The following is a 72,089-nucleotide window of genomic DNA, read 5'->3' as shown; positions in this document are numbered from 1 at the left end:
GAGCTTCTCTCCCTTCAGACAGAGGTCTGGCTAAAAGAACTCGGAGAAGCCCGAAAGGCCCGAGACTGCGAGGGGGCTGCCCATAATTTACCGCTTGTCTACGAGCTGGCTTGGACAGACTGAAGTCATTAGCCGGGGTGGAGGGCAGGAGGGGGTGGGGACGCGGAGGTACCTGGCACAGCGAGCCGGGAAGGGGCAAGCACCGGCCTGGTCAGCTCCTAAATCTCCAAATGGGAATTACTAAGGCAGAAAACCTCAGCACACTCAGTGCTGTTCTTCCCTCCCACCTCTTTGGAGCAACATGTGCCCTTTAAAAAAAAATGGGACAGATAAAAATCACATTCATTTACTGCAGTGTCTCTTCCATAGTAGTAAAAAAAAAAAAAGGCCTTTATCGTCCTCTGAATTAGATCTGTGATTTTTTTTGAATGACATGTATAATAATTAGACTGTGAAGATGTGCCGTTAATCCATTTAAAGGTGTAAAGAAGCCCATTTAATGAACATTATAGTCATATTAGACTTGGAAACATCCAACTCTTTTGTTGAATAAAAAGAAGTTCAATGAGATTAACTTCTCTTAGTTGGTTTTAAAGAATAATCAAACATGTCTTCCTCTGATAGTGTACTGTGCCTTCTCGTATGGCTCCGGCATACCAATGCCCACCAGCTCGGAAGGGTAAGAATAAGGCCGTGGGACCTTACATTTCACTTAAGTAATTACAAAGTAAAGATCACTCCCTCTTTCCATCCTCCCTACAAAGTGATAAGAGGCCGAACCCCTTGAACTCGTAATTATGTAACAGCAACGTTAATCTTCTGGATTGGTAGTCTCTCCTGCTGCATTAAGTGTATTCTTACGATTATCAAGTTTACTATTTGACATGCAGAGATGTCTACTGGGAGACCCATTACAGGATCCTAGCACAAAAAAAACGGTCCTGGGTTGTTTCCAAATCTCGCGCTGGTTCATGTCTCAGGATGAGGCTCGTGATGCCTCCGAGAACGGAGGACGTGCCTGCCCGGCGCTCTGTGTGGATAAACGCTGGGTCAGGATCCGAATGTCCTCGCTGACTCCAGGGGGTTAATAATATATAATAATATATATATATAATTTTAATTTTTTTAATTGCTGTTTACGTTCAATATTATTTTGTATTAGTTTCCGATGTACAGCATTGTAGTTAGACAATCATATAATTTACAAAATGTTCCCTCCTGGGGTTGTTCTAAAGAGCCAGATTTTAAAGCAGAAATAGATAAGTTTGAAATAAGTACAGATTTAATGGGGGAGGGGGGATACAAGAGCTGTCCGCATCCTTTCTGCTGAGAAGTCTCATTGTGGGCGCAGAGTTTACCCAGGTTAAACCCGGAAGATGGGATGGTCAGAGTTCATCTACTACTTAGCCCTCTCCCTCAGACAGCTGAGACACTACCCTCTTTTCTAGCTCACGGATGTATTGGACGTTCTACCTGACAGTCTCCTCTCTTACCTGTAGTTGCTAAGAATTTGAGAACAGGCAAACAAGCGACTGAGATGTGGAACGCACTGCGTCAGATTTCAAAACACAGCAGGTGTGCGTTCTCACCAAAGGAAAGGAAGCGTCAATAGCAAAGAGCTGGTTTCGATGGGAAAGGAAGAGAGCCGGCGCGGGAAGGGCGTGTCAGCACAGCGTCCTGTGTCCTCGCTTTGTGCCTGATCCCCCCGGTCACCGGCGACAGTGATGGATGACGGTAGAGATGGTCTAAGCCGCACAGCTCACCGGCGCCGTGTTAGATCTTTCTGTAGTTCAGGAAACAAAGCTGATAAAATGGAGAGGCAACCTAATCCCCGCTAACATAGTGCGATCTGTCTTGTATATCGTCATCGGGCATTATGCAGACATCATAGCTCAAACCAGCCGCGGTATTTGTAGGAGTGGAAAGGAAAACTCCCTGCAGTGTTAGAGAAGTTGGGGGTTTTGTTCATTTGTTTGTTTGTTCGCTTTGTTTTAGATAACAACGTGGTGGGCCTTCCAGAGGCTGGGGCAATGTTTTCTCCTCCTGTGCTGAGACTCAGAAATTAAGCATGGAGACGCAGCATCCCCCCTCCCCCCCACCACCACCACTTCCACTTTTCCTTCTGTGTTACCCTGGCTCGTTTATAACCCTCAGACAGGAACGTCACAGGGAGGACTTGTTCCAAAAGCTTAGATCATTGCCTTACAGGACCAGGGGTGGGGATCACACCTTGGACCTTCAAACGCCCGCCTTCGGAATGGAGGCAGAAGAACATTCTGTTTTGTTAGCTGTCGGGTATCATTTTTCTTTTTCCTGGTTATTTTCATTATGGGTTTATTGCACAAAAAGCATGTGCTAGGTAAGACAGGGGACAATATGTTCAGTCAACAAGTGAGCTAAGACAGCACAAGCAGAGGGAAGCTTGGTGCGCACAGTTCTAGAACTGATCGTCCGAGTATAAAACCCCGTGTTCTTTAGCATCTGGGTCTTGGGGTGTAAAAACTGATTTAGGGGTCTTCTCTAGGTGGTCCTGGAATCTTCCTCATGGATGCTAATACCACCAAAGTTCGAAGCTATTCTGTAACTGCTCTGATCAGTCTGAAGTTTAAAATTATACTTCAGTGAAGAATATTTGTAAGATCTTTAAAAAAAGGCATACACTGTAGTATCTATTCATCTGCACAAAAACTTATCAAATTCGTTTCATTTCAAATTGCTCTTAACATGCCATTGGCCCCCATTCACTGACAAGATCATTTTAAATGTGAATATGGTTTTTTTTGGTTAGGGTATTAGATTTTGTCCTGACTGCACATATAATTCTAATACTTGGTTCAGATTAGGAACTGCTCGGGATCTTCCTCCATGGGATGAAAATCTTATGAAAATTTAACAAATTTCATAAATCTGTTTCACAAATTTGCAAAGGAGAGTGAAAATAGTCCATGTGCTGCCCCAAACTTGCCCGAAGATAATGACCATTGCTTATAAATACATGTTTGAGGTTTGTTTGACTACTTTTTTTTTCTATACAAAAAGAGAAAAGTTTTTCTCTTGAAATGAATTAAGTAGTGCCTAGAAATCACTATCATGGTCTCGCACGAACTAATCACTTTATCCTCATCTCTGAACACCTCCTAATTCTTCACCTAATTAGAGGGAAAGGCAGAGCTGTCCTGGTCAGGGAGGTAGGGATTAGGGTTAAGAAAACACTTGTGTTTGGAGCCCCCTACCTCCCCTGGTCAGTGTGAAAGATTCTCAAAGAATCTCCCAGCCTCGCTAATCCATGACCCTCAGCAGGGAGGAAGTGTTAACAATTTAGTTTAAAACTCACACTCTCAGACAAATGCATCAAAAACAGCTTTTCTCCTTTGATTTGTAGGTATTAGTTGTTTTTCCAGGCCCCATTAAGGACTCTTCATCCTGTACGGTGAGGGGCATTAAGCCCCAGTGAGTTAGAGCTGTTCCCAGCTCTGGGTTTTTCAAAGGCAATTTACACTAATTATTTGAGTCCACAGTGTTACCCATATTAGTGGAATGAACCATCCCAGCAGGTAAAAAGTACTTTTGAAATGTTAATTTATTACTGAGGTATAAAAATGTCCTTGAATTAAAATAGCATTAAAAAAATTAATAGCCCTTTTAAAGGATGGGACTGAGACATTCTGTACCTCTTTTTATTTGCACCAAACTCCTTCATAATCACTTGTCTTTTAAAAGCACAGGTTGTCAAGGCAAAGGGCCATGCATTCTCCAGCATTATGGTTGACAATAAGATCTCGCGGAGTTCGGCGCATTTTCTTCCCAGGGAAGCCAGATGAGTCCCCACCGGGCTGCAACTCACAAGCAGCCATGTGGCTCTATGCTGCAAGCAATCTGCTCGTGCGTTTGGTGGCCGTTTCTCAGTCCGTCACATGTTCAAAAGTCTCTCTTTTATCCCATTGCTCGTTCCAGAACAGCTTCTCAGGTTTAGAAGAAGCAAGGCAACACCAGCGGTTTCTCCAGCAGCATTTGTGAGTCCCTTCAACAAGAAGGGACTTGCATGCCAGGGGCTCCCAGTCTGCACTGTTCCAGGGATTCAGGCGCACACGCGCGCGCGCGCACACACACACACACACACACACACACACACACACACACACACACACTGTATTTTAAAGTTAGAGGCTCTGGTTTGCCTTCTGGTTCAGTCCCTGTCCTGTCTGTCCCCAGAGGAGTGGGTGAGAGAAGGAGCAGGGGAAAGAGGTAACTGAAATTAGACGTTGCCATGTTGGGACAGAATCCACTGCTCAGAGAAGATACCACAGCTAGGCTCTTCCCATTACAGGAAGTGCCCATAGCGACCCCTCCTGGTGACCTAAACAACTCACAGGGTCCCAACAGTGCAGCTAGTTGTCAATGAAGAGGACTTTCACTTTAGTCTTTCATTCATTCATTCAGGCTACCAGCATTGATACACAGATGTATAAGAAACAATCTCTGCCCTCAAGCTGCTCAGAAGACAATAAGGGCAATAAACTTGCAAACTGTAACAGAGATGTGAAGAAGAGATTATAGGGCCCATAGAAGAGAGATCCACATTGTCCAACAAATACAGGAAACTGTTTACCAAAGTAAAACAAGGATTCGCAAAGCAGAGGAAAAGATAACACAAGCTTGAAAAAAAGAGCAGGTCCAGGGCCCTTAGGGACACCACAGCCAGCCCATTCAGAGACCTGGAGTTGGGTGGGACCCCCAGGCTGTCCAGAGCCACAGGGAAATGGCTGGGAAGGAATGGGAGACCAAGCTGGAGAGGTGGGAAAGGGGCCCACTCAGCTGTCCTGGACATGTGGTACATCTTCCCAAAGACTACGGGTCTCCAACTTTCTATGACCGTGCAGCCCCATCCCTGACAGAGGATATACTCATCCCTAGTGTATGTATATTTATGATTAAGTTATATGCATGTCCTGATTTCAGTGAGTCTTAGTAATGCCTGTTTTATTTCTTATCTTTTTGGTGAAAGCTTGTTAATAGAAGTCCCAATATTTTCTTCCCTCAGCCTGATGGATTGTTGACCCTACCAAATGCCCCAAAGTTGATGGGCCCATGGAAACCTGGTGTCTGCCCCAGACCATTCCTGTCCCTTACAGTAAGGCACACATACTTCCAGATACTACTGCAGCCTAAGCTTGATCACCTGCCAAGAGTTCTGACCTACTTTGGTCAGAAACAGGTGAAATGCAATTACAGCAGGAGTCAAAGGAGTCCCCACCAGTGGGTCAGTGGCTGCATCCTTAACATCCCACAAAGGAAACCCAGTCGTGCACCTCCTAACTTCTTGTCCCTCCTCTCTTGGAGAAAAGAGCACGTACTATAGATTCTAGAGTCTAGAACACAGCCCAAAATACAACAAGAGCACCCACAGGTCAGGTCTAATAAAAAATTATAACAAGAATAGTTGTAGCATTAAGTAAAAGAATATGCAAGTCACCATGGAGCTAGAAGCTAACCTGTGCTTTTGAATTGTCTAGTAAGTGCAGTTTTCTATAGATTCCTTATGAATTCCTTTAACACACATACACACACACAAACGCATCTTAACTTTAATTACTACCTGGGCAATTCTAGAGTGCTTAGACCCTATATTGGATGCGTGCAAGACAGAGCAGCTACCGCTAGAAGCCATGAATTATAGTGACACCTCTCTCTCTGCAAAACTTTGCTCCAGGACTGGAATTTGGACTTAGATCATTGAAAACAGTGAGCTCCTTAAGATTCTAGAAATGACTAAGAGAGTCATGATGTCTCATGCTGTCGCCATCCGTCATCCACCCATCCACCCACCCTGCAAATGTTTGTTGTTATTGAATATCTATGGTGTGTCATGCATTCACATACAGTATTTATAGTCACAATTGGAAGGCGTAAATTTTCACCTGGCATTTTGGTATTACTTGCCAGACAACAGTAGGAGATGGAGCATCTACAGTGACTGTACAGGGTGACTGTACTTCAGACAGAAAGCTAAGTTCCCGATCACTGCTCTTTTCACACCAGGTGTTCAAAATGTCTTCTTAAATCAAATTGTCACATTATGTCCATGTCGACTTGGAGAATATGGCAAAAATCCTATTTATTTGGAACTGATAATAACCCAGACTCTCTTTGAACTAGCTCTCCCTTTATTTTTTCTTAAGACATGCTTTTTTATTTTATAGATAGTGTAAGTGAATGGCATATAGATAAGGAGGTAGTGTATAAGGAGGATGTTGAAGATGCCTAGAGAACAAATTGCTTGCAAGAGTTTTGTAATATACCTTTGCTTGCAAAGAACGAATATGAAATCACCGATCAACTGATGTAATCATGTATCAGAGAGACCCTTAGAGCCACAAGCCCAGCTTTAATTACAGGGCATCCATGGAGGGAAGAACAGGAGATTCCCATAAAAATTTCTATGGTTCAAAGCGTTCACTAGTTAACCTGGCTGCCCCTTCACCACCACCACCATTTAGTTTGGATTAATGAGGATGGCTTCGCTCATAAAAGCCAAGAATGTCCTTCATTCTGATGAGACAATACAGTCATGGGAAGCAGCTCAGTAAAACGATTTCCATGGCATACGCTGGGGAGCGGAGGGGACCACAGGAGACGGTGCCCGGCTGAAGCCTCATGATCAGATGGGCATGAGCTTCAGTTAGAACTGAGAGTTGTTTTTTACTTTAAAAAGCATAAAGATGCAGCACTTTTTTTTGAAAGAAGTATGGAACACTGTACTGTGAAATTAAAGAAGCTCTGAAATTTTCAAGGAATCTTTCATTGTCTCTGGACCCATACAAAAGCAGCAGCTTTAAATGCACAAGAATCAAAACATGTATACACAAAATCCACTTGCTAATAAAGACGGTATTAATATCATGCATTTTAGGTATGTGCTGGATATATGTATACTTTTTACATGGCCTCACTGGGCCCTGGCTGGTTAGCTTAGTTGGTTGGAGCATTATTCCAAAGCACAGAGGTTGCTGGTTCGATCCCCAGTCAGGGCACATACAAGAACAGGCCAGTGTCCCTGTCTCTCTCTCTCTCTCTCTCTCTCCCTTCCTCTCTCTCTAAAATCAATAAATCAATTAAAAAATTTTTAGAATAATAAAATTAAATGGCCTCAATTGGTAACCGCATCAAGTTTCTAGGAAACCGTGTACAATGGATTTACTGACTGTTGTGTCCTGGACTTGACTCCCGTAGAAGGGCAGCCCAATTCAGTCAGAAAGGCACGAGGCTTGGCGGCCAGCGTCTCAGATCCCTCAAGAGCCAGCTCCACCACTAGCCACTGAGGTGACTGCAGGCAAGTCGCTTAGCCTGGCTAGAAAAACAAAGTTTAATTGGCTTGGCCTCCAAGGGCTCTGCCACTGCTAAAATTGTCAAACCGCCGAGCCGGAAACATTTGATAGTGCCGTCAGAGAGGAAAGCTACATGTGTGCGCATGTGTGAAAGCGAGTGCTTCCAAAAATAGACATACAAAGGGTTTTTGTTTTGTTTTTTTAATTTGGATTAAAGAAAGGGAAATCTAATTTTGTTGAAAGCACATACACACACACACAGGCTAATGTGGTGTCCACTCTGTGCACCCAGCAATGTTTTCCCCCGCTGAATAAATGGTGGCCTTGCCGGTGTTCAGATCGCACTGCATGCATACGTTCTGTACCAGGTTGTGGGCTCCTGACTGCCCTTCATTCTAATTAATACAAGTCCAGCTGAATCAGGAGGTGGAGGAAGAAAGACCAGAAATGAAGAAATGGCTATCATACTGTTCCTATCTATTCATCTGCATAATAGCAATGATACCAAATATGCAAACAGACGTTCCTCTCATTAAATTGTATATGCAAATGCTACTGGTAAGAGTGGCGATGTCTCGAGTTGAGAGATCATTGGGGGTAATTAAAGGTTAATCCAGTTTTCAGTTCACAGAGTACGCAACAAGAGGGGTTGTAAAGAAAAATTGTCACTTAACCTTCAGTTCATTATTGATGGCACATGGATTTTCTACACAAGTGATATAAACATGCATGTGCTAATCATTACTGCCCCCACGACCACCTCTGCAGTGGCTGGTCACTAACAATCATTAGCAAGGACTTGTGGGTTGAGCAAGGTTGTGTATTTCTGTACAAAGCATTAATAAGAGAAGTTATATTCCTTCAGAAAGTGTTTAGAATCTATACAGAGTCATAATCTTTCATTCTTTTTTTTCCAATTTTTAAAAGATTTTATTTATTCATTTTAGACAGAAGAGAGAGGGGGGGTAGGGTGGGGAGGAAGAACAGAAAGCATCAACTCCCATACATGCCTTGACCAGGCAAGCCCAGGGTTTCAAAACGGCGACCTCAGCATTCCAGATCAACACTTTATCTACTGCACCACCACAGGTCAGGCAATAATTTTTTATTCCTAATAGAAAAATTGGAAGTACTTATAACATTACTCCTTGAACTCCTTAAAAGCATCATTTTTAGATACTGAATGTGACATTACACCGCACTGATTTGACCAAGATTGCAGTAAATCACTGTTTTTCTTACTGGGCAAATTGAAAATGGTAAATGGTTTGGAACATTTTCCCCCATTGATTTGAGAGAGAGAGGAAGGAAGAGAGAGAAAGAGAGAGAAGCATCAACTCATTGTTCCACTTTAGTTGTTCCGTTTAGTTGTGTACTCACTGATTGCTTCTTATATATGCCCTGACCAAGAATCGAACCCAGGACCTCGGCATGCCAGGAAGGTGTTTTATCCCCCGAGCCACCAGCCAGGGCCTGAAAATTTCTTTTTCTTTTCTTTCTTTCCTTTTCTTTTTTTTAATTTATTTTATTTTTTATTTTTTTGACAAAATAGTTTAACTCACCAGCTGGGATATTTTCACTTCTTGTCTTGAGGAGAGGTAAAAAAAAAAAAAATCAGCAATTAAGGTCAGGAAAGTTCCAGATTGGCAGGTCTGTGAGGAGAGAGACAAGGTCAGTGTAGCCTATGTACTTGCAGGAAGAGTTGAAGAAAAACAGAAGGAGAAGAGGTTTTCCTGCATCTGCGGAATAATAAAGAGGATTTATTTCCTGATCAATAGTTACAAAGAGCTTAGCTTTGGTTTGGTGGAAAGGGAGGTTCTGAAAGTGTAATCTCTGCCCCCTCTCCTCTTTAGTCCTTGATTCTGCGTGAAGTGGACGGTCATTCAGTTGGTGCAAAGCCAGAGAGCGGAGGACCTGAAGTCTCCACACTCCTGTGAATCACCAGTGTGCCTCTGCTCTGAGCATGCAGACAGAGATGCCAATCAGAATGAAATCCAAAGTTTCTTGGGCGGACAGATCCCTCGCACATAATCCCCACTAGGTGTTGAGGGTGTTTAGTTAAACCCAAATTTAATTTTAGTTCTCATGCCGCCAGAAAAAAAAAAAAAAAAAGCTCTTTCAAAGCTGCAATCCTCCATTAAATCTAAATCAAATCTTGGGTATAAAACTAAAGGTCTTTTTTCCCCTCCTGCTTTCTCATAGAAAACATGCTAAAAATTGCGTGGGGAAAGAGTGTATTTCTGAAGCAAATGAGCTACATTTAACTCGCCTCTTTTTTTCTTTTTTTTTATAAAACTTAAGTCATAGTTGCTGATTGGCAAACCCCAAACAGAAGGTAGCTCTCATATTTCCAAAGGAAAAGGGAACGTGTTTTACAATCCAGTATTTTTTCTTTTTATCTGCACACTACCCAACAATATAACTTCTTTTTTCCCTACCACTTCATCTATTGTTTTGTTTTGTTTTGTGGCTCTGTAAATTTTTTTTTATTTTTGCCAAGCCGACATTTGGTCACCACAGACCGACCGAAGTGGGGGTGCTAGGTTTGAGAGCAAGGTAGTTAGCCCACCTGTCACCAGTACTAGCAACAGAAGGGACGTGATTAAATCCTCTTGCTAGTTAATGAGTTCCCTCTTAGCAAGGAAGGAAGAACCAGGGCAGCTCCCAGGTCTTCAGGGCAAAGAATAGCTGTGGTGTGCTGGGTTATCAGTACGTTAATACGTGCATTTCCCCGACTGCATGGTAAAAGATCTGACCCGGCCCGTCCCAGTCAATTCTGGGTAACACGGGAGATCTCCAGCCCTACTCTCGCGAGGCTCTTTTAAAATAACATGGCGCTGTGCTTCTCTATTGGTTACATAATGAGAGGTCATGGTGACGGCTGCATATTAAGAAGCAGCCAAATTCTCCTGGCACCCAGCAGGCCCGATCAGTGCTGTACTGCCCAGACCAGTAGGTTGGTGATGTTCAGGATGAGCCTGGGAACTCGACTTCAGTTAGAAAACTTCAGACAGGGCCAGATGATTTACGCTGCTAAATGCCACAGAAACACGCCTCCTACAGAGTGGAGCACCCTCCCCCCCTTCCCCAGTGTCCTAAAATATAAAGCTCCTTCTGACTCATCCTCATGGACCATCTTTGGCCCTGGCTTGATAGGGTGAATGAATCTGGTACATCCGGAGCTCAACTGGGCAGAATCACGAGAGGACAAGCAACAGTGCTAGGACCACCCAAGAAAAAGGCGGCCAGTATGTCTCAGTACAGCAGAAGACAGCAGAAGACAGTACGAGTAGTGGCCCCTCAACTGCTCTGAGCTTCTATTGGCACTTGCTGTGACCTCCTCTAAGTTACTGAGTTGCAGGGAAGTCCAGTCTTTTAAGTGGAATCATAGGACATCACCATCAAGGCAGTATTGAGGTGAGCGCTGGGCAGTTTGTAACAGGAACCCAACGAGTGCTCTGCACGCCCAGTCAACCAAGAGTGTAACGTCATCAGTAAGTCGAGTGGTCTCTGGGGTGATGCAGGGGCCCTGGGGTGCCCAATCCCACATCGGAATGCTCCTTCCTAGCTCCGCACGGGCTCACCACTTCACTTCGCTAGTCCTCGATGAACGACCTCACCTGTAAAAAGGCAGCTTTAATTCCCCATGCCAAAGGATGGAAGAACAGATCCCGTAACAATGCGTGTCAAACAGCGTCAGCAATAGAGGGGTTTATAGTGTTTGGTGCACAGCCTCCTCCTGGGGCCAAGCACAGTCACGGGGACACTATGCTCACATCATTCCACTACTCTTTTTTTTTCTTTAATATATATTTTAAATTTATATTTATTGATTTTTAGAGAGAAAGAGAGAAACGCCGACCTGTTGTTTTGCCCATTCATGCCATCATTGGTTGGACTCAGGCGCGGCAGAGCAGCCGCTGGACAATTAAAATGCCCTGGCCCGGTTTCTAGGAGCCCTCTGAGGCCCAGAATCAACTGAACTTACAACATCGGGGTCCTGGAAAAGTGTTCCGTCTTTGGCTAAAGATTCTCTTAGCTTTCCTTTTTGTGTGTGTTGCCCAAACACAAACACTAAAACCCTGAAGACTAGAGAATTAGGCTTAATTATGTGATGTAAAGAAATGCATAAAGCCCTCACAGCTGTGGGTACCTCAGGGGCTGCACCCGGGGCCTCGGGGGCCTTGGTCAATGCTCAGCCGGACTCGTAGGGTAAGGAGGAAGGGCTGATGCTTCGCTCCACACGACGTTAACCCCAAGTGTTTAGAATTAGACTGAGTTCTAAAGTTCTACACACATCTTCTTCACATGTTGGTGCTGGTGCTGGTGCTGGTGCTGGAGTCAGAGGAAAGATAGCCCTCATCTCCAGCCATCATCTTGTTATTTTTCAACTGGTCCAACTTTAATTCATTTACCGTATTTTTCACTCCATAAGACGCACTCTGCCCCCCCCCCCCCAAAAGTGGAAGGGAAAATGCCCGTGCGTCTTATGGAGCAAAAAATAAGGTATTTTGTTAAATATTTTAACACACCATTGGTTTAGAATGTTTTTTTTCTTATTTTCCTCCTAAAAACCCTTAGTGTGTCTCATAGTCAGGTGCGTCTTATGGAGTGAAAAATACGGTAAATGATATTGACAGAAATATGGTACTAAAGCATAAAGAACTAGGAATAAAAGGATTCTGATTTAAATCCAGGCTCCATCACTAAGTACAAGCGGCAAGACCTCGGTTAGATCATCTACTTTCTTGCCAATGTCCAACCTTGAAAATGAGCGGGAGGAAGGGATCCATGGGTCACACAGGATGTGTCTTCCAAGATGGTACCTGCTGAGCTTTTAGCGAGGCCCCTCTGCTCCTGTGCCTCACGGTGTGAGTTTCTTGATTTGCTGATGGGGAAGACGGGGCAGGCCTGGAAGGGCACAGCTGCCCTCAACGCACTCGCTGGGCACGTGAGCATCTCAACTTCCTGGAGACCCAACTTGAACATCCATGACACAGAAGTCACGATGCCTCCCTGCACCTGGCGCTGCTGGGAAGAGCCAGTCCCAGGTCGTCTCCAGGCAGGAATCCAGAACCTCAGTTCCCCTCCCTTCCTGATTATCTTTCATTTCATGTATCTATCTCTGAGTTGCAAGAGAGACACTGGCTTCGTTCCATCGGGGTTACAATCCAGTTTGGAGTTCGGTCACGTGTCCAACTTCCCTTCCCATTTCTATGAAATCCATAGGAAGTTGAGAGAACCCGGAGGAGAAGTTAAGATTGGGAGTAAAACCATCTCGGTTTGCATCTCGGCTCCAAAACAAACCCTCTGTGTGACCTGAGTCACTTGACTGCCCTGAGAACTAGTTTCTTCACCTGTAAAACAGGGCAGTCATAATAACCTCCAGCGTTTTCTAGGGCTGAAATGAGGGGAAAGCTGTCCAAGTTGTGTGTGTGTAAAGCAGGGTCGTTCTGAGAGCAGAGCCTACCCCCCACTTTGGCACCCAGGGCACTCTTCCAGGTGCTGGGGGGGGGGGGGCGACGACGGTAGGGGAGGGTGGCAAAAGGCAGAACCTGATACAGGCGTCTTTCATTTGTCCAAAAATATATCCTCTTCAAAATTAGTCTCTGGGAAGTGTGTGTGTGTGTGTGTGTGTGTTTCTGAAATGGGTGAAATTTGTCAAAAAAAATCTTAACTAAAAGTGGAACTTTTACACATCTAATTGCAGAATTTTGCCAAACAAAACAAAAGATGCCTTGTCTGCCTCCGGGTATATCCGAGGGGATTAATTTGCCACTCTTCAGAAACACCGCCATGGTGGAGGGACACCCTCTTCGGTTCCCATTCTCATATTAATTTGTAGTGGAAGGGACAGAGGATACACATGGTATGGGAGAAACAAGGAGAAATAAACCTGCAGCCCCTCTCAAGAGGGAGAAGTCAGAGGGGAGTGAAGAGACCAGGATACACAGCACTGCCAAGCCGGGAGCTCAGAGCAAGGCAGGTTTATCAGCCCCTCTTCCAGCCTCCCTTCCGGCCTCCCTTCCGGCCTGCCTTCTAGCCCTGCAAGGAGCTTCTCAAAGCTAATCAGACATCATCACTTGATAGGAAACCTCTGTAAACTGTTGAATAAAACTATTTCTATTAAGCCCAAACCCAGTGACAAATGCTTTTAAGAGTAAAATGGAGACATAGTCGACTTGTTTCTTCTTGTTGTTTAGTGATTCTGGAGGAAGTTGACGATATTGGAACCATATTGCCACTCAAATACCAGAATTTGAGATTGTCGTGGAGGTCAAGCCCTGAACACTATTCTTAACTTTTGATAACTGCCTGATTGATGTGTCCTGGTGCAAATCTTTATCTGAAGGCATCTTTATTACAGATTCATGAAGTGTTTGTCGTGTGATGACGTTCTAATGGAATTTCTTTGGAGCCAAGTTTAGATGGGCTCCGGTCCTTTTGTGTTGCTCAAATATATCGATTTTCCTTTAAAACACTGAAATATATCCATCGATTTTCAACTTTCAAAAAAAAAATCAGCCCTAGCCGGTTGGCTCAGTGGCAGAGCATCGGCCTGGCGTGCAGAAGTCCCGGGTTCGATTCCCGGCCAGGGCACACAGGAGAAGCACCCATCTGCTTCTCCACCCCTCCCCCTCTCCTTCCTCTCTGTCTCTCTCTTCCCCTCCCGCAGCCAAGGCTCCATTGGAGCAAAGATGGCTCCTTGGCCTCTGCCCCAGGCGCTGGAGTGGCTCTGGTCGCAACAGAGCGATGCCCCGGAGGGGCAGAGCATCGCCCCCTGGTGGGCAGAGCGTCCCCCCTGGTGGGCGTGCCGGGTTGATCCCGGTCGGGCGCATGCGGGAGTCTGTCTGACTGTCTCTCCCCCGTTTCCAGATTCAGAAAAATACAAAAAAAAAAAAAAAATCAAAGTAATATCCAATTAGTCGTACATGTTTTACTACCTGCGAAGAGTGTTTCTGCTAGTGAGCTGGGTACAGGCCACCTTTGTCAAGTGAGTGGGTCCCTGCTTTAGTCCTCAAGTGAGCAGAGAGCTGGAAGTCTGCGTGGAGATGGGACATTCCTGTGTCCCCTCCAAGCAGTCTCCCTTGCCTGCTTATTTCAGGTAATTACATGTTTCTTCCCCGCTGGCTCTGCTGAGGCAGAAAATACTTCATCCTTTACTTCAGTCATGAGAATAAAGCAGAAAGTCTGGAACAGAAGCACCACTTTTTCTTTGCTTTCAAAGACCGGGCTCGGGGTGAGCTTGTGAATAAGAAACCGAAGTCGGTAATCACGCTAATAAGTGTGATGTTGCCGGGGAGAGGAGTCCTTCAGCCGCCTGGAACGGAGGGGGTGCCGGGCCTTTGTCCCCCTGTTTGGTAAATACAGCCCTTTATTTACACACAGTTGTTTGAGTTTCAAAACAACTCAAACAATATTCAAAGCCCGAAGAGTTTCTTCAGTCACTTTACAGGGAAAGGAATATGTATGTGATTTTTTTTTTTTTTAAAGAGATTTCTCCCTAATTAAATCCATGCTGCCGGCAGAAGTTTGTAAGTTTCGGGTGGGGGGGGGGGGAGGGGGAATGACAGGCAGGCAGGCAGGCCGGAGCTGTAAACAGGGGGCTCCTTTCTGAACTCAGAATTGCCCCAGCGACTAGGGATCCACAAGCCAGCCCCCCAGGGCCAGACGTCCTGTGGTTTAAGGAGGGAACTTTGAACTCCCCGTTTCAAAACCTGGATTTCTGTTCCTCACGCATCGCGAGGAAACGCATCTGAGGTTCCGCCTCTCCATTCAAACTCTCCAGACTTTCAATGTCTTCCCACTTGGAGCTTGGAGTAATGAAAACCTCCGGTAATGAGTTCCCTGCCCTCGACAGAAGTCCTGCACCCAATTTGTCCGCCGTGCGGATGAAATGGGTTACAGGTCTGCGAGGGGAGGAATCCAAAGGAAGGTCCCGGATGGAAGGAACGAAGTGCTGTCATTGAAATCTTTATTTATGGTAAGAGAAAGGCCTCCAACATTACCTCAGAATGTTCGATTACAACATCCGTCGGATAGAAAGTAAATGAATTCTAGTGGCGAAACATCAGAAACCCATAATCCGTTCTCAAAGCCCTTTTGTTATTTTAATGTCCAACAAATGATGCTTTTTTTTTTTTTTTCTTTTAAAGAAGAAAAACAATTAGATTTGAAAGGATTCTTTTGCTTTTCAGCAAAAGTAATTTCACTGGTTAAAAAGTTTTCACTTTCTGTAACCCCATCTTCACCGTGCCGGCCAAGCGCATGCTCAGGGCTAAGGTAATTTTTAGTTTCAATAGAATTGGGCACAGTGACCACCAAGAGCTGCTTCCAGTTGCTATAGCAACAGTGGTCCAAAAAAGTACTTAAGTGAAGCAGGGCATTTTTTTATTGCTAATTTGAAACTTTGCCTTTATACTTTTGGGAGGTTTCTTTATATATATATATATGAATGAGCGTACAAGACTGAACTGTATTTTCCCTCTAGGTTAGTCATATTGTAGGGATCCTGATGACTTATCTTCTGAATAAGTTTTTAAAGAATGGTAAGCAAAACAGACATTGTGAAAATAAAAATTGGGCAAATGGCAAAACATTTTTTAAAAAGTAAATAAACTTATTCCTCTGCAGAAGTTCTTCCATGGGATGTCCTCGTGGGAAGTCCGTGAGATGCGCCCAGGCCGGGCAGGGCTGTGGTTCTCTGTGCTGACCCAGGCATGGTGCTGGGTGAGCAAGGTCAGGTCTACTGTCCAGGAATGGAAGTGATGGGAACACTGACCATGCCATCACGTGGCCGAGGATGAACAGGAAAGCACCCATCAAGAACTCTATATTCAAAGTATCTTAACTCCATTTGACCCTTCCCAACTGGCTTTGAATTGGAGGTCAACCAACAGGTATTTATTGAGTGCCTACTATATCCTTAGGCCACTGGTTCTATCGGTGATAAGCCCACACTTGCACATGTGGACACTTACGTTCTAGAAACAGAATCGAACAAAAGCCTTAATAAATGATTGGTAGATGGACAAATAGATAGGTAAATAGGTAGGTAGATAATACAGTGTGTCCATAAAGTCATGGTGCACTTTTGGCCGGTCACAGGAAAGCAACAAAAGATGATAGAAATGTGAAATCTGTACCAAACAAAAGGAAAACCCTCCTAGTTTCTGTAGGATGATGTGGCAGCATGTGCGCATGCGCAGATGATGACGTAACACCGTGTATACAGCGGAGCAGCCCACGGCCGTGCCAGTCGAGATGTGGACGGTTTAGTGTGTTCTGTGGCTCGCTAAATTCGAATTTGTGACCAAAGTGCAACGTGAATATCGGCACGTTTATAATGAAGCGCCACCACATAGGAATAACATTACTTGGTGGGATAAGCAGTTGAAGGAAACCGGCAGTTTGGTGGATAAACCCCGTTCTGGTAGGCCATCAGTCAGTGACGAGTCTGTAGAGGCTATATGGGATAGCTACCTAAGGAGCCCTAAAAAATCTGTGCGTGAGCCCACATCGAAATGCACTGAATAGGTATGAAACTAGGAGAGTTTCCCTTTTATTTGGTGCAGATTTCACATTCCTATCGTCTTTTATTGCTTTCCTGTGACTGGTCAAAAGTGCACCTTGACTTTACGGACACACTGTAGATACCTAGGTGGATGGCAAACAGCATATCCAGTGGTGATAACTACAATATTATGGAGAGAAATAAAAGAGGAGTTCCAAGAGCCAGGATGGGATGAAACGGAGAACAGGGCAGTCAAGGTGAGCCTCACTGAGGGGGGGGCTTCTGCACAGAGACCTGCAGCAGGTGAGGAGTTAGGCCAGTGGAGGTCTGGGGAAGAGTGTTCCAGGCGGAGGGAACAGCAAACACAAGCCCTGACTCTAAAGGTCTTCATGAATATTGGTTCTTCATTACTATGTTCTATAAAACACAGCCAACCTATGTTTGGGTCTGTGTGGCTTGTAGAGTTTTGTGCTCCTCGACTAAGGGACCTATGTTTGGAACTCAGATATTAACCTACTAGGTGTGGCATGCGTGAACATGTGTCTAGGAATGGTGGGAGGGGCCACACACTCAGGAGACGGGGTCCTGGCTCAGCTCTTGGAACCACAGCACTTCCCTCTCTGAGCCTCAGGTCACTCGGTGGGGAGTGGAAGGGACCGTCCTAGACCACCTTTCACAGATTGTAGGGGTCGACCACGGTGGTTTCAGAGTCACTGGGAGAGCACGACACTCCAGGGAGGCAGGTCCTGTGAGCGTGGCCCCTTTCTCTCTTCACCCCTCAGCTTGGTGCCCAGGGCTCCAGGACATGGGTGGGCGGGCAGCAGCGCCTCGCTAAAACCTAGTTACATCATTGGCGCTGAATTTATTTCTGCATTCCCCTCTATTTTGGGCAAATAATGCTGATATTTCATCTGTCATAGGAATATCAAGATTCGTCTTAAAATAAATGTGTTTAATTAAACAATAGAGAAAAATGTTAAACAAATACCAGTAGAGGAGGTCACAGGTGTTACAAAGATTATGAAGGGGGTTTAGGAGTGAGTGACATTTTGGAAAAGCTAGGTCCAAGGGCCTCGAGTAGCCTCCTGCACTGGGAAGCAATAGAGAATGGTGGTTATGAACATGGACTGCCTGGATCTACATTCCTGGCTCTGCTAATTACACCTGGATACCCTTGGACAGGTTACTTAATCTCTCTGTGCCTCATTTTTCTTACCTGTATAATGGGCATAATATCAATAGTATGCCTATCTTACAAAGATTGCTATATATTGCACTTAGAAGAGTGCCCAGCTCAGTGTAAATGCTCTATGAGTGTTTCCTGTCACTATGACCTTCAAGGAGCCTTTGACTGGACCAGAAGCCAAGAGCTTGGGAAGAGAGAGGTGTGCTGCTCTAGCCATGCCTGTCCTCAATGGCCACCCAGAGCCCAATGCTCATGTGTCCTGTCCCTGAACACATAACCCCCGTGCCCAGAGCTCTCTCCCTCTCTTCCTCTTAGAAAGCGGGTGAAGCCTTCCATACATAAAGGGAGCAGAAGAGCGAGCCCATCTGGCAGCATCCTCTCCCACACAGAACAGTATAAAGGTGCCCAGGTGTCCTCTGTCTCCCCATCATTTTCTGAAATCCCTGCAAGAGTCAGCTGTGAGCCACATGTTCAGTCACCCTCTGAGCCAAACAGCAAGCAAGCAAAGAAGGATCCTGAAGCTAGAGCCACAAAAATGGGAGCGCCTGTTCCCTGTCCTCTCTGAACTGTCCCCCCGTCCTCATGCCTGCCACTCTGCTCCAGGTCACACTTCGTATTTCCTCGTGGCAAACCTTGGTTTTTCCTCAAAGGCTGGCAATGAAGCATCTCCTGAGGCACTAACTCGTGACCGAGACCCCAGGAGGCAGTGGCCCGACCTTGCAGGCGACTTCCTGAGGAACTCCCACCGTGTCTCAGTCTTCATCTGGTCCACCCGCGCCCCGCTCCACTCTGGGAGCCACAAAGGCAGCCAGGGGTTGTTGCTGGGAAATCCAGTGGCTTTCCCCTGGTGTGAGTTAACATTCTCCTGGGGTCAAACGTACAGGCGGGGCTATTCTGAGCATGCTAGATTTTCATTTATAACCTATTTCCCAACACTATTCAAATAGAAGTAAGTGAAGTGCTCTCCACCTGCCCGCATTCCCTGGGACAGAGGGCAGATAACTGTGAATAGACTAGCTATACGCCCAGTGCCCTCACTAGCTACCAGATAGACTCAGGAAGAAAATAGCTAGCTTTTATTTCTACTTCTGCTTGGCTCTACTACACTGCATGTATAGTCACACACACACACACACACACACACACACACACACACACACACGATCAGTGGTCCCCAACCCCCAGGCCATGGACCAGTACCAGTCCGCAGAGAAAGAATAAATAACTTACATTATTTCAGTTTTATTTATATTTAAGTCTGAACGATGTTTTATTTTTTTAAAAAGACCAGATTCCTTCTGTTACATCCGTCTAAGACTCACTCTTGACGCTTGTCTCGGTCACGTGATACATTTATCCATCCCACCCTAAAGGCCGGTCCGTGAAAATATTTTCTGACATTAAACCGGTCCATGGCCCAAAAAAGATTGGGGACAATTGCATTAGATTGTAATTGAAGAGTCTAGTACCTAGTCCAGCATTCTTGACCTAAAGTTCTTAGCACAACTGCTCCCCAAACTCCAAGATTTTCTGCATCTTCCTTAAATCATATATACATTTATGTGCCTCTTTCTACAAAGAGGGGCCATAAGTTTTTAGATTTCACATTATTAAGGAAGCTTTGATCCCCAAACACTCAACCACTAGGTAAGGTGACTTATGATACAGTCCTTCATTAATGGTACTGGTTTGGCCATGATCTGTTTTAACCCCACTGTTATAGGCAACAAAATGGTGTCTCAATCCTACAAGGGAGGGGGGTGAAAGCCCTTCCCCTCCAGTGTTTCCGGTTCACTGCCTACTGAGCGCGTTTATTTTACATCAGCCCTTGAGTGTTCAGACTGCCATTTGCAGACCATGTCTGCAGAGCAGTGGAGAAAGCATGAACTTGGAATCCCCACAGGCTGCGGTCTGATCCCAGCTGTTCTGTAACTTACTGGACTTCTTGGTCCCCTTCTCTATAACATCCCCACATCTCAGTTCGCCCCAGCAGGACGGGGATAAAAACACCTGCCTCACGGACTTAGTGTGCCCAATACACATCCTACCCCACACCTGCGTCACCTCACTGTCAGTATGCCCACCGGAGAGGAGCATTTGTTACAAGTGATGATCCGACAAGGACGCATTATAACCACCCAGAGTCTTTTGTTTACATTACAGTTCACTCTTGGTGTTTTGCATTCTATGGGTTTGGACAAACTGTACAATGACATGCGTGTCCATTGTTAGGCTCTCATACAGAGTATGTCACCGCCCTAACAATCCTCAGTGCTCTGCCTGTCACCTCTCCTCTTCCTTCCACTCTGGTAACCACTGATCTTTTATTGTCTCCCTAGTTTTGCCTTTTCTAGAACATCATATAGTTGGAATCAAATAGTGCGTAGATCTTCCTTAGTAATAGAAACCTAAAGTTCTTCCGTCTTTTCAAAGCTAGATAACTCACCTCTTTTAAGCACTAAATAATATCCCATTGTTTGGGTGTACCGAATTTTATTTATTCATTCACCTGCTAAAGGACATCTTGGTTGCTTCCAAGTTTTACCAATTATGAATAAAGTTGCTACAAACGTTCATATGCAGGTTTTTGTGTGGATATAAGTTTACAACTCCTTTGAGTAAAGACGAAGGAGCACAGGTGCTAGACTGTACGGAAAGTTATGTTTCCCGTATTTCCTCATGTATAAGATGCATCTTTTTCCGAAAAATTTGGGGTCTAAAAACTGGGTGCGTCTTATACAGTGTAGTTTTTTTACTTGCATTTCCCACTTTTCTGTGCTTGTTTTTGCGCTCATTGTTGAAATTCGTCATCAGACACAGATGAGGACAAGCTAATGCAGGGGTCCCCAAACTACGGCCCACGGGCCGCATGCAGCCCCTGAGGCCATTTATCCGGCCCCCACTGGAAGGGGCACCTCTTTCACTGATGGTCAGTAAGAGGAGCACATTGACCATCTCATTAGCCAAAAGCAGGTCCATAGTTCCCATTGAAATACTGGTCAGATTGTTGATTTAAATTTACTTGTTCTTTATTTTAAATATTGTATTTGTTCCCGTTTTGTTTTTTTACTTTAAAATATGATATGTGCAGTTTGCATAGGAATTTGTTCATAGTTTTTTTTTATAGTCTGGCCCTCCAACGGTCTGAGGGACAGTGAACTGGCCCCCTGTGTAAAGAGTTTGGGGACCCCTGATCTAATGGATGGGAGTTCTGACAGTGATGAGGAGTTGTATGAATTTTATGAAGAATAAAACTTGAGTTCAATAACTTTATGTAATACAATTTTTTTTCCAAATTCTGGGTGTATCTTATACACAGAAGCGTCTTATCCATGGGGAAATACAGTAGCTTGATAAGAAACCACCACCCTCTTTCAAAGTGGCATTCCCACCGCAATGAAGAGAGTTTCCGTTATTCCACATCCTCACCCGCATTTGTTGTTGTCAGGGTTCCAGATTATAGACATTCTAATAGGTGTGCGGTGCTCATTATTGTTTCAATTTGCATTCCCCTGATGACACATCATGGGGGGGGGGGGCATCTTTAATATGCATACTGGCCATCTGTATATCTTCTTTGATGAGGTGTGTCTGTTAGGGTCTTTATTTTTAAATTGAGTTTTCTTGTTGTTGAATTTTAAAGCGTTCTTTATATATCTTGGGTAATGGTTACCGGATGTCTTTTGCAAATATTTTTCTCCCACCCTGTAGCTATCTTCTAATTCTTTTGACATTGTCTTTCTCAAACTAGAAGTTTTTCATTTCAATGCAGTTCACCTTATCCGTTCTTTCAAGGACCGTGCACGGTGTTGTATCTAAAACACCATCACTACCCAAGGTCCCCTAGGTTTTCTCCTGTGTCATCTTCTAGGAATTTTAAAGTTTTGCATTTTACGTTTAGGTCTACAATCCATTTTTCGTTAAGTTTTGTGAAGGGTGTAAGCTCTATATCTAGGTTCTTTTCTCCTTTTTTGCATGTGATGTCTTGTTCCAGCACCATTTGTTGGAGACTATTTTTGCTCCATTGTATTTATTGCCTTTTGCTCCTTTGTCAAAGATCAGGTGACTGTATTAACATAGGTTTATTTCTAGGCTCTGCACTCTGTTCCCTTATCTGTTTGTCTCTGTCTCTTCTTTCACTAATAGCACCGTGTCCTGAGTACTGTAGTTTTATAGGGAAATCTTGAAGTAGGGTAGTGTCAGTCTCCCAACTTAGTTCTTCTCCTTAAACATCCTCTTGGTTATTCTGGGTTTTACTGCTCTGTACAAACCTTAGAATCAATGTGTCAACCTCCATAAATAATTTTCTGGGGCTGTACAGTGTTTGGCATACACAGGAATGGTGTTAATAGCAGAGGTGGTAGTAACAGCAACAATAAAGCAATGGTAACTACCACTTATCATCCGGTCTATTGTTTAATTCTCCTAAGAGCCCTGACAAAGTAGTTATTACACTCACTTACAGATAATGAACACAGGAAGGCTGCCCAAGGTTACACAACCAGTGAGCGGGAGAACCAGACTTGGAGCCTACTTATTTGCCTATTCCGTTCTCCCCGGTCACATATTCACTCCCATCCCTTTATCGTAGGTGTTGTGGGAGAGTGAGAACTCACTATGTGTGGCTTTAATTGTTTGGGCCCCAGTCCACAGTATCAAACCACCTTTCTTCCCTGAATTTCTCCCAAAACAGGTTCCCTGAGCCAGACAGTAAACCCACTGGAGTTTTTAAAAAGATACAGTGTGCGTGGCGCGTGACAGGCCAGCAGTAACCCTCCTAATCCCGATTTTACGCCCTCTGGCTGGGTGCCTCCTTGTCGTAAAAGTCGTAAATGTATCTCTAATACTTGAATGCAATTGGGTTTCTGAATAGACGCTTATTTCCCCCTTCCAGGTACTTTCCATTTCTCTGTCCCAGCAAGTGTCCCTTACATAAACAGGTGACATTTCCATGTGCCAATGCTCAGGTGCTGTGGGCGACACACTTTCAGCTGTCTATGAAGCTGACCAGAGCCAGAGCTCCCTCTCACCACCTTTGACGACCATTCTTTGCTGCTAGAGAAACTTGCTTTAGGACAAGATCTAGCTTGGGCTGTCACGGCAGAGCACTGACTGAGAAGATTCGAACTGGACCAATGGAAAAACCTTGGCCTTAAGTTTTCCAGTGTTCGGAGATCATCATTACGCCTCCAGTGTGATTATTTGGGGCATCAGGAAATGAGGTCAAGTGCTGAAATATTTCAGGGAAGAGGTTTCAGTCACCTACTTCAAACGTCACACCCAAGAGTGATCTAACCTTTGCAAAAGCCTTTACCTCAAATACATTTATATTGTTAGGTCGCACTGATAATTCTTTGTTGCATTACCTTTACTGTTTAAAAAAAGAAATTAAAACAATCTGAGAAGGCAGATAATGTTTAATGGAAAAGGGCAGCGATGGGCTAATGGTTGCCTAGCAACCACTAGACATGGCTTTGCTGCTTCGCTCTAGAGAAGCCAAAATGGCGGCTATAATCCTTCTGTAGCCCCCTGGACAGTGTACTGTGAGTGACAGTTCCCTCTGGGGCCAAATCATTTTCTTCTTTGTCTTGGGCAGCAGGTCATTTTTTTTTTAAGCTTCCAAATGGAAAAAACTCAGTGCCTAATTCTTGCATACGCTAATGCCTACCCTTTCATCTTCTCAGAAAATCTACGGCTGAACTTCCCAGGTTCTTCCTTTGGGCAGTTCTGAAGTGTTTTCATACACTCCCCACTTCCCCCTTTGAGTTCCCCTGTCAATCAATTACCAACCCCGGTTAAGTACTTTTTGAGGTCAAGCAAAGCACTTGACATGATTTAGTTTTAGAAAGTCTTCTCTCGTCTTATCCTCCTTCCCACTTCCAGAAGGGTCCTGACATGACTTTTCAGTTCCCTAAGGCCCAGAAGGACTTGGAAATACTTTGACCACTGGGTTTTCTCACAACTAGTAAATGGAGAGGGAAGAGAAATATGCTAATAAAAAGTGTATAAAGTATTTCCGGGATTATAAACATGACCAGTAAGACTGAATGAATCTATTTTTACAAATAACATATTCATTGGCATATGTCAGAAACTACAAGTCTATTGTAAGGAACCCAAAATGCCTGAACTGCTTTAACCTTTGATATCCCTAAATCCCCAGTAGACTGGGAAGAGTTAGGTGTGACCTCAGCTAGAAGGATGAAATAGCCACCTGTGTAGACTGGCCGTGGTAGCTTGCTGACTTGGGACAAATGGATGGGGTATGACTGTTGGACCTTCATAACTTAGTGGGCTGGGCACTGTAAAACAGGAGTGCTTAGCAGGGTCCTCTAGATGGGAAGGGTTTAGGAGGCCCAGGAACCCCTGGAATCATGTGAAAATGCAGTGCGTATGCTCATGTGTGCATCTTTTCAGAGAGACGTCTGTCTGTAGCTTCCAGAAGGTTAAAAGCCAGTGGCAGAAAGGAAGGTGAAGAAATGAGGAGCTTTGTCAAAAATCTGTTGGTTTCAGAAAAAAAAATACTGAGGACACATTAGAGCAGAAATGTTTCTAAAGAAAAGAGGAAGGAAATAACATTATTTAGTAGATATTTTTGGTCATTCATTCAAACACTTTTACCGATCACTTACTACATACCAGTCACTGCGAAAGGTCCTAGAGACACAGGCATTAAAAAGGAATGGGCCAGCCTGACCAAGCAGTGGTGCAGTGGATAGAGCACCAGACTGGGACACGGAGGACCCAGGTTTGGACCCCTGAGGTCACCAGCTTGAGCGCGGGCTCACCAGCTTGAACATGGGGTCGCTGGTTTGAGCATAGGATTAGAGACATGACCCCATGGTCGCTGGTTTGAGCTCAAAGGTCACTGGCTTGAAGCCCAAGGTCGCTGGCTTGAGCAAGGGGTCACACAGTCTGCTGTAGCCCCTGGTCAAGGCACATATGAGAAAGCAATCAATGAGCAGCTAAGGAGCTGCAATGAAGAATTGCTGATTCTCATCTCTGCTCCTTCCTGTCTGTCCCTATCTGTCCTCTCTCTGACTCTCTTTCTCTGTCTCAAAAAAAAAAAGGAACAACACATTAAATCATGGCGTTGCAGCCTAGGGGGCTGAATAACACATATTGCTTATTTTATGTGTTAGGGAGCTTTATGCATGTTAATAAAACCTTCAAACAACCATATAAACTTCAAATCATTATGTTATCGTGTTAAGTCTCAAATTACACATGACCTGAGAGCTTCCAGCACCACGATGAATGGCGGGACCTCAGGCAGTTTCCTTCGTCTCTCTGTACCTTGGTTCTCCTTCTGAAAAATGGAGCTAATCTGACAGAGCGGTGCGGACTGGTTTTGTTCAGTGCCCTAGCCTCAGCGCTTACAATAGTGCCGGCCACATAACCAGCCTGCAGAAGTATTTATTCTAAAAAAAAAAAAAATGAGGAAAGAGAACAGGGAGAGACCCACTGCTTCCAGATGCTGCAATCTGCCCATAACTAGGAGAACACTCTAGGGCCATCCTGGAGCAGTCCTGGAGGTAAAGGGACCAGGACACCGAATCCGGAAGAAGGCAGCTTGCTCCCGAAGGAGCTGTGCTAGTTACAAAGCTTTTGACCTGATGGCGCTGGGCTAGTTACAAAGCTATTTACCAAGCTTTTGTTGGAGCTGGAGCCACTTCTGATAACATAAGAATTTCATAAAAACGTCTTCCAAGGTGCAGGGAAACATCTGAGGACTTTAATTAAGCCCTCCGCCATGGGGAATGGGAATGGAACTTCCATGCACATGGACTGGATTTTCTGTTTCTTTTTTTTATTTCTGAGCACTGCTGGCAAGGAAGCAAGTGCCAAGTGAGAATTTCAATTGAGTTCTTTGACACGGAAACTTTCTGGTTTTTTTTTTTTTTTTTTTGGGGGGGGGGGGAGGGGGAGGGAGGAATGAAAGTAGTTGACTGCGTAGAGCCAACCCGTTTGGGGATATGAGCATTTATATTAATGGAATTAGACTCAGTGATTATACTGCATGGTACACCTACCTCCCTACAGCTTGTGATAAAACATGCAAGTTTGTTGACTCGTTTTTCTCTTTCCCATTCCCGCATCCCCATGTAGGAAGGAGATACTACTCCAAGACAAAGATCCTTTAACATTCATGTGCACTGATCAAAGGAGCGTATTAAACCGCAGGGTCCCAGGCCCAGCCCCAGAGAGGGGCCCTGGAGCCATTCATTGTGAGCAAGCGCTTCTGCTTGCAGGCAGTGCGTGGGTCATATTTAGAGAACCCCAGGAGCAGGGAGAGAGAGAGCAAAGGCCTGGCCTGGGTTCTAATCTTAGCCCTTTTATGCTTCATGTATAGTGTTCGAGTTCTCTATTAAACCTCCTAGCATCTGTGTCCTCATCTATAAAACATGAATAATGTGTACTGGCTTCCGTGGAGGGATGCTTCCGAGAGCACTGTGTTTTCAAAGTGAGATGAAAACACTCTAGCTTTCGCCTGACCAGGTGGTTGCACAGTGGATAGTGTTGGACTGGGATGTGGAGGACCCAGGTTCGAGACCCTGAGGTCGCCAGCTTGAGCGCGGGCTCATCTGGTTTGAGCAAAAGCTCACCAGCTTGAGCTCAAGTTCGCTGGCTCAAACAAGGAGTCAGTCAGTCTGCTGTAGTCCCCCGGTCAAGGCACTATGAAATCAATCAATGAATAACTAAGGAGCCGCAACGAAGAATTGATGTTTCTCATCTCTCTCCCTTCCTGTCTGTCCCTACCTGTTTCTCTCTCTGACTCTCTCTGTCTCTGCCACAAAAAAACCAAAAAAAAAAAAAACAAAACAAAACAAAGAAAAACCACTCTAGCTTTCCAGCCTGTAGACTTTTCTATGATGTATGTAAAATTGAGGTGTCTCTTTAAGGCCAGAACCTATACAACACCGAATAATCAAAGTGTTTTTAGAAACTGAGTAGAACACTAACAGTGGTTCCCAAGGCGTATGTGCCCAATCAGTCATGAATATTGAATAAGGCTATCAAGACAAAACTTCCAATGGTTTACTGGGAGGACCAGGTATTTACTCTCCATCCATCCATCCACCCCACCCCCCATCCATCCACATAAAATGCTGGCCTGCAATCTTATTCCAGGCGAGCTGCAGGAGAGTCACCCATGAGCTTTGAATAAAACAAAGCAGTTCCAGACGGCATGCCCAGAGATTCAGGAGGTCTGCGTTGGACTCAGAAATCTACGGAAGGTTCAGAGGATGTGATTTCCATGCCCTGAGGGCACATGTCAAGAAAAACTAGGGAGTATGAGGATTTAAGATGAGCCTCAAATAAAGGGCAGATTCAGCAGGACAGGGGGAGGGGAGGGGCCCAGCACAAACACAGAAGGGGAATGCTCAGAGGCCCTGCCCTGACAGGGTTCCAGGCGCGAGAGAAGTGTCGGACAGTCTAAAACAGCGTTTCTCACTGGTCTACAATGCTACTCTTCCACAGAGTTTGTTTCCCAAAGTGCTGTGACTAAATCGGTAGATTGTTAATAGGTGGTAGGTTAAATAATAATAATAATAAAAAGATCATATCGTTAAACAAATCTGAGCACTGTGATGAACATCAGTGGTGGTTACTGACTCCTCAGAGCCCTGCTGAGACAACGTGCACTGCCAAGGCCACAGTGGCGACAACATGCGAGGTGTCCCGAGTGGGTCTGCCCACCGTTGTGCTTCTCAATGGGCTCAGGTTCCGTGGAACGTGTTTGGGAGCTTCTCTGCTCTATGCTCGCACCTACGTTTAAGTATCTATGTACCAACGTATGTATTTATTCACCTACACGTTTAAGCACATGGCCTATAGTAGGTGGTGGTTTTAACTTTTACCCTTGTCCCTTGTCCAGAGCTTGCTGTATGCACAGTGGTAAGTGCTCATGGGTTTTTTAAAATCTGTAAACCGCTCATTAGTTTTCATACTATCTCGGGGGGGGGGGGGGGTCATTAAAGGGTTTCATTTATTCTTACAATCAATCATCACAACACTTAGGACCTCAAATCCAGCAGGCTTCCACCTAGTGCTGCCGGTCATCTCTGCTTCCCATTTAATCGTGACTCCTGGTGAGGTGCGGGTTACTTAAACTCTCCCGCCTTCAAGTTCAGCACCCCACACTGCTTGTCCAAATAATTTCCCCGAGAAAGATCTCGTCCCGACAGCCACGATCAGGTCTGCTGTGCGTATGCCCACACAGATTCACACTCCCCGCTTCTCCCCATTACCTGGTCTGTGGACCCATTCCCAGCCTCTGTGTCGGCTGCTGACGGTCCACAGCTAACCCCCGTTACGGAGAACAGCCGCCCACTGGGGAGGCCACCTTGCCGGGAAGTGGTATCCCTCCGCCGCAAGGGCAGCCCACAGGCACTGACGGACGGGGACCGGCCATTAGGAGGTGAGCCCCTTCACTTTAAGGGCAGTTCACAGCGCCAGGCTCTTCCTAGCTAGGCTCTTTCCCTTTGATGTCGGCTTTCCTCCTTCCCTCCCAGATCTTTCCAGAACTGCACATCTTTATAAACCATTCCACAAACATGGAGACACTGCTTCCAGGAACCCCAACCTAAGACACCACCTACTGTGGTCATGCCCCGAATCTTGCCTTGGTCAGGATCGGCAGGGCCCTGAGCTCAGCTGCACCCACTGTTGCTGAGTAAATAGCTCAGCAGCTGACACTCCACGGTTAAAACCGGTCCCAACCCCTCAACCCCCGTCTTCTCTGACAGCCCTCCCTTCCCACCTCCAGATCTCCATATACAATGCCCAGACGTTAATTCCATGGGCACCTTGACACCGAATGTCTAAACAGGACCCATTCTGCTAAATGTGACATCAGGAAACGTCTGATTTGCCATGACTAAAGGACCAAATGAGCAACATGACGCACAATACCTGCCCTCACTACCTTCCTCACCCCACGCCACCATCCCTGGCGCCCTCCCTCCCCCTTACCCCAACAGTCACCAAGTCCTGTCAAACCCGCCACCTGCCACCTGAACACCTCCAGGGCGCGTGCACTCCCCTCCATCCCCTCGGGCTGGCTTAGGTTCTCCCCAGTCCTGCCCTGGCCACTGAAATGACCCAACCAGCCTGTCCTCAGCCTTGCCTTTCCACCCGCCAGTCCTCATATGTAGATTTGCACATTTCTTGCTTAATGTCACTGTCCCTCGCTCCCTAGACTCTAACTCAAGTCCCAACCGCAGTGTGTCTCACAGGGCCATGTGCAAGCAGGTCCAGCCGCCCTCTCTGCTGTCATCATTCCGCTGCTGGACCTCCACCGGCCAGCCCAGCCCAGCCCACTGCTAACCTCCTGCTGCGCCCCAGTGTCACATTGCTCCTTGGCCTGGACCCTCTTTCTTCAGTGGGTCACAGGAGCAGTGAAGTTGTGATTACCCTTAGGCATCACACCCCACGTCGTCCCTGCCACGAGGCCCGGCCTGCCCTTCCGCAGGTGACCGCATCCTCATCTGAGCCCCGCTGCACACAGAATGCCATTCCGGCCTTTGCTGCGTTCCACAGGTCGTCGGGACCCACACCGTGCACACTACCAGTAACACGAGTGGCTGTTTTGATCAGGTCTGTCAACACGTCCAAGGAAAAATGTCTACATCAAATCACAAACCGGTTTGTACTAGTCTTCCACACTGACTCAGCAACAGTCACCGCTTCATGTTGAGGTCGTGTGTGAGGCGATATGACAGACACTGCCCGCTGGTAACCGACATGTATCCCCTCTTCTTCCCATTTTGCAGCCTCCTGGGGGGTGTGGTGGGGGGTGAAGTAACCGAGTTCCAGCCGTGCAAGCATGTGGGAGGACTTCCGCCTGCCAGGTCAGACCCAGGACTGCCCACCGGGCCCTTCCATGCTCCTTCCCCACAGGTGACTGAGACGGGGACACCAGAGTTACGGGGCAGAGGTGAGAAAGCTGCTGTCGGCCTGGGTCTCAGAGTGACCACATGGAGCACAGCCCCATTGGTGGGAACGTCCTCCTCTGTCCCATGAGCAGAAATCGAATCTGCTGAGTTCGAGGTGGCAGCAGTGGGCACATTTCCTGCAGTAGGTCACATCACCTGAACATGTGTGGCCCTGTGACACAGCCATTCTAACATGAGGACATGACACTAGAGTCTAAGAAAAACTTTACATAGAAAATTACTGAGGCCTGACCTGTGGTGGCACAGCGGATAAAGCGTCGACCTGGAAATGCTGAGGTCGCCGGTTCGAAACCCTGGGCTTGCCTGGTCAAGGTACATAGGGGAGTTGATGCTTCCAGCTCCTCCCCCCCTTCTCTCTCTCTGTCTCTCTCTCCTCTGTCTTTCTCTCTCCCTCTCTCTCCTCTCTAAAAATGAATAAAAAAAAAATTACTGAGAATTGGCCAAACAGTTGCATTCACTCCTCTCTGACCCATGTCTCTGAGACTAAGGAACAGGAGAAAGTCCAGGGGTCAATCCCCCTCACTGTGAGGGACACAAGCAGTCTGTCACTGAGTGAGTGATGGCAGCTGGCCACCCTGCTAGAAAACTCCACACCCTGGAGACTGTACATGTGACCAAAATGTTTAAGTCTAGGTTACTTATTTTATTATATATAGGCCATTTCTTTGTATTTAGCACTGAATAAGTCACTGATGTTCTAAAAGCCTCCTTAAGTAATCACGTTGTCCCAACATGGTTTACATCTATTTCCCATCAGACTGTGCTTATCCATCTTGGTGTCTGCAGGGGTTTGCTTGGCGTTTAACAAATGTTTCTCAGATATTATGTAGAAAGGAATTCAAAAAATGAGGCTTCATTGTTTCCCTATTCCGGTGACATTCATAATTACCTCTAGTATCACCCACATTACACATGAAAAGTTTTTATCCTGGGCAGTCATAATTGTCTGCCATCCCCTCAAACAATAAAACATTATGGGCAGAGGCACATTCAGCCTGAAGATGAAGCGATGTATTAACTTCTTGATCAAATGCCAGCACTAACAGATGAATATGAAACAGACACCAGTAATTACAGCTTGTACTGTAGCTGCTGGTTTCCAAACCTTTCAGTTCAATGAACAAGTAATAACTGGACGAACACACCCTTGAGAAATTAGAGGTGGGGAAAGATTACCTCACTCCATACCTGTCACACGGAAGGTCCCCTGCAGCAATTCAGCGAGAGGGAGCCCACGGGCTCAGGAGGGGAAGACGGGCTTCCAGGAGGCCGACGCGCAGGCGCAGGAGGGGACCTGGCACAGGAGCGCCCAGAGTCCAGGCTGCTCTCGGGGACCACCCTCCCTTCCCCTTTCAATCCGTCTGCTCTGTGCCTCCTTAAGAAACCCGGTCTAGGTATAAAAGGCACATGCATACCTAATTTAAAAGTTTTATGCTTTTCTTCACTTAAATCTAAGGGGTTACTAATACTAATAAAAACATAATTACCCCTCAGCTAATTCTTGATTTTACAAGCACCTCTGAAAATGCAGCATAAGGCCTGGCATTTAATGGGCATTCCCATCAAACACCTGTAATTATGTTCCCGGTGTCAAGATGACAAAGCCAGCGTGGCATGGAGCTCCTCTGCCTGCACCTCGTATCTGGAGGAAGTGTAGCTAAATGGACACGTATCTCCGGCACACACACCAGGGACTAGAGACTCTGGTGAAGACGCCACCGTTTCACCTTAGCAGAGGGCACACGGTGTGGCCCCTTCCTAAGTTTCTTCACGGGCATCCTTACCGACAGGCTGCCTGCCGTGTTCTCCCACGGAGTCAAGAACCGCCTCCCCAGTAAGTCTGCAGGCCAATCGCAGCTACAGCACTGTGGATGCGAGGGGGCTATCTTTCTTATAAGGTGAGTAGTGTGGAGGGAGGGTAGAGTAACAAAGAATAAAGAAGGCAGCTCTGCTCATCTCATCGAGCTCTACAGAGAACCCGCAGCTCGCACGTGGATTAGGGTCATATCTTGTTGTCTCAGCAATCTACAGAGGTCCAGGACAGATATGCATTAATAATCTTTTGCTAGTTCACAGACATTTACTCTAACAGAGACTCTGCTTTCTAACTCAGTTTCTCACTAATTTAAATCTGGAAACCGAGAAAGTTGCTCTGATTACTTCATGATAAAAATTAATTCCCTGAAATGCGGTGCCCTGGGTTGTTAATGCCGTCGACTTTTCAAAGTACTTTCAGACCAGTCGCCATGTTAGAAGGCACTGATGCCACAAATACCAATCTACATTTGGTTTTAGGAAAAGATTTTCGTGTACACATTTTGTCCAAATATTACTATTTGTTTCATGAAAGTGAGAGCTAAGACTTTAGCAGAGTGTAAATTTTAAGCCAATGAATAAACAGTTGGCTTGAAAAAAATATTAAACTGACATGAAAAGCATTTCTGCTCTGCCAGATACTAAAAATAAAAATGACTTTTGCCAACATGGAAATCCTTGAACTGTTTCAGCTGGTTCTGAATCTGACAACTAGGTTTCACTCTGTTATTTTCCCAAATGGAGTCCGTCAAACATCACTTGTTTTCCTAAACTTTATTTCTTAAAAAAAAGATACACAACTGGAATCTTATTTAAATAGCACCCTCATACAATAATTGTTATAGTTTAGCAATACATACATTTTTTAAAGTGACATCTTTACCTAGCAAATGAGAATTTGGACATTTTGAAAATCAATCTTCATAGTTTAAGAATTCAAACTTATCAGAGTAAACAATAAGGTAAATTATTAAAGTATTTAAAAGACAACAATCCAGACAAAAGGTATCAGGGTAATCAATAAGATTTTTAATGTGAGGGTCTAAGCTGTTACTCGAAGTTCAATTAACATTTTATTCTGTCGTTGGCCTGCCCCTCCCTTAGCTGTCTCTCTAAAAAAAAATAAGTACGTTTCAAATACAGAGCTGGAGATTTATGGTCAGTTGCAGAAACCTGTTTGACTACTGATTTATAGTTTTGGCCAAGGTATTTAACTCTGTCATCAGAACTAATTATAGTAAACCTGAGATTATATATTCAAACTCTCCTTTCGGTGAAAGAAAGAGAATGTTCTGCTGAAAATCAGAAACATCCCGCGGGCTCCCAAACAAGAACGAACTACCAACTTGACTTTCAGAATCAGTGCCGTAAAGCTCAAAATTACTGTTCTTTAGCGAGTCATTCTGGCCTGAAGTACTTAATAAATCATTGTTACATTAATGCCATACTGATGGCCCGAAACATATTAATCTCGGTTAACAATAACTGACATTTACATTACTAATCTAAGTCAGGCATTCTGGGGATAGTAAATGCACATGTCAAAGCTTCAGGAACTGAAGTTATTACTGACCCAAAAGGAATCCCTATTGTGCTGTGATCAGATGAAATGACTATAATTCCGAGGTATAATGTTCCCATTTTATTGCTCTAATGAGGAAAATGTCCAATTCGAATTAAAGCTGATAAAATAATACTGGTTCCAAAGGACACGCCAACAGGGCAAATCCAAGACAACAGGTCCCTTCCTTTCCTCAACCCCCACCCCCACCCCCTCTGCTATACCAAGTTTGGGAGCTTTTTACAACCTAGGTCTCCAGAGTGGGACTTAGGAGATGTGGCTCCCCTTGCTCACATGCGTCCCCTGCTACAGCTGATTTTGCCATACTGCCTCCTACTCAGTTCACCTGCCCATCCCATTCAAAGGCAGGGCCGAGTGGGCAGGCTGAAGAGGGGCTTTGACCTTTGACGACCGGGCTTCCGGTCAGAGGCTCCCAATCAGACAGACCCAAAAGGAGGCCCCCTGGCAAGGCCTCAGCATGAGCAGACTGTTAAGCCAGCCCGCAGGGGTCTCTAAGTGCTCTAAGGAAGTGGACACGGAGAAGGAAAATGAGGCGCAGGCTGCGGGCGCATGCCCATCGCGGGACCCTGTGCTGAGAATCTATCCTTCCCCTGCTCAGAGACCATGTTCCAGACAAAACCACTGGACTGCGGGGCAGATTTTTTTAAGGAAAGGTTTTGGTACTATAAAAGTTTGTAGTCACCTATTAGGATTTTAAAATGAGATGTTGCAGGTAAGCAGTATATGATTGTGTCTATAAGAGGCAACAGGGGATATTAAATCACAAAGTATAAGATTTTCCAATACCTGATCTAGACACCTTTCCGTGATGAATTCTGTAAATAGTAAACAATCTCCTAAAATCCCGCTTTCTCTATACTGGCTTTTCTCACCTAAGTGCAAGCAATATACTATTTTTGTTCTCTTAAATAGCAACTTACTGATTCTAGAACATAGATAAAACACTAAATATGCCACCAATGAATTAGTAAAACTTTCTTTACTGTAAATCAAAAAATAACAAAATAATAGAATTATACCCAGGATTCATTTCCTATGTTCCTAAATTTATATTATCAGCCCAGAGAACGTTTCTAGCAGATTAGCTAGAAAACCTCTGACGACAGGAGAAGGAAGGTGAACTGATGAAAACCATGACTGGCAGTTCTCTACCTCCACTGGGCACCATGGAGGGAGGTGCCAAAGAGCCAAAGGCCTGCCGTAGAGTCAGCACGTCCAGCTGTGTCTCGTTCCCAGCTGGTCAGATGATTTCTCAAAGCCCCTTCTACTGAGAGCCATGCACACCCAGCTAATGAAATCGACAGTCCTCTCTGGGCTCATGACGCATCCATCTTTTAAGGAACAATGGCAAACAGAAGTAAAAACAATCGAACCATATTCTTATAAGGTTCAAAGTTCTATTGTCTTGAGTTATAACATTCTAATGTATGTCATCACACCATTGTTTCTTCTAAGAATCATCTTACAATTTAAAGAATGACTTGACTGAGAGACATTCAGGAAGACATTTCCAGGCAGAGCTGAATTTAAATCATCCTCCAAACACTACATTCTGTCTACTTTTTATTGCAATATTTTATCTGAAGGTACACTAAAACTAACCAATTGCTTTTACTATGTGACTGTCAAGTATCAACTCTACTGCATCCAATAAAGAACCAATAATTACTTTTAAAACAGTATGATAAAGTCACTTGCCAAGGCAGTATCATTTGAGACTTTTTTACCCTTTTGACTAATCTATTATAAACAAATGCTAATCTTAAAAACACACTTCTAGAACAGGTGCAGTTATACAGAGTACAGATAAGAAAGTACAAGGGGCTCATCGGCTATACTATACCAAATGGAAGGTAAGTAAAACTGATTTTATTCTGCAGGTCTCCGTAAATAGATAGATAAATAAAACCCTACCTTCCCTCCTGTATGTATGCTTAGATTCCTTATATTATACAAATAACAGAACACTCCAATCCATCCACTTCAATAGGATGCACTCTTTAGAAAAAGACTGATAACCCCAAAATTGTATGCTTCTTTTTTCTTCTATCAATTTCCTGACATTAAGCACAGCAGGAATAGCTTTTCAATCAATTGAGCAACCGAAGACTCAAGTAAAAACTTGAGAAAAAACACAATGTCTTGAAGAACTCTGGTGAGTTACATGTATCCCATGTTGCTTTTGGTTTCCCATCTCTTCTTGGCCTCAAATCTAAAACAAAGAACATAAAAACCTCAATTTATTCCGAAAATACTTTACTTAAGTAACATATTTACTAAGCGCCAAAGTAAAACAAGCTTACATTTTCACATGCTCCATTGATTACAAAATAATCAAACAAGAACAAATGCCTTCTTATTTATAATCTGATAAATATTTGGAACTGATACAAAGAACAAAATAACAATTACACACAAACTGGATTCATAAAATGTGTCACAGGATTTGTTAATTTCTACGAAGTTAGTAGAATTACTACTGAAAACTTTAAACCATGAAGTCAGTAGAATTACTACTAAGAGTCTTAAACTATGAAGTTAGTACAGCGGTTCTCAACCTGTGGGTCCGATGGCATAGGATTCACATTTATGAATCCTATGTTTTGGTCGTTCGACCCCCGCCGGGGTCTCGACCCACAGGTTGAGAACCGCTGAGTTAGTAGAATTACTACTAAAAGACTTAACTTACCCCCAAGCAAGTTTCTTCTTTTTTCGAGCAACCTGTGAGTTCTCAGCCTCCTTTTTGGCTTTTACAAAGTTATGGCAGGCAATCGCTTTGGCAATTTTTACACCAAGCTAAGAATTAGAAAGAAGAAAAAGTGAAAATAAATATTCTAGCTCATATAAGAATACAAATACTTGAGAACTTGGGGGTAAGAAAGCTGTGACCAGAAATGAGAGGTTCTTGTGCTCAGGACTCCTTGAACAACCAAAGTCCAGGGGCTCCACAGACGTGGCCCTCACTGCCCCTACCTCCCCCAGTCCTCCACCCTGGCTGTCCCCGACTCCTGGATGGAAATCCTCCCCACGCTGAGGCCCCTGGGGACCCACAAAGGTTGTGACGAAGGTCTGCAAGCCATTTCAGCATTTCAGAAGGCCAAAGGGGAATTTCCCCCAGTAAGACCTCAGACTGACACACATCAGGTTTCTTTGCTCTGGGCTAGAATTACAGCAACTCAGCATGCTCACAACAGTTATCTCACGCTGATCAGACGCTCTGATTGGCAGTCATAGATGTGATTAATAAAACATTGGAAAGCTAATTACTCCTTCATAACCGTACTCTGTATGATGGGCAACAGCCTCGAATTCACTGATAGAAAAAAGACTATAAGGGGTGCTAAGATGAAAAGGGTGGGGACCAGAACCAGAGTACCCAGTCCTCCTCCGCCGGTCCCTCTGTTCACGCCCCTCCTTACACCTACCTGCCAGTCCTGCACGGTCCAAGTGGGACGAGTCCTACAGCAGCCTGGTTTCTGCATCTCTCCAGCTCCCTGGCCCCTACAGTTCCCACTGTGTTACCCAGCTCGGCTGCAGGCTGCCCGGGGCAGTGTCTCCAGCACACGTATGGCCATCTAGTTCAGGGCGCTCTGATTTTACAATGCCCGTCTTACATGGATGGCTCAAAAGTATCTGCTAAGAACCCAGGCTAAACGAGAAAGGCTGAAGCCCTTTCTGGCGTTTCCTATCTTTCCCATCCTATCAGTGGGCAGATTACGGAAGACAAGAAAGGGCTGGAAGACCCTTCAAGTCAACGCAGTAACGTCCAAGTTTTAGGCATCATTCGCCAACAGCGAGACTTCTTCTGGTTTTTCCTGGAGACAGTCCTTCAGGACGTCACACACAGGAGCAGGAATCAAGCTCCGCTCGGTTTCTAAACGAGAGCAAGGATGAGTCTGATTTTTCAGCCCAGCACAGAGTGGAAACAAAAGGAAGCCACCTGCCAGTGAAACCCAGGCGCTGACCTGGTCGGCACCCCAGGAAAGCCACTGAAGAGAGGGCGGCCAGCTGTGACCTGAGAGCCCACTGAGAAGGCAGACTGGCCCGTCTCTCCTCCAAGCTCAAACCAGCCCTGGCGGTGCCCACTGCCGGCGTCCTCTTTCCTCACGGGGACAATGTGCACTCCACAAATATTAAAAGGTCACAAACACAGCGTGTGCCCGCCACTGGTCTAGGGGCGCTGGAGAGAGCACTGAAGAAAGAGACTCGCTTTCAAATTTCGGGGCTGGGGACAAGGGGTTGCCAGTGATGTTTTACTGCTTTGAGACTGGACCTGTTCTCTTTTTATTTCCAGTCCATGATAGGAAAGTTCATCTTAGTCAACTAAAAAGAGGCTAACACTAAAAGAGCTGGAGCATGATCATCTAAAGAGTATATGAAACCGTGGAAGGATGCTGTGGTACAACTGCGCAGTCAGAAGGGGTCCCCACCCACTGAAAAACAACTCACTGGTCCTAAGTGAGAAATCAGGTTGGCACCTGTCGGGTCAGGCCAGTCACAACTGCAGCATCAAACACACACCACAGCTCATTGGCGGAACTGTTATTTCTGGTTTCACTAAGTCAGCGGCAGATGGGCAGGCTCTCCCCCACCTTGTGGTGCCAGCACCTTGACAAATGGCTTCCAAGGCGAGGTCACTGTGGCAGGGGAAGACACAGTGAGGGTCTCACCCTGGCTCCTAAAAGCTTCAGTCCCGACGACGTGACACATGTCATTCCTGCTCACGGCGCTCTGGTCAGAACCACTCACAGGCTTCCTCCCCAATGCAGGCGGCTGGGAACACAGGGACTGCAGAGTACCCGGGGCAGCACGTGCACCCAGTAAACGGCCTCCTGCCATAAAACACAGCCTGCTACCCGCGTTCAGGATGTGTGCTGGGTCTCTCCGCACTCACGTGGACTAGTCTCTTTTTGGCATCACTTCCAAAAGATAAACCACAGGACTCCGTATTTTTCTACTTAATTATACACCTATGTATTATCTATCAAATCCAAATTTTGCCAAGTAAACTCCCCAACAAAAGTACCACTCACTAGTTTATCTTGTATTTAAGTTGAACTTTTAGTTTGAGTACGAAACAAAAACATGACACATATTTGCCAGTGCCTTTAACCAAGTGACCAGGCTATTTTCTAAAACTTATAAATTAACATGTATTCATTTATTTTGGCTTATTGAAATTTTCCAATATAGGTTTTCTAGTTTGGTTTGTCCAATATAGACAAACCAAAGAGCACCACATGGGTCTGCACATGCAGTCCATTTTCTCCTCAACATGGTCACATGCTTCATGAATGCAAAAGCTTTTACTTTACTAGCAATGTTGGGGCCAAATTCAGCATAATCAGCACAATCAGCATGACAGTCAAGCTTTAGAGCACGCATCCCCTAAGACAGAGTGTAAACTTGTCAAAAGTAACTTATTATAATGCACAAAACACATATTCGCATAAGACAGTGCCATTTTGTGGACTAAGTACATACTATCATTAGGGACATAGTTAATACTGTTCATATTAAAGGTCTATTTTCTATCTGTATTTTGCCTTGGATTAGATTAAATGGAATGTTCTTCAACTGATAAACATTAAACTGGTCAACTGTTTTACAGACAGAAACTTTTAAGCTTGCAATGATGATGAAAAATTATATCAATTTTGTGTCCTTCATATGCATAAAATAAACATTTTACTTATTCTTGTGGAGAATTTAAAAAAGCGGCAATGTGGAAAAATAATGAGCTCTTCGATTGAAGAAACATTGGAAACACATTTTCCCCAGCAAGATGATTAACCCAGGCTCTGAAGATAAAAGAATATCGTGCTATGTTTCAGTATTATAAACAAATAATACAGGCCAACGGGAATCCCCCTTCTGTAAGAAGAAAAATGCATCTTCATGCCCAAGTAAACATCACAAAAGCCTGGTCAATGGTTTTTATATTTAAAAAACTGTTTCAGGTCATCAGATAACAATAACAACACAATGTGGGAAGAAATTTTTTTAAATGAAGAAAAATATAAACAGAATTTCTTGTGTGTGTAGCCAAAGTATCAGCATTTTCCATATAGAACATCCAATATTTTGCTGCATTTTAATTAAGGTGTCTAAACATTATCACAAAGAACTGCAAATTGGTCAGAGCAAGCGGTAAGGAAAATTAAGCTCTAAAGGCTTTTTATCACCATATTTCAGGAACCAAGGGTGTAAAATGTTCTAATTTGGGATATATTAAAAGCCATAAAAGGTCTTTCAAAAAGATTAATGGTACTTTGCTTGGATTTAAGATAAGGGCTTTAGCTGGTTGGAAAAGCAGGGCCCTGGCTGGACCCTTGAGGCATTCATCTTTACAGCCACTTGGAAGATTTGTAAAAGCCGCTGCACAACCTCCAGCAAATGCGCCGCGACATTTTTTTAATTCCTTTCAATTTTACAGGTTTAGCCTGTGTAAATCATACTGGGTTGCAAAATAGACATAATGGCGCATCTTGTAATAGAGGAGAGATTTTTAAAAGACAAACTTTCAAAATCAAGTTAGTTTCTCTTGCTGAACCTTGCCCGTCTGAAGTTGGCTGGTAATCATTGAAGCATCTGATTCAAATAGCTTCACCCAGCCTGACTGTAAACTTCTTATCCGTATCATAAAATACTTCACTCATCTCAGAATGACTAGCTTTTCACAGATTTATAAAGTTTTCCTCCCTTTTGAATACTTTCAAGGCACTTATTTTAAAATACCAATTATCATACTTTAACTTTTTATGGAATAATAGGTCTCTATGAAAAATATTTATGCCATTCTCTTTTGTTCTTTAATTAAATGAAAACAGATGTTTTCTGAAGTAAAGCGGAACCATTACTGGAGTACTTAAAGTGTCAAGGTCTTTAATTTTTATATCAGTTTGGTCGACAATTCCTGATTGTCTTTACTCAAGCTCAACATTAATGTCAAGCAAGTTACCTAGGAGACGAAAGAGATCAAAGAGACAAAAACCCCTCCAATGTCTGATTAATCAAGTCTGCAAACAGCTTATTTCTTTTAGCCTGCATGCAAGTATGAAAATGAGATTCTGGGAGCCGAACATTGTGCAGATTTGTTCATTCTTATCAGAACAAAGCCAGCGGCAGCTTATTTCATGGATCATTGGCACTGTCATCGGCGTGACACAGGACGGTGACAGCTCCTCATTTTGAGGCTTGAACAAAATTAGCAAAAAGTCGGCGCAAATTAGCCTCTCATCTTTTTGGTAATATGACATTATTCATTTACTTTTTATCCAATTTTTAATTTTTTCCTTGTCAGCTATCCCTTTCTAGTATCTCTTCCATGGAGTCCTAAATTGCCGCCTTAAAAACAAGCAAAGAAATAGCCGACATTGAAATAACATGCAAAGTTCAAAAAACAAATAAGGGGGGAAATAAGCACTTTCAATGGCTGATAAGGCTTTATTTTTTATGTAACTTTCAAAACTTCGCACTAATATTGATAAACAGCTCAGAATTCCACGCAGTTTTATAGAACTGGCGGCTGATTTCAATAAAGAACGTGATGAGGCTGCCGTGCTCCCCTCGAAGCACAGTGCAACGCGGTGTGTGCTTTGGTGACCTCGGGAAGTCTGTATCTGGGCCGGCAGCCTGCTCTCACGGTCACACCTGACGTGCTGGGCCTGGTGACAGAGCCAGCCATTTCAACTCCCCTTTACACCAACGTCTTCTCTCTACTATGGAAAACAGCTTGATTTCACCGTCATCTTTAACGTGCACGCACAGGTTTGCATGTCTGTGCTCTCCACAAATCTGATGTGGATGTGCAATTGCACTAACACCTATTATCTATTTTTATATCTACAACTTCCTATCAGTTATATCCAAATGGTTTTTATTTCAAAGTATAACCCCCCAATAAACCCTGTCTTTAAAACACATCATAAAGCTCTACTGATAGACAAATATCATATATATCATGTGTATGTGTGTATATATATATATGATTCACCTTGCAATTTACTTAAAATTTTTATTTGGCCCATGACGTGTGAGGAGATATACCTTGACTCATAATCAACTTCAGTTTCATAGTGCAATAGTTTATATAACACCTGTTTTAATGATGACTATTAAGGCTTCAAATTATAAGTAGATTACAGTACTCCAAAGGGGGGAGAAATGATGCTATACTGTTGAAATTACTCCTGGATATAGACATTTATATTCAAGCAACTTATTCCATTCATAAGGGTAAAGAAAGCATTAAAAAATTAACCATAAGCTGTTAGATGCTTTACACAGTCCCCATAAAAAAGACAGTTTTTTTAAAAGAACTGTAGTACTGTTTTCAGCAATTTCTTTATCTCTGTTCTTCTAAGTAAGAAAGCTTATTAACAAGCTTTGAACTTAAAATCACATTTACAATAATGTGCCATCAACAGTTTTATAAGCTAATTAGAAAAAGATTAATTAATGACTGGCTGCTAATAAAATGGCAATCATGAAGAAAGAAACCGAGGGTGCTAAGCTTCAACTACCACCAATTAAGAGCTAATTACAAACAAATTATATATGTGTTTTGCTGTGGGCTTTAATTTACTAAAATGGTTTTAATTAAAAGAGAAAACATGCAGATTAATTGAACTGCAGAAAAAATCTACAGTATAAACTGTGCTTTGTCTGTCTCTTTAATTAGACTTGTAACATCTGAAATCTTTTTTCTAAGGTTTGCTAAAAGCACAGATAAACATAATTAAAAGAGAGCACAAGGAACACCATTCTAGGTGATCATCCATTCATAACCCAAAGGTTAAAAGAAAGCATCCTCAATGCAATGTGATCTCAGTAAGCCTACCTAAAATCTGCAAGAAAAACCCACCGCTCAGAACCACCTTTATTCGTCTCATGTCAAAATGCTCCAGAGCTTCAAGGCTGCACACAATTTTTTATGGGGATGAATGTATCTTGAACCTCGATATAAAGGAATTCGATGAAGACGTCCCTTACCTGCATAGGAATAGCTTATTTTCCATACATCGTGCTAATTGTTCATCTGTATGAAATAACTGAATTAATTCTAAGAACTAAGGAGCACAATGCTTCAAAGAATTAAAATCACCATTTAAAAGCCCCCAGACTATGCACAGACTACAAAATGATACACAGAGGAATATTTAAATTAAAAAGCCACTACGAAATGACTGAAGTTAATGAAAATGAGTCAGGTCTCGATTCTCATACCCCTCTGGTGGCAGAGCGCCCACCTTCCCTAGGTAGCTGGTCACGCTGCCACCTAGCAGCAGCCTGCCCAGCCAGTGAGGGCTCCCCTTCCCCCCGGGGTGGGGGGTCCTACATTCTTCCCCACTGCTCCTCAGTGCAATGTGCCACAATGAGTGGCCCTAAGCTCTGTCTAACTGGAAAGAGACAAAAATAAAGAAAAGGTAAAGGAGAGAAGGCAGAGTAGTAAATTTCAAAGAAGGACATCAAATATATTTTGCCAGAATTTGCAGCCATTAGATGACTCTGTATGAAAATACTCTCATTTCTACAAAAATAAAATGTTGAAATGGAGATATTTAATTTCAAAATCTTAATATAACAAACGAGATATATTTAATGCACCTCTGCTTTGTTTTTACACAATCTTCAGTGGCTAGAAATCCGAGTAATTAAGAAAACGGGACGTGCCTGCCAGCCTCCATAGGTCACAGGTTCTGTTGATAAATTCTTACAACAGTTAATTGGAATATATGTTCAGCTTCACATCTGAATTGTTTTGCCTTGGAAACATGGTTGTTAAGATATTTCTAGCCAAAGAAAGTATTCACGAAAATGGAAAGAAAACAATTCTCTCTGGATACGGAATAAAGGGTTCAGAACCACAAGATTCCCGTCACTGTAACACGTCTTTCAGTTCAGCTTCATCTGTGTGTGATGCAAACAACCCTCCTAAAATTGTAGAGCTCTGGAAACAGCACTGATGAGCAGTGACGTTAAGCCTACCAAGATTGGTACCATCTCTAGTCTAAAAATTTAAATAAAGGTTTCCATTTTGAACTCTATATATGATAATACTCCAGGCACTTTTGATAGCTAAACCTGTCAAAATCGTATTATTTGGGAAGGGTTTTTTTTGGAGGGGGGGTATAATTCAAACTCTTACTTGAGACAACATGGCGTGTATATCAACACAACACTAATAACCAAAACAAAAAGGGTAAATTGTAGCCAGAATCCTGGCAGGGATACTAAAGCCTAAGAGGAACTGTACTGGGAAATTTCTGACCCCTAGAGTAAGTGCTGGGGCACCTAGAGCCATTTCTGATGAAGGAGCACTTCTTAGACAAGAACACTAAATGCAGAAACTGCCTCTTCAATGTGTACACCCCGCTTCACGAGAACACCTTCAGATTGTCTGGGAAACGGCTCTAAGAACAGAGTTGATGCTACAAATTAATAACCTGCCCAAATGTAGACAGCACTTTATTTAGCTAGGAAAAAATATAAATCAATTCAAACATTATTTTCTTTTACAAGGCCATTCCTACCTTTGTTATTTAAATATTAACAAACCATTATTTCAACATTAGCTTTTATGTTTTAGAATCCAAACATTTAATACATGTAATAAAATTAAAATTCTTAATTTAATTCATACTGCCAATGTAATATTTTTATATCTATAAAAAAACATTAAAATTGATTAGGTTTCAAAAAAATATATGACCAACAACCCTAATGGCAAAGTCATTGCCTTTGGCCTGCATTCATTAACCCAAGCAAAAGTTATAAAACATTTTATATCATTACTCCAAATTGAAGGTTTTTGGCCTTAGCAAAGATGGCAGCAGATTATAACTAAAATATCTCAGATGTGAATATTAATATCTTGCAAATTATAAAAAGTACCAGAGGACAGCACTTTCAAAGGATCACTATCAATGACTGGAATGTACTTCCAATTCAGGCCTGAGGTTCACAAGCCACAAATATGCTCAAATACTCTGTGTGTGTGTGTCTGTGTATAAATAATATATTTTTAAAAACAACTTCTTTAACAGTTTCATCAGTGTGACTCAAACCCAGTGTATTTTTTACTTCATCTCTCCTCCAAGATTGTTACCAACAAAGAAGCATTTAGCCACCAGGAGGGAGCCCCAACCACATTACTACATGGTAAGACCCAAGACAACAGCACAAGCTAGGCTTCACGCATGTGCACTTGAACCTCACACACACACCCCAACGAGATGACATACATCCTTAATGTCACCTTTAATTAAGGGGAAAGTGATACCAACAGCCTCACTTGGGCCTGTTTCGGAGTAACTGTTCTCAAGGCCCACCCTCAAACATGGCTCTGCTTTTGGCTTCAATTTTCTCAATCCTGACTCTGCCCTACTGGTCTCACAGGCTTATAAATGTTAAACATCAAAAATTAGTTTCCCTTATTACGGTTAGAAAAGGCTTTAAGAACTCTGGGATCTGGGCCTCTGAGCGAAGGCTTTATCAGCTGGTCCCAGTCACTGCTTCTTGAAAAAAGAAAATGCTACTGATTAAGAACCCATCTACCTGATTTCCAAAGGCCACCGACCATGCCGTACACATTTCATTTACAGAGGGTGTCTGCTCCAACTCACAACTACGTACTTCTAAAATCCCACCTCTCACCTCCATGGTGTCTGACACCAAAGGGATAAATATGAAAAATTCAATCCCCAACTAAACTATTTATGCAAGAATCCCACCTTGATGACTTCAGGTCTTTTCGTGGGTACTTAATTCCCACCCCATCAGTATCACCCCAATGTCTGTGTCTGAGCAGCTCACTCTCCAGACGTTGTCCCACTTACACAACAAGACTAGGACCCAAATTACTGCTTCTCCTTAATCAGGGTTCTTTAGCCCCACACTAAGTAAGTTTAGGTTAATACACTAGAACAAAGCATTACACTTGTAGGGAAGTAAGAACGCTTGAGAAAAATGTTTACTACCCTTACCAATGCTGAAAACACCATGTATTTATAGAGCAATCTCATTTGTCAAAAAATGTGACAGAAAATCACAACCCTTAAAATGGAAACTCCCTTGTCTGCGTTATACAGTTCCCACTGCTGGAACGGCAGCATGACAGGACAGAGCACACACCGGAAACTGAACACCCTCGGAGGACACCCACGTCGGAGGCCCGCCGGCCCGCGCCTGCACATTCTCAGCTCCAGGGGCGAGCACAGGTGAGGCAGACAGGCAGTTAACACGCACCCGCCCTTGACACAAGGCCACAGGACTCCTGTGTGACCCCGTCTCCTCCCAGGGCCTCACTCAAGCTCCAGGAAAGAAAGGTAACTTCTGAGTCCCTAAGCCTCACTGCTGTGCTGTTTTTTTCCCCTGCATAAAAATATAAATCTCCCAAGGTCCTTCTGGCCAGCAGCCAAAAACAGAAAACATACAGCCATCATTGGTAGATTTTTTAACATCTGATGACATAAAAGTGAAATAGTATTTCCATAGAAAAAAATATATTACAATAGTAATTTCATCACTAGTCTCAGAAAAATGCTCACCAAAAGGTGATTAGGAACGAACAGTGCACATGGCCAACAGTTTACACAGATGACCAGTGATGTTTCCCATGTAATCAAACCCTATGGAATATAGCTTTAGAACACAATGAAGGAGGAGATATGCTAAAAGAGGAAGCTACAGCAGAGCTTTTTTCTGGAAAGAACAAAAAAGAATTACAAAACAACAACAGCAGCAACAAAAACATGCCAATACAAGCTCTTTCCTCTGTGGTGACCTTGCCCCGTGACACTTAGCCATGATTCCCAATTAGAGGAATATTAGCCCCAGAAGCTGCAAGTCCGAATCTGTGTACTGGAAGAATATTCAATCTATCTACTAGTTTTATATTATAACTACAGGTAAAAAAAGAAACAAACAAGACTGAACGCACATGTCCTGAGCGAGACCAACTGAGTTACAGACGCGAACAGAATGGAGCAGGCTTTCCATCATCACAGGCAGAACCTCTCTGAACCAGGCAAAGCCGCCACTGAGTATCAGGCATGGATCACTTCCACCACAGGTTCAGACTTAATCATTTAAAAACATTAAAAACAAAAATATTTTGAAATAAAGAGAACAAGAGAGAAGAAAATAGGAAGGAAAATCTTCGGTCAGCTATCTGAACGCTGACCTTGCTGGTGGTCAGAGGGCACGTCACTTAGGAATTGTGCCAGGCCCACTCACCTCCCGGGTGGCGAGCTGGTTGCTGAGCTCCTCCGCCTTCTCAATGTCCCAGTCCTCCACAGCCTGGTCGATGCGCTTCTCTAGACCCGACTAGGAAGAAACAAGACATAAAACAAAGGCTGGAAAGAAAGGCAAACACACACTGGCTAGCAAAGACTGCCCTGGGACTACGCCCAAGGCATTACACACTCAGACCATGTGACTCCCAGACGACCCCCCACGGCAGCTGGTACCACTCCCATTTACTGACAGGAAGGCAACTCAGACACTAAATGGCTTCCCCAAGATCCTTTAACTTCTTGAACTAAGAGAAACGAGATACAAATCCAGATTTGTGGGACTCCAAGGGCTACGCTTTCTCTTGCCAACAATAATAACGTCAATGGTAATAGAAGTTACGGCACGCTCACTCTGCGATGGGCCCTGGGCTCGGCATATAAGAAAGCTCATTTAATCCTTATAACGACTCTATGAAATAATACTGTGTTCCTGTTTTGGGGGAGAGGAAAGAGACTTAGGCTCCCTAACTTGGCCAAGGTCATCACATGAATCAAGGTCTGCCAGGGCCTGTACTCTCCACAAGAATCTCCTTTGCCTCTTCTCTCTGCTGCCCATTCCTGCAGCTTGACCTCATTCAACAGCCTCTCCCAGTCGCTGACTGTGGGTATTAAGTTGATTATTAAACATGGAAAGAAAAGTTATATATGAGAATGGTTTTCTCTTCCTATGGAAATTTTTTTGTTTTCTAGTTAAAAATACTTCAGGAAATCTTAATTAAAATTTTTACGAAATTACCAAACAGGTAGGATTCATCATATATTTATAGAAAGATGCTTAAACAATTGAGTTTTAGCTTCTGGAAATAGTTACTACAGAAAAATAAATTGTAAAAATGGTCTAATATATACTTTTTTTTTTTTTTACAGAGACAGAGAGTGAGTCAGACAGAGGGATAGACAGGGACAGACAGAAAGGGAGAGAGATGAGAAGCATCAATCATTAGTTTTTCGTTGTGCATTGCGACACTTTAGTTGTTCATTGATTGCTTTCTCATATGTGCCTTGACTGCGGGCCTTCAGCAGACTGAGTGACCCCTTGCTCAAGCCAGCGACCTTGGGTCCAAGCTGGTGAGCTTTTGCTCAAACCAGATGAGCCCACGCTCAAGCTCGCGACCTCGGAGTCTCGAACCTGGGTCCTTCCGCATCCCAGTCTGACACTCTATCCACTGCGCCACCGCCTGGTCAGACTAATATATGCTTCTTACAAGAAAATTTTATCCTAACAATGGCTCGAGTGTCTCCTTTAACATCCTCATTTTCAGTTAACCAACTTCTCCTCCCTTATCTAATAAAAGATGTGAATGTATCTTCCATCAGTGTACTGCTTAATTATACCTATCATCTAAATGAAATGTTCCTGTGTGGCCTTTGTTGAAAGGAGACTTTAAAAATAGCCAAATATACAAAAGAGAAACAAAGTCCTGGATACAGAGAACAAGCTGATGGCTGCCAGAGTGGAGGGCAGGCAGGGGACAAAGGGGGACAGAGGGGGAGCGATTAAACAGTACAAATTGCTAGTTAAAAAAAATAGTCACATGGATGTAAAGTACAGCATAGAGACTAGAGTTAATATTGTAATAACTATGAATGGAGTCAGATGGGTACCAGACTTCCTGGGGTGATGACCACACTTGGTAAGGCATATAACTATTTAACCACTAGGGTGTATACCTGAAAGCAATACAATGCTGAAAAATAAATTTTTTAAAAAGTACTATTACTTCAGGAGTCTAAGAGAAGCTGTTAGTTTCTGGATCATAAACAATTCTCCATTGGCTTCAATATATAATTCTATCATGGATAAATACGATAATTTTTGCCTTAGATTGACTATTTTTGTTACGGCAAAATGGTATCAAGTTTATACTGTCTAAATTAAAAAAAATCCACACATCATTCACCCACAAAGATTACAGAAACAAGGACCAGTTAGGCTGTCACTGTTAAATGAAGATCATTCCTTCTCAAAATCTCTCGTGCCCCTCAGTCTGGCCCTACGTCGCGTGGCTCTGTCCTGTGATCCCCGACCCGTCTCCAGAAACTACTGTTATTTGTAAATCTGCAGACAGAACTCTTCTCCAGAGGGTCCCAAACACCACCTTGGCCTCACCTTTCCAACACCCTGCCCCTGCAGAGACCTCTAACCCTACTGCACAGCAGTAATTGTACCCCAGGCAGCGACTGTCAGCTGGTGAGCTGCAGCACACCGCTGTGCCACAGGGTGTTCAAAATGCGCAACACCTATTTAGTCAGGGACACTGACCACTTTCCCCTTAGACTGTCAAGTAGAGAAATGATACCAACACAACAATAGCCATCTGGTGTGAATGAACCAAAATTTTAACTTCTTATCTGATCAGAACAAAAAATATATTTTTTGGTGTGTCGCATAATGTTACTATAATAGTTAGTTTATGTGTGCCGGGAGATGAAAAAGGCTGAACTGCTACCCTAGGCCAGTGGCACTCCATCTGTGGTCTGTGTGTGCCAGTCCTGGTCTGCACAATCCCAGGGCATGATACAGCTTACACCAGAATGCAACCAACTACATGACGACACAGTTTGCGAAGCCGACTCTTCTTAGGGGAGGGGAAGTAAGAAAGGAGAATGAGACTTTCTCAAAGAAGGAAGCAGTACACTGAATTACATTCAGGCACAAGCCTCTCGCCTCCTGGAAGACTGAAAGTCTGAGCAGGCTTGCTCTGGGCCACGTAACAGACATCCCCTGAAAGCTCCTCTTCCAAACCTTCGCAACGTGCCGTTCTCTCCAGACACGAGTCTGCCCTCCCATTCAGCTCATGTAGCCATGACCCTGCTTGTCTTCATTGGAAACCCCACGCCCTGGCACCCCTGCATTTATTCTCAGTCCTTCGGTCCCTTCCTGGACCCTCTTTTCCTCCCTCTCTGGCCTGTAACCCATGACTAACCTTTTCGAACCAGACTCTAGGCAGGCGTTCTCAAAGTCTGAGTCTGGCCCAGCGGCGCCAGTATTGCCTGGGGAACTTGGGAGAAATGCAACCCTGACTCAGAACTCGGAGTGGGCCCAACAAACCGCTGACTCCAAGCACGCTCCAGAGTGAGATGCTCTGGCCTCGTCCCTCCCGCATCTTCTCTTGCTTTGGCATTGCCCAACCATTCCTCCCTCCTACTTTAACATCCAGGAGTCCAAGAACCAAACAACTCAAGTCACTGGCTTCACTAAAAGCCATTTTTCATGGCCTGACCTGTGGTGGTGCTGTGGATAAAGCATCAACCTGGAACACTGAGGTCGCTAGTTCAAAACCCTGCACTTGTCTGGTCAAGGCACATATGGGAGTTGATGCTTCCTGCTCCTCCCTCTTTCTCCCCCCCCCCCCATCTCTCTCCTCTCTAAAATAAATAAATAATTTTTTTTTTAAAAAAGCCATTTTTCAAGCTCAGCTGGGTGGGCTCTCAATTCTGCCCTTGAAAGTTCCCACATTTCTCTAAGAAAATGTTACACGCCGTCTCCATTTTTCCAGATACCCTCAACCCTACCTCCTTCCTTTCCAGCAGAGTATAACTCTGCCCCTACTTCACAGCGGTACAAGGGGGTGGGGGGCCAGGATGTGTATGTCCTTTTGATGACCCTCTCTCATCCACCTCAAAAGGGGTTACTGCCAATGTGTTCCATGCTCCCAGCCTTACTGCCTTCAAGAAAGAACCCTCTCCCTTGGCAAGACTAACCCACCCCGTGCCCATAATCCCATCCGCTTACACACCATCCAGAACCCTGCTGTTTAAATGTTCTCCTCTCTCTTCTTCATCTTCCTCTCGCCCTACAAACTCGTCCTGCCCACTCTGGGCCAGGGGCTAGATGGGGAGATTCAGCCCCTTTCCTAGACTGATTTCTTACGTTACCACTGCCTCCCTCTCTTCTAAATTACGTATCAGTTGTCCCCATGTCAACTCCTTCTAACCCTAGCCCCCTAGTCACAGGTGACACCACTTGTCCTTCTACTAGCCCATCTTTTATGTGAACTGCATCCTCCTTCTTAAACTCCCTCCACAAATATCTATCTCCAATCTCCTTTGAAGCCCCTTATCTCCTCTCATTGGCCCCTAATTATACTAGTCCTGCAGGTTCTGCAATGGGCCCTCTTCTTCCTCTTCATTTGCCCAGTAACTCAATCCTAGGGCTTCAATTAATTCTTAAAGGCTGCTTTGTATCTCTATATAATTGAAAACACCTGACCTCTCACCTGGATAAAGATCTACAGCTCCAGCTACTTGCTGGTTATCTTCATATTTAAAGTAGGGTCTTCAATTTTCATTACGTCTAAAAACAAGCTCATCACTCCCACCCTGCCTCTCCTTTGGAGCTGACCACCCACTTAGTCGCCGCTGATAAAAATCTGCAGTCAGCGGTCAGCGTCAATGCCTCCATCCTGTGCTCTTCTCTTCACTCTGTTTCTGTAGTGCCTCCCATTTCTCCTTCCCCTGCTTCTTCGGCTTCAGAATCTCGTTTGAAAGATTATAACCATCCCCAAATTGGTCTTTCTAAAATGGATACCATGTCATTACCAGCTTAAAACAATATCGCCTCCTTACTCCTTCTGAATAGTATTCAAATTATTTCACACCGGGGTCCCAAGAGGCTTTCTCAGCCCCAACTGGTGCAACGCCATGCTTCCTAACCTCTGGCCACACTTACTATTTATTCTCTTAACATTCCCCGAGCCTCTGATGTGTTTCCATTTGAAAAAATTGTTCATCCTTCTAAGTCTCGTGTCAAACGGTACCACCTCTACCCATGCAGGCGCCCTCACCCCTAGACCCCCACTGCCCGCCCAGTGCCTAGCTGCTCCTGTCCCTGCAGGGCGCGCTCTCTCCAGCACTTGCCGATCCGACACACCAGTGAGCTGTGTGTCTGTCTCCCCGCCTGGGCTCTGTGCCCACTAAGGGCAACATGTGATGGGCGCCGTGCGTCTCAGCATCTGACCCCGTGTCCCAGAGGAGACACCCACTCAGCCCGTGTCACCGCGGTCATCCATGGCCGCATCGGCGCTGAAGGGGTGTCAAGGGGAAACAAGAACACATGCCCACTGCTTCACAAGTTCCCAAGGGAATCCATACTAGGGCAATAGTATCCCGATGGTTTAAAAGAAGCCACATTTCCACTGCCCTTATTTATAAATAAATCTCCCCACTTCTGAAATACACATTCCTTGAGGCCCTCCATCTGGGGCAACCAGAACTTAGCACAGCACAGTACCTACACCTGGAACATTTTAATTATTATTTATTTTTATAGCAGAAATAAAGGAAGTATTTCATTTAAGAAATACTAAAACAATGGTCTCCCCTTCCTGCGCAGACGATTGGGTATCTCCTCACACCGCTGAGATATGTAAGAACAAAATTTGAAAAATCTGAAAAATTTCTGGGTTTCATGTGCACATCCAATCTTTCTGCTTTTATAAGAAGATCTTAGCATTCCCAATACATACATTAGTACTAACATCAAACTCCAATTCTCCCCGCACCACGAATTCTGGGGGAGGCAGCCCCCTCGGCCCCGACGCGATCTCCTCCACTCTTCCCCTCGGCAACCTGGCCCCTGACAGCATTCGTTCTTGGGCCGATCCTGCTCATCCCACACGCCAGCTGTTTGCTCCCCTCCCATTCTCTAGGCTCCCTGACACTACGTCACATCGGGAGCTGCCTCCCTCACCCTAGAACCTAGGACAATCACGGGTCAGTGAGAAAACGGGCTCCACCGTTTCAGCATCAATGCCCATGGATAAACCAGTGCTCTGCTCACCAAGTCAACCTGCTAACTTCTGCCACAGCTTACAAGTTCCTGTCACAAAGGGGAAACAAGGACATTCTCCTCTTCTAGAAAATTACATGAACTGCTAAGCTTGTAAGTATGGTTTTCACTTAAAAATAAATCGTCAAAATTACAAATTTCTCTCTTCACCATCAACCAACTTCCATCCCCCGGCCCCCAAAGCAGGCTCTGAGGGACGTGGCACAGCATGGCAGGCAAAATGCTGGACCAGACGTCAAGAAATGTGGTCACTGCTCTGGGAAACAGGGCACTTAATTCGTGAGTGTCAGTTTCCTTAGAGAAAATGAGAGTCGTAGCTCGGCTAACCAAATCTCTCACTCAGAAATAAAACTAGAATTCCAACTGTATGTTCAACTTTATTTTTAGGTCTTTTAAGAGGGTTTTTGTTTGTTTTTATTTCAACACAGTTTCACTAGATATTATGTTTTCTTTTTTCCCTCCCTTTTCTTTCTTTTCTTCTTTGGCAACTTATTTAAGTAAATATAATAGTTTCTTTGGCTCTGAAAAATTTCTGGTTTCATGTGCGCATCCAATCTTTCTGCTTTTATAAGAAGATCTTAGCATTCCCAATACATACATTAGTACAAAATCATCCTTGGGTAAACCACTTCCACCTTAACAGCATGTTAACAGCAGTTTACCCAGCACGGCTGGTGAGGTCAGACCCAGGTCCACATTCCAGCCCCTCTACTTGCTGCCAAGCAACCTGGGTGAGTTCCTCCACCTCTACAGGTTATAATAATCTCACCTGTAAAATAGAAAACACCAACCTCTGCAAGGTTACAATAAGGGTCAAAGAAAATATATGTAAAATACCTAGCAAGGTTTTTAAAATATAGCAGTCATTTAATAAATTAAGTTGCTTATATGATTTTACCTAAGTATGAGGACACCATCAAAACAGAGAAGGCTCAACTCTATACGGCTACAGAACTAATCACAGTTCTCGAGGCTCAGACCTCAGCATAAGACCCAAGAATTCCACTTTGAGCCAGCCAAGTCGTCTCATGAAATAAGGCCTGAGTATCAAGGCTATTGAAAAGTTCAGGCTGGACCTGAGGAAGCTCTACTGGCATTACCCAGGATGCCCTGCACACCACAGCAGTGGCAGGAGGCCGGAGCCCTGCTCGCTCTGCAGCCTCGGTGGGCTGTGCAGACGCCTCTTGGCAGGAATCAGACTCAGCTTCAGATCTGTCTGACACAGACAAACAGGGAGGCGATTCGGCCACAGGTGGAAAATCATCTACGGCCTGCCTCTGACAGGTTCTCAGGAGCCCATGAGTGACCTCGAAAGGTCAGCTGCAGTTGCCAAGGAGCCAGTACTATCAATATCTAAGAAATTTATGGGTTTAACAGTAGGTTTAACACTAAGGATCAAACATCCATATTTGCATATGTAAAATACCTCTCAATATGTGATTAAAGCTCTTTTAAATCAAACTGTACAATATAGTTATACAAAAATTTTGCTACTAAATATTTACTTGGATATGTAATATATTCAATTTTCAAAACTTAATACAAGTGAATTATCCACTCAAATTCAAGTTTGCTGTACTACGATTAGACTTAAATGTTTAGGAAAAAAAATTAGGTCATCTGTCCGTAAAGAAAGGGGTAGGGGGTACACTAAGAATTAGTGTTGTTACCTCTGTATATAGATCCTATCCACTTACATTATTTGAGTTAGGTAAGTAAAAATTAAGCTGGGCTTTACTTCAGAAAAACCTGTATTTGGGCCCAGTGACTTGGGTTAAAGTCTCATTTCCTCTCTTATCTGCTGTTTGGTTTTTTGAGACAAATCAGCTGGGCTTCAGTTTCCTCATCTACATTCTGTGAACAATATGGTCCCCACCTGGTCACCCCAGGGTTCTCGGAGGGATCATGAGAGAACACCTTGAAATTAACCCCAGCGGGACACCGTGGCACCATGCCCACCCTCCCTCTTCTACACCCACCCAATCCTACCCTCCCACCTACCCGCTCAAGGCACCCAGATTTTTATCTGATCTGTGCATTGGAGTTCTGTAAGATTCTGGTTAGAGAAAGCATTCTGCTAAAAAATATGAATGTGAAAAAAGCCACCCTAGGCAATAGCAGTTTCCTCTCATAAACAACTACAAAAATCACCCACGACACTCTGCAACTACTCTAAAAATCAACAGGACCTCTGGTCTTTCAGGCCAAAAGTACCCATTAAATACATACAAAATATCTGAGACATTTATAATAAAATTAATGAGTGATATTTATTCTAAAGAAATGCCCACATTGATGCAAAATAATTATGACTGTAGAATGATTAGTGAGTCCCAGAACTCCTGCCAGAAACACAGTTACAGTGTACTTAGTACACAGAACACTCTAAAACAGCTCTGGACGTCAGGAAGATTGCATTTAAAAACAAAAGCCTCCCTGCACTGTCGGGGAGACGGGGCGGGGTGCTGTAGACACACAAGCTTGGCTGAGCAAGTTTTAGCCTGGCAGTGTCCCAAAAAAGACTACACGTGAGACCTGGACTAAGAAGTTTGCTCTGTCTCGCCATGCCTGAGCAGCAGGCGAATTCAGAATAAAAAGGCCCTATGAGACATGGGAACAGATCTGCCCCTTCTCCAGAGAAATAAAAGAAGGAATAAAAGTCCATACTATTGAACAGTTTTCTCCATGACCCTCTCTGGATTTCCTGAGCAGTCACTATCCCCTGCTGGACTTACAGTTATTCTTAGCTTCCATGTTGGGGCCTCCACTTGTGGATATCCTTTAATGTCTAGTTACTATGCCGGATTTACAGTAAAGGGGTGCATGCAAAACCGTGATCCGAACCCCAAGAATGAGTGCGAACCTGCTGGCACGGGATCAGGCTGACTACCAAGAACTGTGAGGTAATCTGGCTTCACTCACCCGGTCCTTTCCTTTTAGGTTTGCATTTATTCAGACTATTTAGTGCTGCCAAATCCTGAGCAGAAAGAAGACTGGGCAGCATCAGTCTGTTTAGAAGGCTGCCATGACCTTAGTCAGATGTCATCCTTACAGAGGAATGTCTACCATTAAGAAAATCCAAAATCAAATAGATCAATGGGTGATTATAAAAAAATTATCGCAGTCTTCCCTTAAACAGAATTCTCATTTTTAAAATAATGTTTGGCTTTTTTTTTTTCTAGAACACATCTAATTTATAACATAAAACAAAACACTGGTCCCTAAAACTGAGTTGTCTAAAAGATTTTGCACATGGAATTCTTTATTAAAGTTACACTACACAAATTATAAACTTTAGATAACAGGAGTTAGCGATATTCAATCAGTATCAAGAAGGTACAATTTCATATATGTAGGGTAGTTATAAAATTCTAACACAGATAGACTATTAAAAAAATTCTCAAAATTTTTACTTTTTACAATGCTCAAAAACACCTAATTCATAAGTAAAACTTCTCTGCAACAGGAAAGTTGAAGATGGCGCATGGAGCACTTCTGCCAGCATGCCCCCACCCGGGCGCTGTACAGGTTTGGCACAGTCAAGAGCACCCCCCTTAGAGGGTTCCTCTTCCCAGTCCACCAGAACCACAAGGGCCAAGCGCATGGCAATTACAGTCTGAAATACTGATTAATCAGAAAATAGTAACAGTCTCTATGTACACGCAGTAGTCTACAGCAATGACCCATGAAGGAGGCATCTGTCTACATCCAGATGTTAGTATGCCTGGGCTTCCACCAGGCAGGCCCTGTGTCTCTGGCCCTACCACTCAGGGGCCAGTGTTCATGCTGCTGGAATGTGTCACCATTCCTCTATGTGAATATGTAAGCTATTCATTCAAGCCTCTGCTCAGTATTAATATCGTCTATGCTGACAACTCCCAAATGTGTTTCTAAAGCTCAGACTCTCCTCCGAGCTCCCGCCTCATTTTATCAACAGCCTCTTCTAGTCCTGCTTGCTGCTTCACCAACACCCCAAATTGAGCTCTGGAGAGGCCCCATCCTAAGTCTTTTCCCCGCCCAAGCTCTCCCACTTCATAACCAGCATCACTACTCGCAGCACTGCCAGAGGTAAAGCTCTGAAAGGCTCTTCTCCTCCCCAGGCCCCACACCTCCAACCACCTCCCCGACGCTGTGGGGGCACGCCCCCGTCCCTCTCCCCCGTCCCTCTCCCGGATGCTGCGGAGGCACGCCCCCTCCCTGTCTAGTCCCGGACACTGCGGGAGGCATGCCCATCACCTTGCTTCTCTCGCGTCCTCAGACACTCCCCTTTCCTCCCTGTTTGGCACCAGTACTCCCTTCCAGCTGCCAGACCTCATGCCCACAAGTCTCTAAACTGGTCTCTTCTCTACTGCTGCTGCCCTGCAGTTCAATCCCCACATAACAGCAAGCTTTCCAAACATAATTTACATCTTGTCACTCCTCTAACTGAAAACCCCGGAATGACTCTCAACAGCAGTTCCACTAAAACCCTATCCCTTTCTAAGCAGCTTGGTTCCTGCCTGCCTCTCCAACTTTATCTCGGTCCCCTCCCTCCTCGGGTCCCATCCCTCCTCGCCGGGCCCCTCCTCCTCGCCAGGCTCCTCCCTCCTCACTGGGTGCACTCCAGACCCGCTGACCTTCCAGTTACTCAGTGCACCAGGACAACTCTCCACCCCTGGGATCCCCATCCAAGTTACTACCTGCCCAGCGTTCCTCACTGAGATGGGCCCTTCGATCTAGCCTTCAGGTCTTGGTGAAACGGCATCTTCTGAGCAAGGTCGTCCCAACCACAACAGGCCCAAGTACTCCTCTTGAATTTCTTCACAGTACCCTGATGATTTCCTTCTTAACAGTTTTTTTTTTTAAATAATCGGTACCTATATATTTACTGGTTTATCTGGCATCTTTTTGGCACACAGTAGGCATTTTAACATTCTCACTGAATGAATTAGTACCACCTTAGGCAAAGCTAATTACAAATATTTCCTATTGTATAACACAAGATGCAATAAAAAACACCTTACCTTTTCAACTTTTTTCTTTTTAACAGGGGGTTCAAATCTGTCATTGACTCCAAAATACTGAGTAAGTTCCTTCAAATGGGTTTCACTTGAGGACTGTTCACTACAAGAAGACAAATAATACATTTTGCACTAAATGGACTCATTTTTATTTTTACTGTTTTTAACTGGTTATTACAACTATATTACAACTAGTTCATATGTTTCAGAAGTACTTGTAAAAATTCTACAGACTGTCTAGAATATACAAATATTTTTCATTCCACCCACCTATGAGATTCTTCTTCATTCTTTAATTTACCTGAAAAGAATCCACAAAGTGTTAATAGCTAAGTACTTGGCTGTTATTTCAAAATTACATGTATTGAAAATTCAAGAGCTCAATAGCCCCAGTTTAACGTTAGCACTACTGACGCTCAGTCTGAACAGAAACAAAGCACCTTTCCTGGAGCGTTTTCCTCTCTTCCTTTGGAGTCTTAAAGTGGAGACTTTCTGTTCAGAGTGTTTTTTATGCAATTCTTGAAATTTCTATATAACAGTAAAAAAAAAAAAAGAATATATTTTGAAGCAAAGCATACATTCAGAAAATGACACGTTAAATAACAAAAATAACTCCATTCTAGCATTTATTAACATAGAAATTTAAGTTCTTCTTCACATACTCTATTCTCCAAGACTCTTTTATGACCTGAGTTTTCATCTTACTTTATTTCTAAATAAGCCAATTTGATATCTGAGTAAAATTCAATGACTCATAGGTAACAAAATGATTAAGACAGAAATCCCTTCCTTATCATGCAAGGCAAAGGTGCTCATCCTACTGTTTCATTCCTTTTTTTTTTTTTATGAAAAACAAAACAAAAATGAAAGCAAGTACCTGAGTGGCCAACAGACTGAGCACAGAGTCAGAGAACTCTGAGCCAACCTCTCCTATTTCCTCCCAGGGCACTCACGTTCTGACCACGGCAGAAAGAGGCACGCCAGCGTGCACAATCTCAGATTTCAGTAGGAACATATCAGACAAAACCTACATGCCACATATGTAAGGGAATTCCAGAAGGACACTCCTTGTATGCATTTACATCGGCCTCTGCTCCACTGTTTGGTCCATCTGTAGGGAAGTCTGAGATCTCTGTGTCTGAAACCGCCCCGTCTTCTATATCAGCCTGTAAGTCAAGTCCAGAGGTCCCCAACGTGTCTTCATCTCCAGAAGTCAACTCAACATCACTCTCAGTTAGGCCAGGAGGTAGCAGCCCACTCCACATCTTTCCTTCTAAAGGGAAAAAAATGAATTTAGACCTACTTAAACTAGACATGCAAAAGAATTTTAAAACCATTAACTGACTCCCCAAAAGTCTAATAATTATACGTATGGTTTGGGAACAGTCCATCTAAACTTTTTTAAAAATCTATAATAGAGTGGTAGAGTGTTGGCCTGGCGTGCAGGAGTCCCGGGTTCGATTGCCGGCCAGGGCACACAGGAGAAGCACCTATCTGCTTCTCCACCCCTCCCCTCTCCTTCCTCTCTGTCTCTCTATTCCCCTCCCGCAGCCAAGGCTTCATTGGAGCAAAGTTGGCCCGGGCGCTAAGGATGGCTCTGTGGCCTCTGCCTCAGGTGCTATAATGGCTCTGGTCGCAACAGAGCAACGCCCCAGATGGACAGAGCATCGCCCCCTGGTGGGCATGCCCAGTGGATCCCAGTCAGGCGCATGCAGGAGTCTGTCTGACTGCCTCCCTGTTTCCAACTTCAGAAAAATACAAAAAAAAAAAAATCTGTAATAGGTTATGCCCTCATATTAAAATAATTAAACTCTTTGCTTGTATAAATAAAAAATGTAAAGTAGTTTAGCAAGTTACTACAAGATATCCCTATAGATAAAATAGAACAGACTAAAGAAAATAGGACAGTGCTTCTGTATTACATATGTAAAATTTTGTCTAAAAAAAGAAAATCTAGTAAAAGCATCCATTGCTCAAGAGCATTAAGAGCCTAACAATAAACACTGCAGGCAATGGAAGAACTATAAGACCATATTGCAAGCTGAAACAATGAGAGAAGAAAACAAAATTGAATGTTTCACCTGTGTTTTTCTTTTTTTTTTTTTTCTTTTTTTTTTTTTTCATTTTTCTGAAGCTGGAAACAGGGAGAGACAGTCAGACAGACTCCCGCATGCGCCCGACCGGGATCCACCCGGCACGCCCACCATGGGGCGACGCTCTGCCCACCAGGGGGCGATGCTCTGCCCATCCTGGGCGTCGCCATGTTGCGACCAGAGCCACTCTAGCGCCTGGGGCAGAGGCCACAGAGCCATCCCCAGCGCCCGGGCCATCTTTGCTCCAATGGAGCCTTGGCTGCGGGAGGGGAAGAGAGAGTCAGAGAGGAAAGCGCGGCGGAGGGGTGGAGAAGCAAATGGGTGCTTCTCCTGTGTGCCCTGGCCAGGAATCGAACCCGGGTCCTCCGCACGCTAGGCCGACGCTCTACCGCTGAGCCAACCGGCCAGGGCCACCTGTGTTTGAATGTATAAAATATTCAGGGGATTTGCTAAGGAGCAGGAAAAATTATCAAAGGAAAATTTTAACACTATACAAATAGTAAGAGGAAAGTGCAATGGTAAAAAGGCTATCCTAGTTTAAAATGTTATACTACTTGTTATAATAATATTACAGTATAATCCCAACATTTTAAGACAAACAGCTTTTTTCGAATAACAATATATTTGGAAAACTAATGCTAAAGTTCAGAATAATATTTAGCATTAGCTATACTGCCCATTGGTAGAGAGAAAGAACCATTAGTTATTTTTAAGTTTACTAAAAATGATTTAAAAAAATTGAAGTTATAATCAATTTGCTCAAATTATGATAGCTGAGTATCTTTTCACGAATAATCTGCATGGCACAGTTTATTTTAGCGTACATATTAGACCCAAAACCAGTGTGTTTAAAAGATGCCCAAAATGGAGAAGCTGGTTGTTCCATGACTTAATATCAACCTGAAGGAATAAAATGGGAAGATGGAAATCTTTTTTGCTTAGTTTTCTGGCCCCTGTTGTGATTAACCTGTTGAAACAAAACCAACACCATTATCCCTGAGACAAAAACATCGTGGGCTTTCCCTAACTCTGAATAATGAATTCCAGATAACTTTAAGGACGTCCCATGTCAAAGCATCACTTTCTGTAACTTAGGTCCAGGCTCATCAGTTGTTAGCTCTCTGAGATATCCTCGCCAAAATATTCTGTTCGCTTTTGAAGAAAAACAGCTCTGACATCTAACTGCTCCAATTGTAATCCTGTCTCTGTCATATAGGAGTGGTATGTAAAAACCACAGTTTACATCTCAGTTTTTTAATCTGTAATATAGAGAGAATATCCTGCATACAAGGTTATTCTGAAGATTAAATGAGATAAGCCATGAAAACACTCAACATAGTGTTTAGGAGTTCTAGGGGCTCAATCAACACTAAGTTCCTTTGCTAGTATTACTTCTGTGGCTATGTACTACATTTTGATCATTTCTGTTTGGTGTGGCAGCATCCATAAGGCAGTCTTGAAATTTCTATTGTCTGAGGTGCCTTCACTTAACAATTGATGCAAATCATTTACTTCCCTGATTTCCACAGGCTGACAAAAAGTTTCTATAAAAAACGTTGGTGTCTGGCTTTCTGAAGGGAGAAATAAAACCAGAAGCAAATTACCATGAAGACAATGGAGCTCAAGTTTCTTTTTTTTTTTTACAGAGACAGAGAGAGTCAGAGAGAGGGATAGACAGGGACAGACACAGACAGGAATGGAGAGAGATGAGAAGCATCAATCATCAGTTTTTCATTGCAACACCTTAGTTGTTCATTGACTGCTTTCTCATATGTGACCGTGGGCCTTCAGCAAAACAAGTAACCCCTTGCTCAAGCCAGCGACCTTGGGTCCAAGCTGGTGAGCTTTGCTCAAACCAGATGAGCCCGCGCTCAAGCCAGTGACCTCGGGGTCTCGAAACTGGGTCCTCAGCATCCCAGTTCGACGCTCTAATCCACTGCGTCATGGCCTGGTCAGGCTGGAGCTCAAGTTTCAAGGCTCATTTGTACAAAACACTATATTTAACTTTCTATTTAGAATATATATTCCTTTAAAAAAAAAGACACTCCAAATTATATAGGCTCCAGGCCCCATAAAACCTGGATGTATACCTAAACCAGGCCTGAGGGTTTTAAAAGCTGGAATGGTCATCTTGAGATACCCTAGAGCAGGGGTCTCAAACTCAACTCAGCATGTGGGCCGCAGAGCAAGATCACAGCCGTTCAGCGGGCCGCACTAGGTCTACAAAAGGCAACTGTTACGCAACACTTTTCTCACTGCAGTTGAAAACAAAAAAAAATCAGTACAAAATTGTTCAGCGGGCCGCAAGTTTGAGACCCCTGCTCTAGAGGAACAAAGAACATCATGTAAAATATACCAATATTAAAAAGCAAATGTGCTATTAATAAAAACATTTCTACTGTTCTGAAAAGCAGGGGAGGGAGCAGTCATAAGCTGCAACATGACTTTGACACTGGCATATAATATACCTCTAGCCAATTGGGGATTTAAGTATAGCAACAAATTTCAAATTTAACTATCTTAGCATAATTGGGGTTCTTCTATGCTTGAAACCACTGTTTCTTTTCCCAGTCTATAGCATCCTTTGCACACCCACTGTGTGCAGGCACTCCTCAAGACACGGGGACAGCTATGTGTCAAGCAGGCCAAAATGCCGAACTTCCCGGAGCTGACATTCTACATGCCTGGCAAGCTTCTGTCCATCAGCAGGTGAGTGCCCCTCAGCCCAGACCTCACTTGTGGCTGCTCAGGAAAGGCCCGAGCCTCTCGGACAGGCCCAGTCCAGCCACTGCCCGGCCTTGCGCACCTCCCCGGGGAGTCTACGCTCCGGGTGTGCACCTGCCGCCCTGGAGAGCACATGCCTTTCCTCATCAACCCTCAAGCAGTTCCCTATTTTTTACCTCTTTTGGACTTTCTCAAAATCAAAATCACCTGGTTTTGGCTCTTACTGATGTGGCATTAAAACTGTCTTCAGTGTGGCACTGTTTAGTCTGATTTCTTGTGTGTGCCCACAGAAAAAAAAATTAAAATAACTTTTAAAAAGTGGATGCTGCATCCAAATCCATAAAACAAGAGAAAATTCAAATAAGATGTGTTCCAGAACTCAATTCCTACACATCTTTAATGTGCCATTCTCCTGTAACTGTTAAAACACACACACACAAATACAAGGGCAACCTAAATACAAGTGGCCAAAGATAATCAGATAACTCACTGAGGAGCCTGCAAAATGGAGCTGCCCACAAGAGCAGCAGCCTGACTGTAAACAGGCCAACATGGGCTGCTGCTTTGTGACGTGCTCTGGGTTCACGTTTGAAACAGGCTTCCTATTCATACACTTCCAATTGTACCATGGTAGGCCTCATGTTATTTCTGTTCTGGCTACTCTGATTCTCTATTTTGGAATGTTTCTTACCTCATACCTTTTAGAGAATATTCCTTTGTTTTAAAGCAGATCACACCAAAGTACCCTATAAATGTAAAAATTGCTCAGACATTCCCAAGTGACATGGTATAGCAGAAGAACCAGAAACTTAAGTCTTTTAGTGTAGAATCCAACCAGATCTATACAACAGTCCATGTATTAATACATAACCTTTCGGTTTTTAGCCTGCAAGTCAAGTAATTTTTCATTTAATCATTTTGCCCCCCAAAAAGGTATACAGGGTTCAGAAGCCCTTTTTATTCTATAGTTTTGAGTATCACCTTCATCATTTTATACACACTCTACTTCTGAAGTGAAGATATTTTTCTACTCTACAATTTTTTTTTTTTAATTCTGCGCATACTACGCAGATCTTTAGTCCTGGGCTGACACAATATACTGTGAACTGAAAATATTCATGTAGTATTCTAGTCTGAACAGCTAGGTTTTCTTTGGCCCCTGAAAACCAACCATGGTCACTACTGATCAGCGTACCTGGGCAGATGGCCATGCATCTGGAAGAACAGGACACACTCAGCTATTCCTTATCTAAGGTTCTCACATAGTTTGATGAAGACAGTGATGGACGTCTCTAAGCCAATTTCAATATTCAAAAAGCCCAACACATTTTTCCCCTCCAACAATATCATCCAACTTTAGAGGAGACTTAAATTCAATAAAGCACTATTCTTCACCACATATTCATTGATCAGAGGCTCGGATTGGTAGCTAGAGAGCTGATTTTTATTAAACAAAAAAAACTAATGAATATACTTTAGTAGACACAATCTTCCCAAATATGGCACCCACATGGAGATCTCAAATCCTAATTAAAGGGATTTTAGATTGTGAGAGAATTGGGAACAGCTGGTACAACAGGCAAAAAACTTGGTTTTGAAAGTCAAAGACAGGTTTCTAGTCCTGAGCAACACAACTGTGGGCAGTCCACTGCGTTTTGCCTGGGTCTCCATTCTTAAGCTATAAAATAAATGCAGGTCTGATCAGAGGATCTCTGAGATGTCCTGCAGCTTTAAAATGCTTCTCTATGGATCTTAATACTGTATGTGCAGAAATACTCAGTCACCTCATTCTTTGCTACAACACTCCATTCTCTGCCAGTCGGATGAAACAGTGATCAAACCCCAACACCCCAGAAGATAGGGTGCCACAGCCTAGCTGGCACAGCAAGGTTGACAGCTCTCAGTTAGACTCTGCACTGCACACCCAACACCCGACAGATGCTCTAGAAGAGAAGGGGAATAAAAGCCCAGTTATGACAGGAGAATCAGAACCAGAAGAGAGAAACAAAGATCATTGCTATGTATAATATACAACGTGCCAGGCACTGATATACCATCCATCTCACAACCCTCCGTCCACCTTTTACAAATAAGAAACTGACTTGCTACTGCCCGGCGATCCACTTATTTTACAAAAATGGAACTCCATGCCTTCAAATTATAAACTTCTAGAGAACAAGGTTTTAAGTAGTAATATATTTTTGAAGACAAAGACTTGAAAGTGAGTCTGAAAGATGCTTCTAACCTATAATCCTAGATTTGCTAACATTTGAGTTAGGAACAATTTTTTCTCACTGTTTAAGTGCAGAAAGCTATGCCTATATCAAAGTCACAGTTAGGTAATACTGCCGCATTCTGTGGGCAGCCAGTCAGCTACAGGTAACCAAAATCCAAAAGATAATATAACCTGAGCTGAGTTTAATGAACAAACTGTCTCCTGTCTCTAATATTCCCGAATTTCAATTCCATTTTCACCAAATGAAGCTGTCATATGTTGTATTCAACTAGAAATAATCACAGGAATCTGAACCTGCCTGGTAATAATTACAACCCACCACCCATCAAGCAGAAGCGCGAGTTAAGTAATTTACACGATCATCAGTTTCCATGACTTGGAAATAGTTACTTAATTAAAATACTTTTTACACATGTATCATCAAGGTTAATGTAAACATCCTATTTACTTTCAGGAAGTAAACGTGTTCGCTCCTCTCAAAAGGATTGGATGCACAAGTGAATCACACAGGCCTGCCTTCCGATTTAACTTACCAATGCGATCACCCAAACTATTTGTGTATTTAGCAGGATTTGCACGCAGGCATAAGGTTTTCATTCAAGAGAGCGTCCAGCCATAGAAAAACACTTCCCCAGACCCAAGAAAGAGTTCCAGTTAACCAGTAACATTTCGGGGCTCACTTCAGGTCAGATGCCGCTGTGAAAATACTTAGGAGGTTCAAGACTGCGAGAGGGCGGCTCTAGAAAGGGACACCTTTTCCTGCTCGGAAGCACCGCCCGGCACTGTGCAGGCTCCCGGGCGGCGGGGTCCCCCGTCCCGCGAACAGGGCCGAAGGTTCCGGTACAGGCTGTCTAGCCTGCGGACGCTCCCACGCACTGCAGCTCCTTCCCGGGACGCAGCCGTTGTAAACAGGCGCCTGCTTCCCTGATCGGAAGCCTCCTCACCTCTCTTACTCGGGCGGAGTGGGCCGGAGAAGCCCTCCCCACCAACAGGCTGGGGAAGGCGCTGCGACCCCCGTTCCGAGCAAATCGAAGGCCAGCCCCGCCGACTCTGCCGTGGGCCTGGGCCTGGGCCCGGGCCCGGACCCGGGAGGCTCGGTCGAAAGGCTGTGAGGCCGACCGCACTGGCACCCTCACTCCCCGAACCCGGCCCTCCCGGAACCCCCACGCCGGAGGCCGAGCCGCCCGGTGCCAGCCCCGCAAGCAGCCCTACTCAGCCGTCAGGAGCCTGCCGCTCGGCAGCCATGTTAAGACCACGCCAACATCGCGCTTTCTCATTGGCTCTGACATCTCAGCCTATGAGCTGCGGCCGTTCTGACCGGGCAGTCGCCATGGCAACCGGCCACGCTCTGTTCTGCGGTTAAAGCTGCTGGGAAGAGTGCTTGGTTTCTTCCTTCTTCTTTCCTCACCGTTTCCCCTCTTTCTTCTGGCCGCTTCTCCAGGCTTTGTCGTTTCTCCATCTCCTGCCCTACGCCGGCGCTGGCTTAGATCTTGACCTGAGTTCGTTGCACAAGGAGAGAGAATCGCCGCAGACACTGTCTATACCCTTCTGGGAATAATTCCATTCTTTCATCCTTTTTCCTCCCTCCCTTACTTTTTTCCTGTCTGCACATATTTATTGAGTAGGCTTCCTTTGAGGCTCCGTGTAGGAGAAAACGGTCGGACTCCTGCTTTCGTGGAGTTTACCTTCTGGTTCTGGTCCGGGCTGCTTCATCAGCCAGCCGTGTGGTCTTGGCCTGCAGCTTACTGAAACCCTTTTCCCGGGCAGCCTCTGTCTTAGGCCTCGAGGAGGGGCTGGGGGAGCGTAGAAAGTAAGCAGGGGGGGAGGGGGAACAGCTATGAAGAAAATAAAACAATATTGTGATCATGATGGGAACGGGGTTATTTTAGAAGAGCTTCCATTTTCTGAAATAGTGTTCTGTAATAATGGTAATACTATTTCCTATTCTCTAGTATTGTAACGTTTTTATAAGAAAATACACATAAAGCCCTTTACATATTACTGGATTGCAGTATTTTTGTTTTAGCTATTTGTTATTGTTAACATCAATAACGCCTTCCTTTGAAACATTCTAAAAATGTGGCAGGGCACTCAATAATATATCACAATTGAGTTAAAGAATCATTAAGCTTATTACTTAACTATCCACTGCCACACACACACACACAAACCCCCGTGTCTTCCAGATGTGTGCCAGGTTTACGGAGTGTCCTGTAACCCCAGAATCAGTGAAACCTGAATTGACCAGCTTGGGTGACTAAGGTCCTCACATTCTCTGATTCAAGCTGTTTCAGGGTCTGCATGAAACTATCCCTGCCACAGTGTCCAGCTTCTCAGTGGAGTTTTCCCTGAATCCAAAACCATAAGGAGTGAAGCAATTAAAGGATGTGTGGGAAAACATGCTGTAGCTGTGGCACTGGGCCCCATCATTGCTGTGTTACTCAGCTTGGGTACAGACTAGGCAACTTAAGCAACAGAAATTTCCCCCAGTTCTGAAGGTTGGGAAGTCTACGATCAAGATGCCAACAAAATGTGTTTCCTTCTGAGTCCTGTCTCTTCGTTTGTAAGGCAACAACCATCTTAGTGTGTGCCCCATGATCCCTCCTTTGCAAAGGTGTGTTTGGAAAGAGAAAAGAGGGAAGGGAGGAAGAAAAAGAGGTCTATCTCCTATCTCAGGGGTCGCGAACCTATGGCTCATGAGCCAGATGTGGCTCTTTGATGGCTGCATCTGGCTTGCAGACAAATCTTTAATAAAAAAAATAACGTTAAAAATATAAAACATTCTCATGTATTACAATCCATTTATTTCCTACCACTCATGTTCATGGTTGCGGGTGGCTGGAGCCAATCACAGCTGTCCTTTGGGACAACACCAAATTTTTATTGGATAATGTGTAATGTACATGGGTCGTTGTATGGCTTTCATGGAATTACATTTTAAAATATGTGGCGTTCATGGCCCTCTCAGCCTAAAAGGTTCCTGACCCCTGTCCTATCTCATGTGTCTTCCTATGAGGAGACTAATCCCATCAGGGCCCCACCCTGATGACCTTGAGTAACCTTAATTAATTCCTTAGAGTCCCATCTCCAATTACAGCCACACTGGGGGTTTCAACACATGAATTTTATCAATACACAAACATTCAGTCCATAAAAATGCTTATGCTGGAAGTGGGGCCATGATGGGGAGAGCGCAGAGGCAGGAGAACTGAGGCAGGGAGTAGGAAGGGAGTCATGTTGGCCCATTTAAGAGCTAGCTAGACTGTTTCCACATAAATCCCATCAAACAATACTCATTTTTTAGTCCCTATAAATGAGCAAATTAGATAGGGAATATACCGTACTTTTCGCTCCATAAGATGCACCTGGCCATAGACACACCTAGGGTTTTAAGGAGGAAAACAAGAAAAAAAATATTCTGAACCAAATGATGTGTTAAAATTTTTAAAAAAGACTTTATTCATTTTAGAGAGGCGAGAGAGAAAGAGAGAGAGAGAAGGGGAAGGAGCAGGAAACCTCAACTCCCATATGTGCCTTGACCAGGCAAGCTCAGGGTTTTGAACCTGCAACCTCAGGGTTCCAGGTCGACACTTTATCCACTGCGCCACCACAGGTCAGGCCTGTGTTAAAATATTTAATAAAATACCATATTTTTCTCTCCATAAAATACACGGGCATTTTCCCCTCCACTTTTGGGGGGGAAAAAGTGTGTCTTATGGAGCAAAAAATACAGTAATTATAAGTGTTTCAAAGATGTAAGGACATTAGATTTCACATCACAGGCTTTTGGTAAGTCCTATTCCAAAATAGATATTTAAAATTTTTCCCTGTTGATTTGAAAATTCTCAAATATTGGATTGTTCACTCGATGACATTATTGGATTCTTATAATAAATGTAAACAGCTCAGACTTTTCTTCTGACTCTGACTTTCACACTGACTATTATTGTTTTCCCAGTTTTCTGGGGGAACTGTCAGTCATTTGATTTATTTTGATCAATAAATTTACCTTCCCTCCAGCAAATTCCTGCCCTGGAAATCTGCCAAACCATGCATTTTGTGAATGAAATACTTATATTTGTGATATTTTTTATGAAACATAGAATTATTGAATAACTTTACTAAATCATCCTGAGTGCACTGCAGCTTGTGAATTGTGTAGCATGTGGCACTAATTTCAAACATGTAAGTTTCACTGAAATTATCAAACATATCTTAAAAATCATAAAGCAGTTTTTCTTTGCCAAGAAATATTATAGCTTCTGAATTGTTTTCCCTTCTATTTCATCATTTTTTTTCCTCAGTGTAGAGATTACAAGTCACACTCATGTTATAAAAGATTAATTGTGGAGGTCCTTTTTGGTGGCTGCTAAGTCTCTGATTGATGAAAATTTTCCCAAATATAATGAAATCCCTTATATATTTCTCAGTTGGAAAAAGTGAATGCGACCTTGTTGAATGTATAATAAATGTGTTTCTTGCTGAAACTGAGAAGAGAATAATTAATTTCCATCTGTACAAAATGCCCTATTTTCAGCATTGAAGGAAAAGTGGTCCTAGTGACTTAAGGCAAAAAAAATAGAAAAAAGGGAGTTCTGATTTTTAGGAACTACGTGACCATCTCTTTTCTGGGCTTGTTTTTTTAACTTGCAAAACACCATAGCATCTATAAATAATTGTCTTCCAGAAATAAGTAAAACAACTAACACTGCGAGATCAGCGAGAGGTAACATTTGAAGAAGTGACATTTCTGCATGCAATACAGGATGTTGCCAAAGAAAAGCATTATTTTTTAATTGGTCATGTCTAGTGCTCTCAAAATCTTTTGGTCCAATGAGCTGTACATCAGAAGAGAAAGAGGATGGCTTATTAAACATTTATGTATGCGAGGTGTTTTGCATCTAACATCAAGTAACCTTATAAAGTAGTTATTATTGGATCCATTTTACAGATAAGGAAATTAAGGCTTCAAGAATGTAAGACACTTGCCTAACGTCACATAGCGGTAAAAAGCAGAACAGGTGGAGAAGTCTCCCTGACACTAAAGCTCATGCTCTTTCCACTGTCACTCACTGCCCCTTTCAAGGTGAAGGTCCCAGCACAGCACAGTCCATAAAGTATAGACAGTAGGGCTGCCCAGTGGATGTGGAGCCAGTAGGAGCTCATGAAAAGCTCTCGGGAGTAAAACACATCTTCCTTCTCCAACCCCCTCAGTACCGAGTGCATGATCAAATGCTATAGGAGGAAACTTCTTTATTCCTTTTTTGATACATTGAAATCTACTACTCTCCCTTTTCCTAATACCTTCATCTTCCAAAACAGCCCAAAGCCTGATTAATCTCTCGAAATAAAGGAACATATGTAAAGCTTTTTATCACAGAGCCTGGCATTTGTTGACTAATGGTCAATAAATATTAGTTTCCTTTCCTTATACATAAAAAGTGAGGAGAGAGAGTGTGTGCTGAGGAAAAAGGAATTGAACACAGAGAGCACAGGAATTTTTAGGTAGGGAAAATACTCTGAGTAGGAGCCATAATGATAGATTTGTATCATTACATGTTTTTCTAGGCTCATACATACAATGCCAAGAGTGAACTGTAATGTAAACTATGATATGTCAATGTGGGTTCATCAGTTGTAACAAATGTACCACTCTGATGGGAGATACGGACTCTGGGGGGGGACTGTGCATGTGTGGGGGCAGCACACGTATGGAAAATCTCATCTTCTCGATTTTGCTGTGAGCCTAAAACGTCTCTAAAAAATAAAGTATTTTTTTAAAAAAACAAAAGAGATTGCTTCTCAGCCTTTTGGCTAAGCTCACGTGTGAAAAATGAAAAGAACAGTAATTCCTTACATGTGAAAATTATATGAAACCCAAAATTTAGTGTTCATAAATAAAGTTCTGTGGGAGCACATAGACAAAAAAAAAAAGAAAAAGAAATAAAACTAAGGAGTACATAAATGTTGATAGATTATCAGATTAATATGTCAGTATCTTTCTGGTCCTTACCATGTGCCCAATGCCCAGGACTTTGCTAAAATCTAAGGAGAGCCTGACCTGTGGTGGTGCAGTGGATAAAGCATCAACCTGGAAATGCTGAGGTTGCTGGTTCAAAACCCTGGGCTTGCCTGGTCAAGGCACATATGGGAGTTGATGCTTCCTGCTCCTCCCCCTTCTCTCTCTCTCTCCTCTCTATAATGAATAAATAAAATCTAAAAAAATAAATAAATAAAAAGGTTTAAAATCTAAGGAGAATACATATGGAGTAATGACTGGCCTATCAAGAAGTCTATAGTCTGAGACATGTAATGTAGTTAGTACATACTCCATAGTACTAAAATTGTAAGGACTATAAGTATAAACTATATATCCTAAGAATGGAAAAGCTAGATGGAATTTAGCATGTACTATTTCCTTTCCCTGGAATACCTCTTTTCCTTACTTTGACTTTCTTTTCATCCTTCAAAACCTAGGTCAAATATCACGTCTTGAGTTAAACCTTTGCTGATTCATGCAGTTCATGCCTTTCTTTTCTCTGCCTTCAAATAGCTGATACAAAGCAAATTGAAACCAATTAGTTGTCATAGGTCAGTGTACTCCAACCAATAGATTGTGAGCTCCTTTGAAAGCACAGTGCTTTATCATGTGTGCACATTAAAAGTTTGTGAAGAAGATAGATGGATGACAGAAGTGGATATGTCAATGCATGGGATGAGAAATAAGGAAAGTGGTTTAGGAGAATTGTGTGAACAAATGCAGAGTGGCAGGAATGCTATGGTTTAGGGGAGACAAAAGAAACCAGCTTGGAGGCCCTGGCCGGTTGGCTCAGTGATAGAGCGTTGGCCTGGTGTACAGGAGTCCCGGGTTTGATTCCCGGCCAGGGCACACAGGAGAAGCGCCCATATGCTTCTCCACCCCTCCCCCTCTCCTTCCTCTCTGTCTCTCTCTTCCCCTCCCTCAGCCAAGGCTCCATTGGAGCAAAGTTGGCCCGGGCACTGAGGATGGCTCTATGGCCTCTGCCTCAGGCGCTAGAATGGCTCTGGTTGCAATAGAGCAACGCCCCAGATGGGCAGAGCATCACCCCCTGGTGGGCATGCCGGGTGGATCCCGGTCGGGCACATGTGAAAGTCTGTCTGACTGCCTCCCCATTTCCAACTTCAGAAAAATACAAAAAAAAAAAAAAAAAAAAAGAAATCAGCTTGGATCAGACTATGGGTGGCTTCCCCATGGCAAATAGACAAGTTCTGCCTTAATACAATAGAGGGAATTATAGGACCCTAATCAAGGGAGTGATCCAGGGAGACTAATGTTACCATCTTGTGAATACAAAAGATGGATTTAAAGGTAGTTGAGCCAATAGAAAAGGTATCTAGATCAAGACCATTATGGAATAAATGATTAGCATCTGAAACAATGGTAATGGGGACGGAAGATATGGGATAAATCTGAGCATCAAGTCTAATATTTTCCTCATTTATTCATTCATTCATTCATTTCCTTTCATTGTTGCTTTCATGTCTTTGCTCTTACTATTGTTCTATTCCTCCCACTCATTTATAGT

The 72,089-nt window shown here is 43.8% G+C and overlaps 1 protein-coding gene across 6 annotated transcripts; it reads right to left on the bottom strand.

The window, feature by feature from the left end:
• Window positions 1-32,808: 32,808 nt before the first annotated feature.
• FAM204A (family with sequence similarity 204 member A) lies at window positions 32,809-65,757 on the bottom strand. 6 transcript variants are annotated; one of them, XM_066355027.1, is made up of 8 exons: window positions 65,737-65,757; window positions 58,503-58,744; window positions 57,912-57,999; window positions 57,742-57,772; window positions 57,475-57,574; window positions 46,622-46,711; window positions 36,072-36,178; window positions 32,809-35,594 (listed from the first exon to the last, which is right to left on the bottom strand). In XM_066355027.1, exons 2-8 carry the CDS (start codon window positions 58,734-58,736, stop codon window positions 35,543-35,545), a joined length of 702 nt encoding a protein of 233 aa, XP_066211124.1. In that variant the 5' UTR covers window positions 58,737-58,744; window positions 65,737-65,757; the 3' UTR covers window positions 32,809-35,542. The 6 variants fall into 6 exon arrangements, with proteins under 6 accessions (XP_066211124.1, XP_066211121.1, XP_066211120.1 ...); XM_066355024.1 differs by lacking the exon at window positions 65,737-65,757 and adding an exon at window positions 65,205-65,728; XM_066355023.1 differs by lacking the exon at window positions 65,737-65,757 and adding an exon at window positions 65,278-65,728.
• Between the last annotated feature and the right edge of the window lie 6,332 nt (window positions 65,758-72,089).

Source organism: Saccopteryx leptura, chromosome 13, assembly GCF_036850995.1.
Source record: "Saccopteryx leptura isolate mSacLep1 chromosome 13, mSacLep1_pri_phased_curated, whole genome shotgun sequence".
In the NCBI taxonomy this organism is placed as follows: Eukaryota; Metazoa; Chordata; class Mammalia; order Chiroptera; family Emballonuridae; genus Saccopteryx; species Saccopteryx leptura.
Note: the sequence above shows the minus strand (reverse complement) of the source record. Positions and strands in the feature narration are given on the sequence as shown.

Bases quoted from the DNA above. Each gene is read 5' to 3' on its own strand.
- FAM204A (XM_066355021.1), bottom strand. From the start codon at position 65,121: ATGAAAACCTTATGCCTGCGTGCAAATCCTGCTAAATACACAAATAGT. The intron at 57,575-57,741 runs GTGGGTGGAATG...GTCTTCTTGTAG, and splicing joins AATGAAGAAGAATCTCATAG to TGAACAGTCCTCAAGTGAAA. The intron at 46,712-57,474 runs GTAAGGTGTTTT...GTTTCTTCCTAG, and splicing joins AAAAGAAAAAAGTTGAAAAG to TCGGGTCTAGAGAAGCGCAT.